General features: G+C 47.7%; 2 protein-coding genes and 1 pseudogene across 2 annotated transcripts; 2 read left to right on the top strand and 1 right to left on the bottom strand.

Moving 5' to 3' along the window:
- The first annotated feature begins 28,675 nt into the window (after positions 1-28,675).
- On the top strand, positions 28,676-38,050 carry LOC123121083 (UDP-glycosyltransferase 91C1-like; annotated as a pseudogene).
- Positions 38,051-41,072: 3,022 nt separating this feature from the next.
- Positions 41,073-42,792, top strand: LOC123123396 (UDP-glycosyltransferase 91C1-like). Its single transcript, XM_044543901.1, has one exon. It carries the CDS (start codon positions 41,303-41,305, stop codon positions 42,674-42,676), a length of 1,374 nt encoding a protein of 457 aa, XP_044399836.1. The 5' UTR covers positions 41,073-41,302; the 3' UTR covers positions 42,677-42,792.
- A 1,100-nt stretch (positions 42,793-43,892) lies between these two features.
- Positions 43,893-46,883, bottom strand: LOC123123395 (DUF21 domain-containing protein At1g55930, chloroplastic). Its single transcript, XM_044543900.1, has one exon. It carries the CDS (start codon positions 46,881-46,883, stop codon positions 44,712-44,714), a length of 2,172 nt encoding a protein of 723 aa, XP_044399835.1. The 3' UTR covers positions 43,893-44,711.
- Positions 46,884-72,089: the final 25,206 nt, after the last annotated feature.

Raw genomic sequence — 72,089 nt, 5'->3', positions numbered from 1 at the left:
GGACACGTGGCATGCATGCAACTTATTGGGAGTTGTTCCATGTTCCCACGCACGCCTGGATTGTTGGGTGGTCGTTTCGGCTTCTCTGGTGTTCAGGCAATCAGGATGTATCATTAGAAACAGATTCAACTTTTGTCTCTGTGTCTTCTGCTGACAAGGATTCAGAGAAGACAATCGACAATTTCAATAGAATGCATATGATTTGGATAGATAGACTTTGAGGTAGAAGCACAGAAGGGGTTAGGGTCTGATCACATTCACTTAGCTCGAGAAAGATGCAAATATGAAGACATAGCTATAAGTGAATGTTGTAGAGGACAGAACACGAGTATATGTATATATCAACATAAGTCCAAATCAACATTGTGACAATAAACAAGAAGTCAAATCAATGTTGAAGACAAACCAAATGACGATTATGCAATTATAACGCCAAATGAAACACTTCATAAGAATTTGGTGGTGGCGTTACCCACCGTATAGGAAGTATTAGACCCAGACACGACGCACAATTATCGTGGCGCTCCGAAGTCAAATTCCGCGTTAATGTATTCACACTTAGAGTGTATGTCTTCATTGATTGAAGATATACGCTACTTCATGTGTTGCACATCTAAGTCATCAACATGCATAAGCGTTAGGATGTGTGTCCAATTACAGGACATTCGAGGACTCTAAGATATTTAACTCACACCACAACTTGCAAAACCTTTTCTCATCCAAGGGCTTTGTGAAGATATCTGCCAATTGCTCTTCAGTGTTGACGTGAATGATATCAATATCTTCCTTCACGACATGATCTCTAAGAAAGTGATGATGGATCTGAATGTGCTTTGTCTTCGAGTGCTGAACTGGGTTGTTGGCAATCTTGATGGCGCTTTCATTGTCGCAGTAAAGTGGCACTTGCTTCAGGTGGATACCATAGTCCTTAAGAGTTTGCTTCATCCATAGAAGCTGAGCACAGCAAGATCCAGCAGCAATGTATTCAGATTCAGCAGTGGAGAGAGATACACAGTTCTGCTTCTTTGGAGACCAACAGACAAGAGATCGTCCAAGAAAGTGACATGTGCCTGATGTGGACTTGCGATCAACCTTGTCACCAGCATAGTCAGCATATGAGAATCCAACTAGATCAAACTCTGAGCCCTTTGGATACCATAATCCTAGTGTTGGGGTGTAAGCCAAATATCGAAGAAATCGCTTCACTGCTAAGTGATGCGATTCCTTTGGTGCCGCTTGGAATCGGGCACACATGCAAACGCTAAGCATGATCTGGCCTAGATGCACATAAATAGAGTAAAGAACCAATCATGGAGCGGTATACCTTTTGATCGAACTCTTTACCATTGTCGTCAGGACTCAGATGACTTTACCATTGTCGTCAGGACACAGATGAATCATGGAGTGTCATACCAAGTGCGAGGAGCTTGTTTGAGGCCATACAGTGCCTTGTTGAGCTTGTATACCATATCAGGATGTTTTGGATCTTCAATGCCAGGTGGCTGTGCAACATACACTTCTTCTTCAATCTTGCCATTGAGAAAGGCACTCTTCACATCCATTTGGTACAGAAGAATGTTGTGATGGTTGGCATAGGCTAGCAGTATGCGAATGGCTTCAATCCTAGCCACGGAGAAAATGTTTCATAGAAGTCAATCCCTTCAACTTGAGTGTAACCTTGGGTAACTAAACGAGCCTTGTTTCTGACAACTTGACCATGCTCATCTTGTTTGTTGCGATAGATCCATTTGGTGCCTATGATATTGTGCTTGCGAGGATCAGGACGCTTGACCAATTCCCATACATTGTTCAGCTCGAACTGTTGAAGCTCTTCTTCCATAGTTTGAATCCATTTAGGTTCCATGAAGGCTTCAGCAACTTTCTTGGGTTCAGATATAGAGACAAATGCAAAGTGCCCACAGAAATTTGCTAGCTGTGTTGCTCTTGAATGAGTGAGTGGACTAGGTGCATTGATGCTACTAATTATCTTCTCAATCTGTACTTCATTTGCAACACGAGGATGAACTAGACGAAGATTTTTGCCCTTGCTGATCATTGTCTTTGTCTTCAGCATTGGCTTCAAGCTGAGCATTGTCTTCACGTTGATTTGGTGCAATGATGATTTCTTCTTCAGCCTAAGCTTCTGAAGGAATGATTTCTCCAGTACCCATCAGTTTGATAGATTCACTTGGTGGGACTTCATCTAGCACATTTGGCAGGTGCTCTCTTTGCGAGCCGTTAGTCTCATCGAACCGCACATCCACAGTTTCAACCACTTTATAGTGAAAGAGGTTGAAGACTCTGTAGGAGTGTGAATCCTTTCCGTAGCCAAGCATAAAACCTTCATGTGCTTTCGGTGCAAATTTTGAAGTGTGATGTGGATCCTTGATCCAGCACCTGGCACCAAATACTTTGAAGTAACTGACATTTGGCTTCTTACTAGTTAGGAGCTCATAGGATGTCTTCTTTAGAAGCTTATGAAGATAAACACGGTTGATGACATGACATGCAGTATCAATGGCTTCAGGCCAGAACTTCCTTGGAGTCTTGTACTCATCAAGCATCGTCCGTGCCATCTCAATGAGGGTTCTGTTCTTGCGCTCCACGATGCCATTCTGCTGGGGTGTGTATGGAGCAGAAAACTCATGAGTGATGCCCAATGTATCAAGATAAGTGTTGAGGACGGTGTTCTTGAATTCTGTGCCGTTGTCACTTTTGATGTGCTTGATCTTGATGCCATAATTCATCATGGCATGATTGGCGAATCGTCTAAAGACATCCTGCACTTCATTCTTGTAGAGAATTATATGCACCCATGTATATCTTGAGTAATCATCAACAATGACTCAACCATAGAGGCAATCAGTGGTAGTAAGAGTAGAGTAGTGAGTAGGGCCAAATAAGTCCATATGAAGCAGCTCGAATGGACGTGATGTCGTCATGATTGTCTTTGAGGGATGCTTGGCCCTAGTCATCTTTCCAGCTTCGCAGGCACCACACAGATGATCCGTCTTGAACTTGACACCCTCAATGCCAACGACGTGTTTCTTCTTCACGAGAGTGTACAAGTTCCTCATGCCAGCATGCCCTAGCCTCCGATCCCAGAGCCAGCACTCTGAAGCTTTTGCTAGAAGACATACGGCCAACTGTGGTCCTGCTGAGAAATCTACCATGTACAGATCATCTTTTCGATACCCTTCAAAGACTAGAGATTTGTCAGATTCCATTAGCACAAGGCAACGATATTTTCCAAATATCACAATCATGTTTAAGTCACAAAGCATTGAGACAGACATTAAGTTGAAACCAAGGGATTCAACAAGCATCAGTTTATCCATGTGTTGATCCTTTGAGATTGCAACTCTACCTAGACCCAATACCTTGCTTTTACCAGTGTCAGCAAATGTGATGTGACTCTTGTCAGATGGACGTTGTTGGGGATCGTTGCAGAAATTAAAATTTTCCTACGCATCACCAAGATCTATCTATGGAGCTTACTAGCAACAAGAGGGGAGTGCATCTTCATACCTTTGAAGATCGCGATGCGGAAGCGTTGCAAGAAAGCGGTCGGTGGAGTCGTACACGAAGCGATTCAGATCGCGGCCGAATCCGATCTAAGCACCGAACAACGGTGCCTCCGCATTCAACACACGTGCAGCCCGGTGACGTCTCCCGCGCCTTGATCCAGCAAGGAGAGAGGGAGGGTGAGGGACTCCTAGATTAGGGGGTCCTCGGACAGCCGGACTATATCCTTTGTCCGGACTGTTGGACTATGAAGATACAAGATTGAAGACTTCGTCCCGTGTCCGGATGGGACTCTCCTTGGCGTGGAAGGCAAGCTTGGCAATACGGATATGTTGATCTCCTCCCTTGTAACCGACTCTGTGTAACCCTAGCCCCCTCTGGTGTCTATATAAACCGGAGGGTTTAGTCCGTAGGAACAGACCATAGGCTAGCTTCTAGGGTTTAGCCTCTACGATCTCGTGGTAGATCAACTCTTGTAATACTCATATCATCAAGATCAATCAAGCAGGAAGTAGGGTATTACCTCCATCGAGAGGGCCCGAACCTGGGTAAACATTGTGTCCCCCGCCTCCTGTTACCATCCGCCTTAGACGCACAGTTCGGGACCCCCTACCCGAGATCCGCCGGTTTTGACACCGACATTGGTGCTTTCAATGAGAGTTCCACTGTGTCGTCACCGTAAGGCTTGATGGCTCCTTCGACCATCGGCAACGAAGCGATCCAGGGTGAGGTTTTCCTCCCCGGACAGATCTTCGTGTTCGGCGGCTTTGTACTGCGGGCTAACTCGCTTGGCCATCTGTAGCAGATCGATAGCTACGCCCCTGGCCATCAGGTCAGGTTTGGAAACTTGAACTATACAGCCGACATCCGTGGAGACTTGATCTTCGAAGGATTTGAGCCCATGTCAGGTCCGCTTCACAATCACGACGAGCATGATTTAGCTCTGCCGTCGGACTGTGTTCGGGAGATCACACCTGCAACTACTCCGGCCCTCAATCCAGAACAAATTGCGCCATCTGTGGACGGTTGGATGGACCCCGCCACGGAGGCCGCTCACTCAGTGACGATAGCGCCGAATACTGACTTCACCTCCTACGAGACCCGTGTTGCCGAACCGTTGGATTCGTCCCCGGCCACGGACTCCGAGCCGCTTGTGTCCGTGCCCATCTAATCTGATTGGGCGCCGATCATGGAGTTTACCTCCGCGGATATCTTTCAGCACTCGCCTTTTGGCGATGTGCTAAATTCATTAAGGTCTCTCTCCCTGTCTGGAGACCCTTGGCCGAACTATGTCCGGCTAGAATGGGATGTGGACGACGAATAAATTCGTGACCCACCCACCACCCACTTAGTAGCCACTGTCGACGATTTAACCAACATGCTCGATTTCGACTCCGAAGACATCGACGGCATGGACGACGATGCAGGAGAGGAACAGGAACCCTCGCCCACAGGGCGCTCGACAGCCACTTCATCACATGACATATACATGGTGGATACACCCAAAGAAAACAATGACGAGGAACGGAAGGATGCAGCGAAGGATAGCTCCCTCGAGAAGCAACCAAAGCGTCGGCGTAGGCGCCGCTCCAAATCCCGCCTCGACAAAAACAGCGATAACAGTGCAAGAGAAAATAACACCCCAGTCGACTCCAGAGGAAACGACGACCACATTGACCCAGCGGCAGAGCAGGATGAACCAGCAAACGGCGAACATAGTACGGATCCGCTGTCCGAACACGGCGACGCCGAGGATAAAGCTCATCAACCTCCCTCCGGAGAGGAAAACAGTCCGGACGAGGATGCACACATCATCCCGGAAAGGCACTTGGAACAAGAGAACCTCCGCAGAAGGCTTATTGCCACCGCGAGGAGTCTGAAGAAGCAGAAGCAAAGGCTTAAGGCCGCGCAGAATACGCTCAACAGTAGATGGAACAAAGTGCTCGACAATGAAGAAAAGTATGGTGGTAGTTACCACACAAAGAGCTATCCAAAGCGCAAGCTGTTGCCTGAATTTGATGATGAGGCCTTAGAGCCCACACAGCCGAAAAATAAAACGGCCGACCGGTCGGATCAACCACCTTGTGGCCGCGATAGAGCGGCTAACAAGGCCGCACATAAGTCAGCACACGATTCACGTGAGGACTTGCATCAGAAGACCGGCGCGACCAGATCCATCTACGGATCAAGGAAACGCGCTCCAGCGCACAACCAAAACCGAACACTACAACCGTCAGAACGCCATGACACATCCAAATACAGGGGTGCCGCACACCCCCTATGTTTCACCGATGAGGTGCTGGACCACGAATTTCCAGAAGGATTCAAACCAGTGAACATAGAGGCGTACGACGGAACCACAGACCCTGGGGTCTGGATTGAGGACTTTATCCTCCATATCCATATGGCTCGCGGAGACGATCTCCACGCCATCAAGTACTTGCCCCTCAAGCTGAAAGGACCAGCTCGGCACTGGCTGAAGAGCCTCCCCGAAAACTCAATTGGAAGTTGGGAGGAGCTTGAGGATGCTTTTCGGGCTAATTTTCAAGGGACCTATGTCCGACCTCCGGATGCAGACGATTTAAGTCATATAATTCAACAGCCCGGAGAGTCAGCCCGAAAGCTTTGGAACAGATTTCTCACTAAGAAGAACCAAATCGTCGACTGCCCGGACGCCGAAGCCTTAGCAGCTTTCAAACACAGCGTCCGAGACGAATGGCTCGCCAGACACCTCGGCCAAGAAAAACCGAGAACAATGGCAGCCCTGACAAGCCTCATGACCCGCTTTTGCGCGGGCGAAGATAGCTGGCTAGCCCGTAGTAGCACCAGCGACCCAGGCACATCCGAAGTCAGGGATGGCAATGGAAAACCACGACGCAGTAAAAGCAAGCGTCGAAATAAAGAAGACAGCCCAGATAACACGGCGGTAAACGCCGGATTCAGGGGCTCTCGACCGGGTCAGCGGAAAAAGCCTTTCAAAGGCAGCAGAGATGGACCGTCCAGCCTAAACAAGATTCTAGACAAACTATGTCAGATTCATGGCACCCCCGATAAACCTGCAAATCACACCCACAGAGAATGCTGGGTCTTCAAGCAGGCCGGTAAGCTAAACGCCGAACACAAGGGGAGGGAGACACCAAGTGAAGACGAGGACGAGCCTCGCCAGCAAAGCACTGGGGGACAGAAAAAATTCCCACCAGAGGTCAAAACAGTGAACATGATCCACGTGACGAAGAGGAGAAGCAAACATGCACTCCGAGACACACGCGCCGTAGAGCCCGTCACCCCTAAGTTCAACCCCTGGTTGGCCTGCCCGATCACTTTTGATCGCAGGGATCACCTGACAAGCATCCGGCACGAAGGATTGGCTGCCTTGATGTTAGACCCAATAATAAACGGATACCATCTCACACGAGTCCTTATGGACGGCGGCAGTAGTCTTAATCTGATATATCAGGACACAGTCCGCAAAATGGGGATAGACCCGACAAAAATCAGCCACAGTAATACTACCTTCAAGGGAGTAATACCAGGCCCAGAGGCCCGCTGCACGGGCTCTCTAATACTAGAGGTTGTATTCGGTTCTCCCGACAACTTCCGAAGCGAAAAGTTAACCTTCGACATCGCTCCATTCCGAAGTGGCTATCAAGCACTACTCGGAAGAGCAGCTTTTGCTCGTTTTAATGCAGTACCGCATTACGCTTCTCTCAAGCTCAAGATGCCCGGTCCACGTGGCATCATCACAATTAGCGGAAATATTGAACGTTCCTTATGCGCGGAAGAATGTGCGACGGCTTTAACAGCCGAACACTAAACGGCCCCTCCAACCAGAATAAATGATCGGTCGTCAAGACCGCGGACACGGCTAGACGAGTCCGGCGCATTACTAGCTATAACAGCTTAGATAAACCCGAGATTGGTTTGATGATTATACCCCCATAGGCGGTACCAGGGGCTTCCCGCGTGTAAACAGGGCTAGTTCGGCTCAACTTTACTTATCTTGAATTTTCATGGTTTATCGGAAATAACCAATTTTTCGCACGACAACTTTCACCTAAGTTCTTCTCTTTTACAGACGAAAATCATGCTACACCCTTCCAGGATACGGCACAACGGAGACACAGGCGCAGACGTGCAGCAGGGACCCGCTCAAAGGTTTCTTTTTAGATTAAGACCCTGTGTAAACCTTTCTTACTGTCTCTTGTTGTTCACATCCTCCGGATACTCAATATAACCGAGAGCGATGCTGACGTTATTGGCATTTTGCCACGTCAGAACGATGCACATACCTGGACACTCAGGGATCATCATCAAGGGCGTTATTCAGCCCGGCATGTGTTGTAAAGACCGAATACTTTAGGGCGTGTTCGGCGTCGTGAGTTTGGCCTTATATGCATCAGCTCCGAATCATGTCTTTGGTCAAATGTTGGGTTTGCCCGGCTCCCCTGTTTTGCTACCTTACGTTCCGCTCTATCGGCTAAGGTGGCACCAGGAGAACTAATGCGATTGTGCCCTAGTTCATCCGAATGAGGACCTCGGTAGAGAAAGCCGAAAACTGACTGTCATGATAAAGCGCGAGACTGGTCAACCACTCGATGACTTAGCAGAATCTTCGGGATTCCTCCGCATTAATGAAGGGCCGTTTCCCGGTCATGTATGTACGCACCCCGTCTTCGGATGAGCGCGGAGGTACCAGGGGCTATATAGTAGTCCCACCGTCAAACTCCTATGGCTAAGTGAAAGTGTTAAAGCAATATAGTCCGATTGCCTCGTTCGCTGCGCTATCACCTCCTTAATGGACCAAGACGTTGGATCAAGTGTGAATACGCGTTTTTTGCGAACACCCCCGCATTATATGCGTGGGGGCTGAAGCCGACGACTGCAAACTTTCAGGTTATATACATATATACATAAACGGCCGCACAAGAGGCATCATAATACTTTCAGGCAAAAGTATAAACACAGCCTTTATAATTTAATAAACATTGTTCTTACAATGGGAATACATGTCACTAGAACATAATATTCTTCGAGCACTGAGCCTCTATTAAACGAGCGCCTTCAAGGACTTCTTCAAAGTAGTGCTCGGCCGATACTCGGCCCACGGCCGAACTCTGGGTTGCAATAGCGGTGGCCTCCATCTCTGCCCAGTATGTCTTGACACGGGCAAGAGCCATCCGCGCACCCTCTATGCACGCCGACCTCTTCATAGCGTCGATGCGCGGCACAGCACCAAGGAACTGTTGCACTAAACTAAAATAACTATTCGGCCTTGGCCCTTCCGGCCAAAGATGATCCACAACAGACCTCATGGCAAGCCCGGACAACCTATGGAGCTCGGCCCACTCGGCCATTCGCTCATTCAACAGCAGCGGACGCACTGGAACATTGAACTGTGACCAGAACAGCTTTTCCACTTCACGATCTTTTTGATCTTTGAAAAACTCGGCCGCATCAGCAGCACTCGCTGCCAAATCCACGTATGCGTCTGCAGAACTCCATAGTTGATCAAGAGGGGCATACTTAGGATCTCCGAACTTCGTCCGCAACAAAAAGGGCTTCCCAGCCGCGATATCCCCGGCTTGACGTAGCTCCTCCTTCGCCGCTCTGATTTTAGAGCGGGCGTCCTTGGCCGCTACCATGGCCTTCTCCAGGTCCGTCATCTTCGTTCGGTTTTCCTTTTCAAGAAGCTCGTAACGGTCGGCGGCATCTTTCAACTCAACAGCCATCTTGGCTATTTTATCCTTGCTTTGGCAATGCGCAGCCTGTTCGGCTCTCAGCTCTTCGACCGCCTTTAGAGCGGCCGCATCACTCTTCCTGGCTTGTTCCTTGGCTCGGGCAAGTTCCGCCCGAAGGGTCTCCACGGCGGCAGCCCCATCTGCAGTCACAACATATTAAAGATACTAGCATCATGCTCCTCTTAATATGTGTTGATCACCGGAGAAAACGCATACCCTGTGCCTCATCAAGCCGCTTGTTTACAAGCACGATGTCGGCATCTGCCGCATCAAGTTGCCGCTTCAGCTCAGCAAACTCACCAGTCCGGCTAGCCACCGGACCTCCAGCCACCTGCACATGAAGGCGGCCTGATTATTACCTGGGACTATGATCCTCTGTTTGCCGCCGTTCTCGACAGCAACCAGAGTCTCAGGGGCTACTATCTGCATAGGGCACACCTAGCGTGTGCGGTACCGTCAAAAACATATAGTACTTCACGTACCTCAAAGCCTTTCAGCAGACTCATAAAAGCTTCAGGCAACCCGCTTTCGGCGGATGAAATCCTCTCAACCACCGTGCCCATTAGAGCACGATGCGTTTCTGAGACAGCCGCTTGCTCCAGAAGATTCATCAGTGCGTCCGATCGCACACCGGACGGTTCCGGACTCTTTCTGTGGCTCTCCTTAGGAGCCGAATACTCGGGACTTCGGGGGGCGAAGGGTTACCCCCTGGCCTTGGTGGATCAGGAGAAATCCTCCGTGACGACACCTCAAGGTCGCTCGCTTCACGAGGCGGGGAGGCACGGGGAGGTGTTTCGCTCTCCATCATCTCCGGAAGAAGATCCCCCGAAGACGAACTCTGTCGAGAAGATGCACGCTTCGGTTATCGTTCTCGGAAACGAAGCAGGATATGTTTACTATAAAGTACTTTCGTTTACTTACAGCTCGGTAGAGGGCTGGTCCCCTTGCGGGTACTGTGCGGTAAGGATGCCCTCTGGGGTAGGACCCTCCAACAAAGGATTCTTCCCTCGCTTGGAGACCATTACTTCCAAGTCTTCAGAGGCGGTCCTCTTCCTTCCCTGGAGGGAGGGAATTTTAGATTCTCCCCCCCCCCGGTTATCCTCCTTCGAGGAGGCACTGATTCCACCGGTTTGGATGAATAGTGAGTGAGGCTCGCTCTCGGCCTCTTTGTTCCTCCCTTCACCTTCCCCTGATGGCGCTTGATAAGGCGCAAGCTCAAGCATCCTGGCTAGTACAGGATCCGGTGAGCCCTCGGGAAAGGGGGCCGGACACCTGATCATCTTCGCCTTTTTTATCCAGTCCTGGTCAAAAGGCGACTTTTCAGAATGATGTTGTGATAAATTAAAAGACAACGTGTTCAGCCACAGAATTACTTACTTGGGTGTCTGGACGATTGCAGTTCAGACCCGCATCCTCGAAGGTGTCCGGACACTCTATTTGTGATCCGAAGAACGATCTGTACATCTCTTCGAGCATCACGCCGAAAAAGTGCTGAATAGTTCGCGGTCCTTCCGGGTTGAACTCCCACATACGGAGAGGTCGACGTTTGCAAGGCAGGGCTCGACGAACTAGCATAACTTGCATTACTTTAACGAGGCTGACATCTCTCTCACGCGACTCTGCAATGTCGGCACATCATTTACTGGCCCCCAGTCCAGCCCCTTGTTGACCCATGACGCCAGTTGTGGCGGGGGGCCCGAGCGGAAGGCAGGGGCGGCTACCCACTTGGTACCCCGGGGAGCTGTGATATAAAACCACTCCCGTTGCCATAAACTGGACACCTCCGGGAAGGAACCCTTTGGCCATGGAACATCGGCGCCTTTGCTTATTACGGCACCTCCGCACTCTGCATGTCGCCCCTCAATCATCTTCGGCTTCACAATAAAGGTGTTGAGCTATAAGCCGAAGTGTGGGGTAATGCGGAGGAAGGCTTCACACACGACGATGAACGACGAGATGTGAAGGATGGAATCCGGAGCTAGATCATGGAAATCGAGCCCGTAGTAGAACATGAGCCCTCTGACAAAGGGATCTAGACTGAAACCTAGCCCTCGGAGGAAGTGGGAGACGAATACGACACTCTCGCCAGGTTCGGGAGTGGGAATGACCTGCCCTCGAGCAGGCAGCCTGTGCGAGATTTCGCCGGTCAAATACCTAGCCTCTCTTAGCTTCTTGATGTCCTCCTCTGTGACGGAGGAGGGCACCCACCAACCTTGAACGTTGGATCCGGACATGATTGTAGGTCCGAAGCGCCTAGCCTGAGCCTTGGGTGTTGGAACTCGAGGTGGGGGGAGGATTTGATTGAGCGCGAGAGGAAGGAGACAGGCCTAGGCCTCTTTATAAAGGGGATGAATATCAAGCGTCCTCCACGTGGCCGTTTGGGACTTGCCTAAATCGAGGAGTCATACCGACAGGCACGATTGGGTTACCTATACCCGTATTGATGAGAATCCCGTGAAAAAAGGGACACGATCTCTGCTTCGAAACACATGCAGGGGCAGGCTCGGAAAAACGGTTCGTCATGGCCAGACCACGGCAATACGTCACATTATGAACAGTGGTCGGCAGATTGGATTTGTGGGAATATTATTCTCTCTACGGTGGTATGTGGAATTTGTTTTGCAGAGCCGGACACTATCCTTGTGTTCAAAATCTTCTATGGAATATTCGGAGGAGGAACCCGCCTTGCAATGCCGAAGACAATCTGCGCGCCGGACTCATCATCATTGAAGCCTGGTTCAGGGGCTACTGAGGGAGTCCTGGATTAGGGGGTCCCCGGACAGCCGGACTATATCCTTTGTCCGGACTGTTGGACTATGAAGATACAAGATTGAAGACTTCGTCCCGTGTCCGGATGGGACTCTCATTGGCATGGAAGGCAAGCTTGGCAATACGGATATGTAGATCTCCTCCCTTGTAACCGACTCTGTGTAACCCTAGCCCCCTCCGGTGTCTATATAAACCGGAGGGTTTAGTCCGTAGGACAACAACAATCAGACCATAGGCTAGCTTCTAGGGTTTAGCATCTACGATCTCGTGGTAGATCAACTCTTGTAATACTCATATCATCAAGATCAATCAAGCAGGAAGTAGGGTATTACCTCCATCGAGAGGGCCCGAACTTGGGTAAACATTGTGTCCCCCGCCTCCTGTTACCAGCCGCCTTAGACGCACAGTTCAGGACCCCCTACCCGAGATCCACCGGTTTTGACACCGACAAAGAGGTTGGGAAAGACTCCGTCCAGCAGCAGCACGACGGCGTGGGGGTGGTGGAGGAGCGTGGCACTCCAGCAGGGCTTCGCCAAGCACTGCGAGAGACGAGGAGGGAGAGGGGTAGGGCTGCGCCAAGAGAGAGGGAGACTCGTGTCTATGGCAGCCCCAAAACCCCCACTATATATAGGGGAAGGGGAGGGGGCTGGCCCCCTAGATCCATCTAGAGGGGGGGCGGCGGCCCCTCGGGGGGGCAGCGGCCCCCTTAGGGTTTCCAACTAGGGGGGCGCCCGCCCCCCAGGGGGCAACGGCCCCCTAGGGTTTCCACCCCTAGGCGCCTTGGGCCCTTGGGGGCGCACCAGCCCACTAAGGGACTAGTTCCCACCCAACTACAGCCCGTTAGGTCCTTCGGGGTAGGTGGACCCTCCCGCTGGACCCCCGGAACCCCTTCGGTGGTCCCGGTACAATACCGATAAACCCCGAAACCTTTCCGGTGACTGAAACTGGACTTCCCATATATAAATCTTCACCTCCGAACCATTCCAGAACTCCTCGTGACGTTCGGGATCTCATCTGGGACTCCGAACAACATTCGGTAACCACGTACATCTATTCCCTATAACCCTAGCGTCATCGAACCTTAAGTGTGTAGACCCTACGGGTTCGGAAACTATGCAGACATGACCGAGACATCTCTCTGGCCAATAACCAACAGCGGGATCTGGATACCCATGTTGGCTCCCACATGTTCCACGATGATCTCATCGGATGAACCATGATGTCAAGGATTCAATCAATCCCGTATACGATTCCCTTTGTCTACCGATATAGCGCTTGCCCGAGATTCGATCGTCGGTATACCGATACCTTGTTCAATCTTGTTACGGCAAATCTCTTTACTCGTTCCGTAACACATCATCCCGTGACCAACCCCTTAGTCACATTGAGCTCACTATGATGATGTCTTACCGAGTGGGCCCAGAGATACCTCTCCGTCATACGGAGTGACAAATCCCAGTCTCGATTCGTGCCAACCCAACAGATACTTTCGGGGATACCCGTAGTGTACCTTTATAGCCACCCAGTTACGTTGTGACGTTTGGCACACCCAAAGTACCCTTACGGTATCCAGGAGTTGCACAATCTCATGGTCTAAGGAAAAGATACTTGACATTAGAAAAGCTTTAGCAGACGAACTACACGATCTTGTGCTATGCTTAGGATTGGGTCTTGTCCATCACATCATTATCCTAATGATGTGATCCCGTTATCAATGACATCCTATGTCCATGGTTAGGAAACCGTAACCATCTATTGATCAACGAGCTAGTCAACTAGAGGCTCACTAGGGACATGTTGTGGTCTATGTATTCACACATGTATTATGATTTCCGGATAACACAATTATAGCATGAACAATAGACAATTATCATGAACAAGGAAATGTAATAATAACCATTTTATTATTGCCTCTAGGGCATATTTCCAACAGACGTAGGGTTGAATCCATGAGAAGACTTCGATCACCAGTCATGTGGTTAGTGCATCCACTGTCCATAATCCATTTTGAGGCCTTTGGTGTCATACCCTACAGTGCAGTTAGGGGGGATAGGCTTCACCAAGGGTATTGTGAAGCATAAACATTTGACGAACAGGTGGATTATGAAAGTTCAGATCTTGGTTAGGATAAACAGGGTGATCGTCAAGGAATCCAGGAACAAAATACATAGTAAGACCATTTGGGCATTTTATCTTGCGCCCTACAAGTTGTTTTAGGTCCCCAACATGAGCATCGGACGCCTTTGATTTCTGGCTGGAGACCTTTCCCTGCAAAAGAGAGTTGATTTTTCTTAGCCACCCACATCTTCAGGGGTGGCTTAGAAGCAATGAGTCTAAGTGCAGCATCTGAGAACTTCGGCTTTGGAGCCCTAGCAAATAGCCTTGCAGGAGGTGAATAATACTCATATGAATAAGCAGAAAAGTTCTTGGTCTTATGAACATAGCGGTTTGATGCAACACACACATATTCAAAAGTCTGAGTATGGTTTCCCTGCAAAACATTGGTGTTAGGGTGACTCTGTTGAGTCCTCTGTCTATATGAAGCCTTTGGACCATATGAAGCCTTTGGTCTGGGGTTTATCTTCTTCCCAGGTGGCGTCATGATGACATTCATAGGAAGATTCTCAAGACAACTTTTGGGCACCCAGATCTTCTTCATAGGTGGCCCATTCCTGTAGTTAGTACCAATATACCTGGCAAACACTTCACCATTCTGATTCTTAAACAGTTTATAGTTTGCATCAAAGGATTCATCAATGACAATCGGGTTAGCACAGGTGAAACCAGATAAGGTAGATGGATCCACCGAATGTCCCTTTGCAGCAACCCATGTGTTTTTGGGGTACTGCTCAGGCTTCCAGTAAGAACCATCAACATTGATGTTCCTCTCGAACCCAACACCCTCTTTCCTAGGGTTTCAGTTCAGAATCTGTTTCTTGAGGACATCACATAGTGTCTGATGCCCTTTGAGACTTTTGTACATTCCTGTCTCAAGCAATGTCTTCAACCTGGCATTCTCATCAGCAATAGTAGTGGTATCCTCAGCAGAGGGGTTAGTTACCACATCAGCAGTTGAAGATATTGCAATAGTAGCAGCAGTAGAACATTCAGCAACACATGCAGCATTATCACGCTAAAGGCATTTTAGACATGGTGGTTCAAATCCTTCCAGAGCGGGACTAATCTGTTGAGCGCGGAGTGACTCGTTCTCCTTTTGAAGATCTTCATGAGCCAATCTCAAGTTCTCAAGCTCTTGCTTCCTTTGAAGATAGTCATAGGAGAGCTTTTCATGAGTAGTTGAGAGCGTTTCATGACGACTTTCAAGTTCCTCGTACTTAACATTAAGATTTTTAATATCTTCAATTAAGGACTGAGTTCGGGTCATTTCCACGTCCAACGGGTCATCGCTTTTGTCTAGCAATTTTTGAATATGTTCCATAGCTTTCTGTTGTTCAGTTCAAATTTTAGCAAGTGTTTTGTAGCTAGGTTTAGATTCACATTCAGAGTCATCGTCACTTGATGTTTGAAAGTAAGCATCGCGTGAGTTTACCTTGGAACCGCGTGCCATGAAGCAGTAGGTGGGAGCAGAGTCGTCCTCATCCTTAGCATCAGTGTTGGTGACAATGAAGGAAATATGCCCTAGAGGCAATAATAAAGTTATTATTTATTTCCTTATATCATGATAAATGTTTATTATTCATGCTAGAATTGTATTAACTGGAAACTTGATACATGTGTGAATACATAGACAAACAGAGTGTCACTAGTATGCCTCTACTTGACTAGCTCGTTGATCAAAGATGGTTATGTTTCCTAGCCATAGACATGAGTTGTCATTTGATTAACGGGATCACATCATTAGGAGAATGATGTGATTGACTTGACCCATTCCGTTAGCTTAGCACTCGATCGTTTAGTATGTTGCTATTGCTTTCTTCATGACTTATACATGTTCCTATGACTATGAGATTATGCAACTCCCGTTTACCGGAGGAACACTTTGTGTGCTACCAAACGTCACAACGTAACTGGGTGATTATAAAGGTGCTCTACAGGTGTCTCCAAAGGTACTTGTTGGGTTGGCGTATTTCGAGATTAGGATTTGTCACTCCGATTGTCGGAGAGGTATCTCTGGGCCCACTCAGTAATACACATCACTATAAGCCTTGCAAGCATTGTAACTAATGAGTTAGTTGCGGGATGATGTATTACGGAACGAGTAAAGAGACTTGCCGGTAACGAGATTGAACTAGGTATCGAGATACCGACGATCGAATCTCGGGCAAGTAACATACCGATGACAAAGGGAACAACGTATGTTGTTATGCGGTCTGACCGATAAAGATCTTCGTAGAATATGTGGGAGCCAATATGAGCATCCAGGTTCCGTTATTGGTTATTAACCGGAGAGGTGTCTCGGTCATGTCTACATAGTTCTCGAACCTGTAGGGTCCGCACGCTTAAAGTTAGATGACGGTTATATTATGAGTTTATGTGTTTTGATGTACCGAAGGAGTTCGGAGTCCCGGATGAGATCAGGGACTTGAGGAGGAGTCTCGAAATGGTCGAGACGTAAAGATCGATATATTGGACGACTATATTCGGACATCGGAAAGGTTCCGAGTGATTCGGGTATTTTTCGGAGTACCGGAGAGTTACGGGAATTCGTATTGGGCCTTAATGGGCCATACGGGAAAGGAGAGAAAGTCCCCAAAGGGTGGCCGCACCCCTTCCCATGGACTAGTCCAAATTGGACTAGGGAGGGGGGGCGCCCCCTTCCTTCTTTCTCCTTCTCCCTTCCCTTTTCCTACTCCAACAAGGAAAGGAGGAGTCCTACTCCCGGTGGGAGTAGGACTCCCCCCTTGGCGCGCCCTCCTCCTAGGCCGGCCGCCTTCCCCCTTGCTCCTTTATATACGGGGGCAGGGGGGCACCCCTGGAGATCCCATCTGAGGGGGGGCGGCGGCCAAGGGGGTGGCTTGCCCCCCAAGCCAAGTGGGGCGCCCCCCACCCCTAGGGTTTCCAACCCTAGGCGCAGGGGGAGGCCCAATGGGGGCGCCCCATCCCACTAGGGGCTGGTTCCCCTCCCACTTCAGCCCATGGGGCCCTCCGGGATAGGTGGCCCCACCCGGTGGACCCCCGGGACCCTTCCGGTGGTCCCGGTACAATACCGATAACCCCCAAAACTTTCCCGGTGGCCGAAACTGGACTTCCTATATATAATTCTTCACCTCCGGACCATTACGGAACTCCTCGTGACGTCCGGGATCTCATCCGGGACTCCGAACAACTTTTAGGTTTCCGCATACTAATATCTCTACAACCCTAGCGTCACCGAACCTTAAGTGTGTAGACCCTACGGGTTCGGGAGACATGCAGACATGACCGAGACGCCTCTCCGGTCAATAACCAACAACGGGATCTGGATACCCATGTTGGCTCCCACATGTTCCACGATGATCTCATCGGATGAACCACGATGTCGAGGATTCAATCAATCCCGTATACAATTCCCTTTGTCAATCGGTACGTTACTTGCCCGAGATTCGATCGTCGGTATCCCAATACCTTGTTCAATCTCGTTACCGGCAAGTCACTTTACTCGTACCGTAATGCATCATCCCGTGGCTAACTCCTTAGTCACATTGAGCTCATTATGATGATGCATTACCGAGTGGGCCCAGAGATACCTCTCCGTCATACGGAGTGACAAATCCCAGTCTCGATCCGTGCCAACTCAACAGATACTTTCGGAGATACCCGTAGTGCACCTTTATAGTCACCCAGTTACGTTGTGACGTTTGGTACACCCAAAGCACTCCTACGGTATCCGGGAGTTGCACGATCTCATGGTCTAAGGAAATGATACTTGACATTGGAAAAGCTCTAGCAAACGAACTACACGATCTTTAGTGCTATGCTTAGGATTGGGTCTTGTCCATCACATCATTCTCCTAATGATGTGATCCCGTTATCAATGACATCCAATGTCCATAGTCAGGAAACCATGACTATCTGTTGATCAACGAGCTAGTCAACTAGAGGCTCACTAGGGACACGTTGTGGTCTATCTATTCACACATGTATTACGATTTCCGGATAACACAATTATAGCATGAACAATAGACAATTATCATGAACAAAGAAATATAATAATAACCATTTTAGTATTGCCTCTAGGGCATATTTCCAACAGTCTCCCACTTGCACTAGAGTCAATAATCTAGTTACATTGTGATGAATCGAACACCCATAGAATTCTGGTGTTGATCATGTTTTGCTCTAGGGAGAGGTTTAGTCAACGGATCTGCTACATTTAGGTCCGTATGTACTTTACAAATATCTATGTCTCCATTTTGAACACTTTCACGAATGGAGTTGAAGCGACGCTTGATATGCCTAGTCTTCCTGTGAAATCTGGGCTCCTTGGCAAGGGCAATAGCTCCAGTGTTGTCACAGAAGAGAGTCATCGGGCCCGACGCATTGGGAATCACCCCTAGGTCGGTAATGAACTCCTTCATCCAGACTGCTTCCTGTGCTGCCTCTGAGGCCGCCATGTACTCCGCTTCACATGTAGATCCCGCCACGACGCTTTGCTTGCAACTGCACCAGCTTACTGCCCCTCCATTCAAAATATACACGTATCCGGTTTGTGACTTCGAGTCATCCAGATCTGTGTCGAAGCTAGCGTCGACGTAACCCTTTACGACGAGCTCTTCTTCACCTCCATAAACGAGAAACATATCCTTAGTCCTCTTCAGGTACTTCAGGATATTCTTGACCGCTGTCCAGTGTTCCATGCCGGGATTACTTTGGTACCTTCCTACCAAACTTACGGCAAGGTTTACATCAGGTCTGGTACACATCATGGCATACATAATAGACCCTATGGCCGAGGCATAGGGGATGACACTCATCTTTTCTCTATCTTCTGCCGTGGTCGGGCATTGAGCCGTGCTCAATTGCACACCTTGCAATACAGGCAAGAACCCCTTCTTGGACTGATCCATATTGAACTTCTTCAATATCTTGTCAAGGTACGTACTCTGTGAAAGACCAATGAGGCGTCTTGATCTATCTCTATAGATCTTGATGCCTAATATATAAGCAGCTTCTCCAATGTCCTTCATTGAAAAACACTTATTCAAATAGGCCTTTATACTTTCCAAGAATTCTATATCATTTCCCATCAATAGTATGTCATCCACATATAATAAGAGAAATGCTACAGAGCTCCCACTCACTTTCTTGTAAACACAGGCTTCTCCATAAGTCTGTGTAAACCCAAACGCTTTGATCATCTCATCAAAGCGAATGTTCCAACTCCGAGATGCTTGCACCAGCCCATAGATTGAGTGCTGGAGCTTGCATACTTTGTCAGCATTCTTAGGATCGACAAAACCTTCCGGCTACATCATATACAATTCTTCCTTGAGAAAGCCGTTAAGGAAAGCCGTTTTGACGTCCATTTGCCATATCTCATAATCATAGAATGCGGCAATTGCTAACATGATTCGGACGGACTTCAGCTTCGCTACGGGTGAGAAAGTCTCATCGTAGTCAACCCCTTGAACTTGTCGATAACCCTTAGCGACAAGTCGAGCCTTATAGATGGTCACGTTACCATCTGCGTCTGTCTTCTTCTTAAAGATCCATTTATTTTCTATGGCTCGCCGATCATCGGGCAAGTCAGTCAAAGTCCACACTTCGTTTTCATACATGGATCCTATCTCGGATTTCATGGCTTCTAGCCATTTGTCGGAATCCGGGCCCGCCATCGCTTCTTCATAGTTCGAAGGTTCACCGTTGTCTAACAACATGATTTCCAGGACAGGGTTGCCGTACCACTCTGGTGCGGAACGTGTCCTTATGGACCTATGAAGTTTAGCAGTAACTTGATCCGAAGCTTCATGATCATCATTATTAACTTCCTCCCCAGTCGGTGTAGGCACCACAGGAACATCTTCCCGCGCTGCGCTACTTTCCGGTTCGGAAGGGGTGACTATCACCTCATCAAGTTCCACTTTCCTCCCACTCAATTCTTTCGAGAGAAACTCTTTCTCCAGAAAGGACCCGTTCTTGGCAACAAAGATCTTGCCTTCGGATCTGAGGTAGAAGGTATACCCAATGGTTTCCTTAGGGTATCCTATGAAGACGCATTTTTCCGACTTGGGTTCGAGCTTTTCAGGTTGAAGTTTCTTGACATAAGCATCGCATCCCCAAACTTTTAGAAACGACGGCTTAGGTTTCTTCCCAAACCATAATTCATACGGTGTCGTCTCAACGGATTTCGATGGAGCCCTATTTAAAGTGAATGCGGCAGTCTCTAAAGCATAGCCCCAAAATGAGAGCGGTAGATCGGTAAGAGACATCATAGATCGCACCATATCCAATAGAGTGCGATTACGACGTTCGGACACACCGTTTCGCTGAGGTGTTCCAGGCGGCGTGAGTTGTGAAATGATTCCACATTTCTTTAAGTGCGTACCAAATTCATGACTTAAATATTCTCCACCACGATCTGATCGTAAGAACTTTATTTTCCTGTCACGTTGATTCTCAACCTCACTCTGAAACTCCTTGAACTTTTCAAAGGTTTCAGACTTGTGTTTCATTAGGTAGACATACCCATATCTACTTAAGTCATCTGTGAGAGTGAGAACATAACGATATCCTCCGCGAGCCTCAACACTCATTGGACCGCACACATCGGTATGTATGATTTCCAATAAGTTGGTTGCTCGCTCCATTGTTCCGGAGAACGGAGTCTTGGTCATCTTACCCATGAGGCATGGTTCGCACGTGTCAAATGATTCGTAATCAAGAGACTCCAAAAGCCCATCTGCATGGAGCTTCTTCATGCGTTTGACACCAATGTGACCAAGGCGGCAGTGCCACAAGTATGTGGGACTATCGTTATCAACTTTACATCTTTTGGTATTCACAGTATGAATATGTGTAACATCACGTTCGAGATTCATCAAGAATAAACCATTGACCAGCGGGGCATGACCATAAAACATATCTCTCATATAAATAGAACAACCATTATTCTTGGATTTAAATGAGTAGCCATCTCGAATTAAACGAGATCCAGATACAATGTTCATGCTCAAAGCTGGCACTAAATAACAATTATTGTGGTTTAAAACTAATCCCATAGGTAAATGCAGAGGTAGCGTGCCGACGGCGATCACATCGACCTTGGAACCATTCCCGACGCGCATCGTCACCTCGTCCTTCGCCAGTCTCCGCTTATTCCGCAGCTCCTGTTTTGAGTTACAAATATGAGCAACCGCACCGGTATCAAATACCCAGGAGCTACTACGAGTACTGGTAAGGTACACATCAATTACATGTATATCACATATACCTTTGGTGTTGCCGGCCTTCTTGTCCGCTAAGTATTTGGGGCAGTTCCGCATCCAGTGACCACTTCCCTTGCAATAAAAGCACTCAGTCTCAGGCTTGGGTCCATTCTTTGACTTCTTCCCGGCAACTCGCTTACCGGGCGCGGCAACTCCCTTGCCGTCCTTCTTGAAGTTCTTCTTACCCTTGCCTTTCTTGAACTTAGTGGTTTTATTCACCATCAACACTTGATGTTCCTTTTTGATCTCCACCTCCGCTGATTTCAGCATTGAATATACCTCGGGAATGGTCTTTTCCATCCCCTGCATATTGAAGTTCATCACAAAGCTCTTGTAGCTTGGTGGAAGCGACTGAAGGATTCTGTCAATGACCGCGTCATCCGGGAGATTAACTCCCAGCTGAGATAAGCGGTTGTGTAACCCAGACATTCTGAGTATGTGCTCACTAACAGAACTATTTTCCTCCATTTTACAGCTGAAGAACTTGTCGGAGACTTCATATCTCTCGGCCCGGGCATGAGCTTGGAAAACCATTTTCAGCTCTTCGAACATCTCGTATGCTCCATGTTTCTCAAAACGCTTTTGGAGCCCCGGTTCTAAGCTGTAAAGCATGCCGCACTGAACGAGGGAGTAATCATCAGCACGTGATTGCCAAGCGTTCATAACGTCTTGGTTCTCTGGGATGGGTGCTTCACCTAGCGGTGCTTCTAAAACATAATCTTTCTTGGCAGCTATGAGGATGATCCTCAGGTTCCGGACCCAGTCCGTATAGTTGCTGCCATCATCTTTCAGCTTGGTTTTCTCTAGGAATGCGTTGAAGTTGAGGACAACGTGGGCCATTTGATCTACAAGACATATTGTAAAGATTTTAGACTAAGTTCATGATAATTAAGTTCATCTAATCAAATTATTCAATGAACTCCCACTCAGATAGACATCCCTCTAGTCATCTAAGTGAAACATGATCCGAGTTAACTAGGCCGTGTCCGATCATCACGTGAGACGGACTAGTCAAGATCGGTGAACATCTCCATGTTGATCGTATCTTCTATACCACTCATGCTCGACCTTCGGTCCTCCATGTTCCGAGGCCATGTCTGTACATGCTAGGCTCGTCAAGTCAACCTAAGTGTATTGCGTGTGTTCCGAGGCCATGTCTGTACATGCTAGGCTAGTCAACACCCGTTGTATGCGAACGTTAGAATCTATCACACCCGATCAGCACGTGGTGCTTCGAAACAACGAACCTTCGCAACGGTGCACAGTTAGGGGGAACACTTTCTTGAAATTATTATAAGGGATCATCTTACTTACTACCATCGTTCTAAGCAAATAAGATGCAAAACATGATAAACATCACATGCAATCAAATAGTGACATGATATGGCCAATATCATTTTGCTCCTTTGATCTCCATCTTCGGGGCGCCATGATCATCTTCATCACCGGCACGACACCATGATCTCCATCATCATGATCTCCATCATTGTGTCTTCATGAAGTTGCCACGCCAACGATTACTTCTACTTCTATGGCTAACGCGTTTAGCAATAAAGTAAAGTAATTTACATGGAGTTATTCAATGACACGCAGGTCATACAAAAAATAAAGACAACTCCTATGGCTCCTGCCGGTTGTCATACTCATCGACATGCAAGTCGTGATTCCTATTACAAGAATATGATCAATCTCATACATCACATATATCATTCATCACATCTTCTGGCCATATCACATCACAAGGCACATGCTGCAAAAACAAGTTAGACGTCCTCTAATTGTTGTTGCAAGTTTTTACGTGGCTTGTATAGGTTTCTAGCAAGAACGTTTCTTACCTACGTAAAACCACAACGTGATATGCCAATTTCTATTTACCCTTCATAAGGACCCTTTTCATCGAATCCGTTCCGACTAAAGTGGGAGAGACAGACACCCGCTAGCCACCTTATGCAACTAGTGCATGTCAGTCGGTGGAACCTGTCTCACGTAAGCGTACGTGTAAGGTCGGTCCGGGCCGCTTCATCCCACAATACCGCCGAAACAAGATAAGACTAGTAGTGGCAAGAAAAATTGACAACATCTACGCCCACAACTGCTTTGTGTTCTACTCGTGCATAGTAACTACGCATAAACCTGGCTCTGATACCACTGTTGGGGATCGTAGCAGAATTTTAAAATTTTCTACGCATCACCAAGATCCATCTATGGAGTATACTAGCAACGAGGGGAAAGGAGTGCATCTACATACCCTTGTAGATCGCGAGCGGAACCGTTCAAGTGAACGGGGTTGATGGAGTCGTACTCGCCGTGATCCAAATCACCGATGACCGAGTGCCGAACGGACGGCACCTCCGCGTTCAACACATGTACGGAGCAGTGACGTCTCCTCCTTCTTGATCCAGCAAGGGGGAAGGAGAGGTTGATGGAGATCCAGCAGCACGACGGCGTGGTGGTGGAAGTAGCAGGGATCCCGGCAGGGCTTCGCCAAGCACAAGCGGGAGGGAGAGGTGTTGCAGGGGGAGAGGGAGGCGCCAGGGGCTGTGGTGCTGCTGCCCTCCCTCCCCCCACTATTTATAGGGGTCCTGGGGGGGCGCCGGCCCCCTGGAGATCCCATCTGAGGGGGGCGGCGGCCAAGGGGGGTGGCTTGCCCCCCAAGCCAAGTGGGGCGCCCCCCACCCCTAGGGTTTCCAACCCTAGGCGCAGGGGGAGGCCCAAGAGGGGCGCCCCAGCCCACTAGGGGCTGGTTCCCCTCCCACTTCAGCCCATGGGGCCCTCCGGGATAGGTGGCCCCACCCGGTGGACCCCCGGGACCCTTCCGGTGGTCCCCATACAATACCGATAACCCCCGAAACTTTTCTGGTGGCCGAAACTGGACTTCCTATATATAATAATTCACCTCCGGACCATTTCGGAACTCCTCGTGACGTCCGGGATCTCATTAGGGACTCCGAACAACTTTCGGGTTTCCGCATACTAATATCTCTACAACCCTAGCGTCACCGAACCTTAAGTGTGTAGACCCTACGGGTTTGGGAGACATGCAGACATGACCGAGACGCCTCTCCGGTCAATAACCAACAGCGGGATCTGGATACCCATGTTGGCTCCCACATGTTCCACGATGATCTCATCGGATGAACCACGATGTCGAGGATTCAATCAATCCCGTATACAATTCCCTTTGTCAATCGGTACGTTACTTGCCCGAGATTCGATCGTCGGTATCCCAATACCTTGTTCAATCTTGTTACCGGCAAGTCACTTTACTCGTACCGTAATGCATGATCCCGTGGCTAACTCCTTAGTCACATTGAGCTCATTATGATGATGCATTACCGAGTGGGCCCAGAGATACCTCTCCGTCATATGGAGTGACAAATCCCAGTCTCGATCCGTGCTAAGTCAACAGATACTTTTGGAGATACCCGTAGTGCACCTTTATAGTCACCCAGTTACGTTGTGATGTTTGGTACACCCAAAGCACTCCTACGGTATCCGGGAGTTGCACGATCTCATGGTCTAAGGAAATGATACTTGACATTGGAAAAGCTCTAGCAAACGAACTACACGATCTTTAGTGCTATGCTTAGGATTGGGTCTTGTCCATCACATCATTCTCCTAATGATGTGATCCCGTTATCAATGACATCCAATGTCCATAGTCAGGAAACCATGACTATCTGTTGATCAACGAGCTAGTCAACTAGAGGCTCACTAGGGACACGTTGTGGTCTATCTATTCACACATGTATTACGATTTCCGGATAACACAATTATAGCATGAACAATAGACAATTATCATGAACAAAGAAATATAATAATAACCATTTTATTATTGCCTCTAGGGCATATTTCCAACAGAGACGCCTTCATTGACCTTGGAGAGCCAGTCCCAGACTAGCTTCGCAGTTTCCAGAGCACTCACACGACCATATATACCGTCCTTTGGTCAGATGACCATAGATGATGTTCTTGGCAGTCGAGTCCAGTTGAATGAACCTCTTGACATCAGCAGCAGTGACACCTTCACCGACCTTGGGAACGCCATTCTTGACGACATACTAGAGGTCGACATCAATGGCTTCAAGATGCATACGCATCTTATTCTTCCAGTAGGGGTAATCAGTGTCGTCGAAGACAAGGCACGCAGCAAAGACTTTGATTATCCCTGCAGTCGACATAGCTAAAACTCCAGGTGGTTAAACCGGATCACACAGAACAAGGAAGCACCTTGCTCTGATACCAATTGAAAGTTATCGACTAGGGGGGTGAATAGGCGATTTTTATGAAAGTCTTCAAAACACGGGGGCTTTGAAGACAAACAATAGAAATGAACGTATTGATATGCAGCGGAAGGTAGACTACACTAGACAAGCCATAGTCAAATAAGTAATGAAGATAAAGCACGAAGACTATCAGCAGCTAGGTAGTATGGATCAGGGTGGACGATGGGATGAAGCCAAACAACAACAGTCTTCACACAGTGAAGTCAATCAGATAATGCAAGCAGGCAATGACTTCACGAAGACAAACTGTAAGTAAAGAGAGATAAGAGATAGAACCAGTTGCTTGGGGAGGACAGGGATTTGTTGGACCAGTTCCAGTTGCTGTGACAACTATACGTCTGGTTAGGGAGGCTGAGATTTAACTCAGAAGACCGCGTCTTCACCTTATTCCCCTTGAGCTAAGGACACTTAGTCCTCACCCAATCACTCTGGTAAGTCTTCAAGGTAGACTTCCAAACCTTCACAGACTTCGTTCACCGGCAATACACAATGACTCTTGGATGCTCAGAACGCGACGCCTAACCGGCTGGAGGATTCACAGTCCTCAAGTGTAACAAGTCTTCAGATCACACGGACAGAAAGACTTTAGTGATGCCTAACACTCTTTGGCTCTAGGTGTTTTGGGCTTTGTCCTCGCAAGGATCTGTCTCTCAAATGCTTCGGAGGTGGCTTGCTCTCAAACGACAAAAGCCGTGCACTAACTCTGAGCACCCACCAATTTATGGTGTAGGGGGTGGGCTATTTATAGCCAAGAGGCAACCCGGCCTGATTTGTCCAAAATGACCTTGGGTCACTAAGGAACTAACACGTGTCAGACGGTCAGTTCAAACACACGCGGCAGCTTGACTTGGGCTACAAGTAAAGCTGACTCATCCAACTTTAGATAAGATTTGCTCTCATTGTCTTCGCTTGAAGACATAGGATTTGGTTGAGCATCACATCAGTAACTCTGACTTTGTTCACTGGGACCCCACTTAACAATGCGGTGGTTCGTATGACTCAACAAAAAAGAAAAGAAAACTACGAAAAAACTATGTCTTCGCACTCCATAGTCTTCACGTGAATGTCTTCTCGAGTCATAATCTTCGTTGTGAATATCTTCACAACCACCATTGTCTTCAATGTCTTCACACATTTTTAGGGGTCATCTCTGGTAGGTAAACCGAATCAATAAGGGACTACTACCTGTGTTATCCTGCAATTCTCACAAACACATTAGTCCCTCAATCAAGTTTGTCATCAATACTCCAAAACCAACTAGGGGTGGCACTAGATGCACTTACAATAACAAATTTGTATGAACTCAGAAAATGCAAATAAGATATCAAAATGTCCAGAAAACATCACCTATATTTGCATGTGATTTTTGTTCATGAAAAAAGTATTGCTTATACCTTTTTTGCTTAACAGTGTTAATAACATTAATTATCTCAGGTACTCTAAATAGTACTTTTTTCCTGAATGCAAATGACATGCACATAAAGGTAATGTTTTTCTGAACATTCTGATTTCATTTGCATTTTTATGAGTTCATATATGTTGGTTATGAATTTTTCAAAGTATTGCTCAAACGGTAAAATGGCACTCGGACGACCTCATAGACTAAGGGCAAAACTGAGTCGAGCCGAGAAGTAAGGGCAAAACCCACGGGCTAGCACTGCTCATTTCCTGTGTTTTTGGAGAAAACTATACATCCACTCAAAGCTCGTTTTACGCGTAGGAACGAGCCAAGTCAGTTCCTTAGGATGGCAAGTGCCATCCTATCAAATTCCTATACTACTCCTAAATCCTACGTTTTGATTTCCTTCAAACCGAATGAGCCCCATGGGGTTGGTGGGTTGTACTTCAGGCGAGGATACAGATCCTGGATCGTGGATACGGATCAACTATAACATGCCGCCTCTGTACATATTTATTCACAGTTGATTGGTACATCCTGGATACAGATCAAATATGTCGCCTCTCTACGTGCATCGGCGTGGGCGCTCCCAGATCCCAAAAACTAAAAGAGAAAAGTATGTTTTTGGTCCCTCAAGTTCCCACAAAGTATAGAATTGGTCCGTCAAGATTTTTTCGCATACATTTGGTCCCTCAAGTCTCAAAACCGGATAAGTTTGGTCCTAAACCATATTTTGAGCACGTTGACCGGTTTTGACCGCCACAAAACCGCCCGATGAACAGTAAATTTGAAAAAAAAATCAAAAAAATCTGATTTTTTTTGGGATCCAATATGTTTACATGCGCAAGCTGCGACCAACTTTTCATGCTCTTTCGACACTCTAGGAGCTGGTGAAAAATAAAACAAAATTTTGCCAAAAAAATAGCCAAAATTGTTTCTTTTTGCTAGAGCCCGTCCGATGTCATTTCATGACAAAATTTGGTCGGACCTTGCGCATGTAAGCATATTGGACCCCAAACAATTTCAGATTTTTTTGATTTTGTTTTATTTTTTTGAATTTACTATTCATCAGGCAGATTTTTTTTACCACGAGCTCCTTGAGTGCCGAAAGAGAACGAAATTTTGTTCACATCTTGCGTACGCAAGCATATTCGACCCCAAAAAATTTCAGATTTTCTTGAATTTTTTTATTTATTTATGTCGAATTTACTGTTCATTGGGCGGTTTTGTGTCGGTCAAAACCGGTCAACATGCTCAAAATTTGGTTTAGGACCAAACTTATCCGGTTTTGAAACTTGAGGGACCAAATGTATACAAAAAAATTTGAGAGACCAAGTCTATACTTTGTGGGAACTTGAGGGACAAAAACATACTTTTCTCAAACTAAAAAGAAGTTCACATGCCGTGCACCGTGGAGAGCAAGTAGCACGCTCCTGTTTGACCACCAGTAAAATACTTCGTGCGTGGATAGCCACGGCGCGAGCAGAGCGCTCAGCCTGAGCACCACCTAGCTCATTAAGCCGCCGGTCCTTCTCGCCAGTCGCCACACCGGCGAGTCCAGCTCCTGATCAAGACCTTGCTCCTGATCGCGCCATGGACGCCGGTTCCCAATCCTCGCAGCTGCACATCGTGGTCGTCCCGTGGCTCGCGTTCGACCACCTGCTCCCGTACCTGGAGCTCTCCGAGCGGCTCGCCGAGCGCGGCCACCGCGTGTCCTACGTCTCCACGCCGCGCAACCTCGCTCGCCTCCCGACGCTGCGCCCAGCCGCGGCGCCGCGCGTGGACCTCGTGGCGCTCCCGCTGCCCCGCGTCGACGGCCTACCCGACGGCGCCGAGTCCACCAACGACGTCCCCGTCGACCAGCGGGAGCTCCACTTCAAGGCCTTCGACGGCCTCGCCGCACCCTTCGCGGAGTTCATGGCCGCCGCGTGCGCCGACGACGCTACAAGGCCTCACTGGGTCATCGCCGACTGCTTCCACCACTGGGTCGCCGCCGCCGCCTTCGAGCACAAGGTTCGGCAGATCTGAGCGCGCTGTCGCCGCTTGGTTCCATTAATTCCTTCCCACGTAGGAGTTTATCTCAAATCTTGCTCGATGCTCCATCGTTCACCAGGTCCCATGCGTGATACTTCTCCCGACCGCGGCTTTGATCGCTACCGCGCACCGCGACCAGCCGACGGAAGCGCGGGCTGTGACCCACACCCGCCCTCGTTACGAGGAGGAGGAGGTGGCACCAATTTACGACGACCATGGCGCGTCGGGCATGTCCATCGTCCAGCGCTTCTACTTGACGAAAGAGAAGTGTGCGCTCGCGGCCATCAGGAGCTTCGTCGAGTGGGAGCCCGAGTCCTTCCGGCTGGTGCCAACGGTCATCGGCCTGCCGGTCGTGCCCCTCGGCCTCCTGCCGCCGTCACCAGACGGAGGCCGTCGCGCCGACCCCACCAACGGATCAGCAGAGCATGCCACCGTGCGCTGGCTGGACGCGCACCTGCGGGTTCGGTTGTGTACCTAGCGCTGGGGAGTGAAGTGCCGCTGCGTGTGGAGCAGGTGCACGAGCTTGCCCTCGGGCTGGAGCTCGCCGGGACACGCTTCCTCTGGGCTCTTAGGAAGCCAAGCGGTGCAGCAGTCCACGACGACGGCGCCGACATGCTTCCTCCCGGTTTCCAGGAGCGCACTCGTGACCAGGGGCTGGTGACCACGGGGTGGGTTCCCCAGATGAGCATCCTGGCGCACGCCGCCGTGGGCGGGTTCCTGAAGCACTACGGCCGGAACTCGCTGATCGAGGGCCTCCTGTTCGGGCCAATAGCTCCTGTGCGATACATTTGAGGTGAATTGGCAAGAGTGCGACGTTGTTCGAGCGAATGGCTGTGGTGCGATAATTTTGAGCAGGTAAATAGCCCATGCACGACATGGCTGTTAAACTCGACTGATGCCCTCGTTAGCTGTTGGGGGCTGGACCCACCACTTATCCACGTAAGCGCGGGACCCATCACTTGTCTATTCGCGGGACCCACCTCCTCGCAGCTAGAAGAGACGAGTGCCCGTGCCCGTCCGCCCGCCGCCGCCCATTCATCCCCTTTCCCCAATCTTTCTCTTCTCCGGTGACCTAGCGCAAATGTCTACCTCCTCCGCCACGCACTCAAAATGGCGACAGTATGGACCAGTGCTGCTCACAAAGTGCCCTGGCTGCCCACGCCCAGACCCTCTTAAACGGTTGGTCACTAAGAGGGATGACAATGGCAATCTTGGGCCGGAATTTGTGAAATGCTTGAGCAAACCAATGGCAGGAAGGGATGGCAAAGTTAGATCTCAATTCTTAGCCCGTTCTTTCGCTGTCTTTTGCTCTGATTTCTCCATATTTTGTTTTTTCTCCTAGAATTTGGGATTTAGGGTTCATGTTGTTCTTTTCATATCTTGAAAAAATGTTGCCATTTCGAATGGATTGATGAATATGTTGATAGGATTCAGTTTGAGGGCTACGTTGATTCGAGCGTGGCCGCAACCTGGGAGCTCAATTTGGGCGGGGTGCCGCCGATTGCTGTGGAGAATACGGGGAGCTCGGGCGGAGGGGCGGGCAGAGTCGTGCCGATGGCGATGTATGCGCGCAATGCTGAACTGCATGCGGAGTCCGAACTGACCGAGGAACTGAAGAAGATCAAGAAACATCTAATGCAGATGATCGATTTGCAGAAGCAAGCAAATATCATGGCAGGGGGGTTCTATTGTTGTATCATTGCTCTGTTTTTGTTTTATTTGTTGTTCATCCGTCATTAGAATGGGCATTTAGGCCTGTCAGGGTAGAGGATGTGATCTGTGCGCCACAAGTTATGTATCTGAATTGAAGCAGCAATTTGGAACACAAATTATTCAGTGTTCATGCTCTGTTTCCTCTGTTTTTGTTCTTCAGTTAACAGAGTACACACCCAAATTCAGTTTCTAGTAAAGAACAAATTGGGCTGCCGAATAGATGTTGGGCCGTGACCAGCCCACCCGCGTAGGGGCACCAGCCCACCTCTAACTTCGGCAAATAAAATGGGGCCCAATAAAATGTTACTTGTTTTTATTTTGGCCTTTTTCTTGCACTAAATTTTGTGATGGATCATTTTTTGATGCACTAAAACTAAATGTTAATTGTTTTTATGCATGTCTACGGTTCCATGAACTAAATGAGTTGCATGCTTTCATGAAGTGCCCGAAGTAAATTAGTTTGCATTTCCTAGTTGCACCCATGTCCATAGTGGGTTTGCATGGGGCTCCTAGTTGCATGTCCATGGTTTGGCCAATATTTTGAAGATGGTGTGTGTGGTGATTGGGGTGTAGAAACCCGGGCCCGTAGCAACCCATAGCAATATACGAATGATAAGCAAAAACAACCCATAGCAATCCACAAATAATAGCACGAAACACACAATATATATAGTAGCATAACGATTATATGGAAGCATAACGATTGCAACCCATAGTTCCACGATAGCCTTACAACTCCATGATAGCCTTACAACTTAAAGTACTAATAAAACTTAATAATAGTAGCATAACGATTACAACTTTAAAAAACTAATACGATAGATCTATAGCAAGCTAGATAGATAGGGGGGCACCAAACGCGGGTTCTTCGGGTTCTTCTTCTCCTCCTCCTCCGGGGCCACCTCGCTCCTCCGGGCGCCGCCCTTCACTCCTCCCCGTTGTTGATGGGGTACGGGAGCGTGTGCATAACGCCGTTGTTGGGGAAGATGCCGTTGAAGTCGGTGCAGATATTGTAGGTTGTGAAAGCTATGAACTCACAACCAACCCAATACGCTCGCCCGAGGAGATGGAAAGCATCTAAAGGGTTAGTGAACGTGGCGAGGAGCCCAACCACAACGCCGTTGTGGTTGACCTCCTCAAGATGGTACATCCGAGGAGAGCCGCGGGGGAGGTGGCGGAAGCCGGCCGCAAGGAAGAACTCTGTTAACTCCCTTGCGCCCCTCCACCTCGAGATCGCCCAAACCCTAAGGGTTCTCTCTACATACACTCCGGCCGGGTAGAGCCTTTCCAGCACGGTTGGGGGGAAGCGGTAGGTGGGGCCGTTGTACTGTATGGTGGCGGGGTGGCTCGAGGGCTCGATCGGGTTTGATGGAGAAGAAGGAAGAAGGAGGGCAGAGGATGGGGTGTGGATGAGGAGGGAGAGGAAGACGATAGTGCCCGGCTTAAATAGCCCAAGTGCGACGTGGTTTCACCCCGTAGAATTAATGGGCGGGCGGCATTTGGTGGTGCCCCATGAAAGTGTGTACACGAGCGTGGGAAACGGGCTGCGATCCTTCTGTGCCACCGGTCGCGGGTCAAGGGGGACGGGCTCACGCACGCGTCTGTGCCGTCGTGGGTCAAGGGGACACGCCTGCCTCGGGTTCTCTGCGTGTGCCGCCCGTGCATTCATGTCGTAGCCCATTAATTTGCACATCTTGCTAGGGCCTGGCTAGAGGGCAACGTTCGGTCGATGGGAGACGTGACAATAATGGACGCCTTCATTTGCCCATCTTGTAACGGGCAGCACGCCATTTGAACTGCATCGATACCCACATCGATACCCCATGCCAGTATTGCGTCCTTAAAGAGGAGCACGCCATGTACAGCACGCCATGCAGCGTTGGCTTTTTGGTTGTCTTCATCGGGCTGCTGCATTGTGGCCGGGTGCATGCTTTGATGCGACGATGCATCGGTTCTAATGGTAGGCATGCGACAGCTTACTGCGTCGATCGGGGTGGCGGAGTAGGGCTACGTCGAGGGCATGCATGCAACGCACGGGCACAGTTCTACGGGTGGGCATGCATGCTGCGGGTAGGCACGGGCACGCATGCAATGATGGAAAGGGCACTGCGTAGGCTTGGTCCATGCACCGCGTCAACTCTTGTCGTTGGATTCAAATGAACGGTCATGATGCCCCAACGAGAGAGGCTGATCCAAACCCCACCGATTCAACCAATCAGCATGTCTCATGCGGATCGATGCACACTGATTCAACCAATCAGCGCGTCTCATGCGGATCGATGCACACTGTAGCTAACCCTAGCGCCTGATCTCAACCGTCCACGCACAACGATCGACGACTCGGTAGTGTGCGGGGTTTTGAGGGGTTTTGAGAGGGGTTTTGACTGATTAGGGTTGAGCATAACTAATTCAAAAAAAATCAAAAAATATAAAACTTGCGCACATAGTCTTATTATGTCGTATAGTAACGAGAGAAAAATATAAATATGGTTTACATACATTTTTACGAAAAATCCTTCACAAAATTGTCATTCCTCGAACAATGTAGTATGGAGTTCAAGGGAGAGAGTAGTGGGCACCCGAGAGTAGGTGGGGTTTTGAAAATGAAAAGTGTGAAAACCTCACCAAAACTTCATTTTGGATTGACTAAGAAAGATCTTAACTTACTTTTCTCATTTTCATGTTTTAAACTTGTTATATATATAATTTTCTATTAAACCTTGTTTTTTCAAAAAAATAATAATAGAAAATTAATTCAATAAATAGTGAGACTTTAGATTTACACTATATAGGTAGAATAGATGTGTAGAAAAATTATTTGGCTGGTTTAGACAAGGTGCCAAAAAAACTTGCTTAAATATGAGGCCGTTTACCCTACCTTTGGAGGTCATTTGAGACACACTTTTCATGACTATGAGTTCAACTTACCAAAAGGGCTCGGAATGATCAGCAAGCAAACATATTTCAGTTGAGGTACTTTAGATAGCATTAAAACATCAATACCCCATCCCTAATTCAAATTTGAGCCCAAATTTGAATTTAAATTTGAATTTTATTTGGCTGGTTTAGACAAGGTACCAAAATATTATTACATGCCCCAAATTTTCAAACGTTCTCTGTTCCACCTCTTCCTACCCCGTCGTGTGCCCTTCCTCGCCTTAGCACTTCTTGTTTTTTTGTTCTACTACACACACAAGTTCACTGATCATCTTGGTTTTCTTCACTGGTCTTTTCAACACCTCGCCAACACCCTCGTGATCAGTGTCTTCAGTCTCAATGTTGACAGCAGTTTCAGTTTCTTCGATGTGTACCTCAACATGGGTTTCTTCAGTCTGAACCTCGACACGCTCAGGTTCAGTTTCAACCTCGAGAGCAGTTTCTTCAGTCTGAATGTTGACTGCAGCAGGATTTTCTTCAGTCTGCTCAGGCTCAGGCACACTTCTCTTCTTTCTACCGCCATTGACTCTTACTTTTTTTGTTGGCCAACACTGTTCAACAACAAGGGGCTGACTTGCTCGCTTCCTCCTGGCCATTGGGAAAATGTTATAGATATAGTAATTGGAAAAAAAGCACCAAATCAAAACACAGACAAATAAACAAGAACATACTTTGGCTTATCAGGAGTGTAACGGCATTTGACAGATCCCACTCTGTGCCCAAGTTCCTGGCACAACTTGCATCTGTTTTTATTACCTTTTTGGGCCCTTTTTGGTTTTCCATCTTTCTTTCCCTTCTTACTACTCCCACCTTTCTCAAACCATGCCTTGAATCTACTTGTTTAGGCCTGCCAGCCTTTCTTTTCGTCAAGGGAGGACACATGGAAAATTCAATGTCCACTTCAGGCCACTGAGACTGATCTGTAAGTGCTGGAATTGGAGTAGCATATGCAGCTTTGAATCTTGCTACCGAATAATATTCATGCAAATATGGGTGCATGTTTATCTTCGGTTGGGATGCTAAGAAAAGAATGGCATGCTCACATGGTTTACCAGTGTGTTGCCACTCGAGGCAAGTGCAATCATGCAATTCAGTGTTAACAACATGTCTCCTTCCAGTTTTGTTATCTCTAACTTCAGCACCCCAAGGTGAAGATTTTTCAACAAACAAATGTGAAAGACTTCTGCTCCTATTGACCACCTGTTGTACCACTGCTGGAAGCTTATCACCTTGCAGACAATCACCTATCCTTCTTCTCAATTCCCACAACCGCATGAGCATGATCCTGATTTGGTCAACCATGTCATGCACAGGCAAATCTTTTAACTCCTTCACCTTGTTGTTGAAACTCTCTGCCAAATTGTTGTTGATGTGGTCACACTTGATGGCAGTGTTGAATGCTGACCTGTACCATAACAAAGAATGGTAGGTGTTCAGCCATGGACCAAACTCATCACATGCTGCCATTATCTTATCAAGATGATATTTGTGTGTCTGTCTAGTGTAAGATCTTGCTGCTGGCCACATGCGCCCAAATTCTTCTCCTCTAAATTTTTTGATCAAATTCATCCACAAATGACCGAAGCACTCCCTCTGCTCAGCATGTGGGAAAACATTTTTCACTGAATTTTCAAGCCCCTTACATGCATCTGTGTGTATAGCCAAAGGTGACACTGGCCCTAGGCATCTTTTCAACTGGATCATGAACCATGTCCATGAAGCCTCTGTTTCTGACTGAAACAAGCCAACAGCAATAGGAAACATCCAGTTGTGTCCATCTAGAGCATTGCATGCTGCCAACTGACCATTCCACTTGCCTGTCAAAAATGATGAGTCTATGCTCAAATATGGACGGCACCCTGCTTTGAACCCATCGATGCAAGGCTTCAAAGCCATAAAAAACTTGGAGAACTTGACTTCACCTTGGCTGATACCTCTGTATCTATCTCCACAACACTGCCAGGTGACCTCTTTTCCACCTCTGCTTTGAAGTTGTAAAGCATCCTAAATGTATTTGCCCAATCACCATATAAATTTTTCATTGCCCTTTGTTTTGCCTTCCACACTGTGGTATATTTCAGTTTAATGGGGTACATCTTTTCCAAGTCTACTTTGAGTTTCTTGGCAGTAGTGTTTGGTGTTTTGGCTAAAATTGGGGTGATCTTTTCTGCAACCCAAAGTTGTGATGTCATGGTTGATACTCTCTGTGAACTTGTAATACAAGTATGTTGATTGGGGATTTGGTTAACCCTGACAGTACTTCCATCAGGTTGCAGTCTAGCAGATATGTACCACTTGCAAGGCTTCACACTACCATCAAATCCTCTGCACCTCGCATAAAACTTCTTTCTATCAGTCCAAACAGTCTTGGCATCAAACTCATGTTTCACTGCATAAGTCTTGAAACACATCCTAAACTCCTTCATGCTTGGGAACAACTTGCCTACTTCAATGACAGGGTTTTCTTTGTCATACACATGCACCAGCTCATCATCATGTGCATCATCTACTTCATCTGCAGCTTGTTCCATCAACTGTCCATCTACTTCTTCATCAGCATTAGCAGGCAAACTAGATTCGCCCCTCTCCTGCTTATCTCTGTCATCGACTGGAATGCCAAAAAGTTTGGCCATCTCAATGTCAGGCATTGGTGCAATGACCAAATCAGTAGGCTCATCTAATTCAACTACATTCCAATCAACAGTTGCTGCAGTTTCAGTTTCAGTTCCAGTCACCTGTCCCTCTTCGGCTATTAGTGTAAGTTCAGTACACATGGGAATCAATGGCCTCTGTGTAGCCCAATCATCATCTACCATCTGCGCAACCAATTGTGATGGCACATATCCAACCTTCGAAAAAATGTTCAGATCAACGAGCTCAGCAAAAAAATTAGCCCGTTTGCTTGTCTAGCCGTTTTGCCGATCGATTTCTTCAACAATCTGTTCACCATCTTCTATTCTCACATACTCTCCTTTCCAATCATCAAACCGCAACAGTGATACTTCTTGCTCTGGACCCCAAACAATATTCTCCCCAATTTTTTCCACCCATTTCTTCACTGCCGTCTCTCCCATGTTCTGTAGAACTTGTGGGTCAATCTCTGTAAACTCAACCTCCCATTTAACAATTGTGTCTCTCTCAATGTTCTGTATGCTACCATCAACTAATTTTGCCTTTGATGGAAAGAAATTGACTGTCAATTCGCAGGTCCGAGCGGCAGCATCCCCTCTGTCAGTGGCGGACAGTGTGAGCCCATGAGAAAGAGCAGACGAGGCCACCCCCTAATTGCATGCAAAATTGGATCGGAGAGAGGCGCATTACCTATTCGAAGTTGAATCTGGCGGCTCCATCTCAGTATGCCCACGGGCTCCCCTCACAACCTATCGATTCCGCAAGCGAAAACAGAGGAAACGAGCTGAGATCTACGGGCCCGAGAGAGGAACGGGAGGGCGACTAGGGTTTGAATTCACTCACCATTTTCTGAGGACGAAGGCTCCGCCGCCGTTGAGAACGAGGGCTCCACCGCCGCCACCGAGAACGCAAGATCCGCCGCCACCGAAGAAGAAGGGGGGCAGAGTGGCGGGCCCGGCACGGTCGGGCGGCAGGGCACGGTCAGTTGTTTTGAGGAACAATTAAGTTGGACCCACATGTCCTAACATAAACGGGCGGGCTTGGTTGACGACCAATTTAACCACCATGTGGCCCTGGGCTATTTACACGCTCAAATGTGTCGCATCACAGCCATTCGCTCGAACAACGTCGCACTCTTGCCAATTCACCTCAAAAACGTCGCACATGAGCTATTGGCTCCTCCTGTTCGGGCACCCGCTCGTCATGCTGCCCATCGTCGGGGACCAAGGGCCCAACGCGCGGCAGATGGAGGTGAAGAAGGTGGGGTTGCGGGTGGCGAGGAACGAGGACGATGGATCGTTCGACCGCCATGGCGTCGCGAGCGCGGTCCGGGCTGTGATGGTTGACGGAGATGCCAGGAGGAGCTTCGTGGCAGGTGCAGCGAAGATCCAGGAGGTCGTAGGTAGTACAGAACGGCAGGAGAGGTACGTTGACGAGTTTGTTCATCGCCTTAGGAGGTGTTTGGCTACAGAAATGGTAAAGGCAACGTTAACGTAATCAGATTACAGCGTTTATGGAGGTGTAATCAGTTTTTTGCAAGTTTGTTTGGTTCATGTTCAGGTAAAGGAATCCATTACCATCGCTCTGCTCTTCTTGCTCGGCCCTGCTGCTCGCCGGCCGCCATCCTCCCATAGATGGCCTGCTCTTTCTTGACCCCAGCCAACAGTATCTCAAACGCTGCCGGCCGTCCCCGAAATCAAGCGCCGCCGGCCATCCCCGAGATCAAGCGCCGCCAACCGTCCCCGAGATCAAGCGCCGCCGACTGCTCAGATCTTGCGCATTGCCGGCCGTCCGCGAAATCAAGCGCCGCCACCGCCCCGAGATCAAGCGCCGCCGGACGCTCGGGTCTTGTGCGCTGCCGGCCGCCTCCGATGTCAAGCGCCGCCAGCTCTTTCCGATCACAAGCGCCGCCGGCTACTCCGATCTCGGAGGAGAGGAGGCGGCGGCAGACGATGAGGAGGGGGTCGTGACGGGGAAGAGTGAGCTCGGGGGGGAGGAGGAGGGGGTTGTGCGCGGAGGAGAAGAAGGGGTCGTGCGCGGAGGAAAAGAAGGGGTCGTGCGGGAGAGGAGGAACGGTACCTCAATTACCGGTGGGGGGTGGGTGGTATCGATTGATAACTGGGCCGGACCCGTTTACAGAGGGATGTGTTTACGGTGTGCACTAAACAAACGCATGTAACGCTTCCCCTTTACGGCGTAAAGGGATGACGGGTAAAAATGGCTGAAACAAACCCCTCACTTTGAGCCGCTGACAGGTGGGTCAGCATGTTTGCCGCCCCGCATGTCAATGGCCGTAAGTCAGCTAAGATAAAGTCAGCGAATATCAACCCCCTCATTACCTCAGACTTCATGAATATTGGATAATGAAGGGAATGGATTGTGTATTGTGCTAAATATATATTTTCAAGATTTTGTGATACTATTACGAAGTATAAACATCACTACCCATAGGTCCATCTCAATTCTACCACAACTAGGATCCATGATGTACCTTTGGGGGCGACTATGTGTAAGGTGACTGAAATTTTTGTGCCGATCAGTCATTTATTTTTGAAAAAAGTCTATTTTACTACCCCGAAGATTGGTGGTTCACATAACCCCCTGATATTTATTTCGGTTCCCTCACCTCCCTCAACAATCCCAAACCGGTCAAAAATCGTTCCTAACTGGTTTGCACTGGCTGGTTGCTGACGTGGACATGGTCAATGGTGGTATTTGACCAGTGGGCCCCCTCGTCGGTGACCCAGCAATGTCTCTCGGCGACACCCTAGGGGGTTGTGGTGGCGTGGCTGACCGGAGCAGCAGCTAAGGGTGCGGACGACAGGGAGTTGCTACAGAAGGCCCGGATGTGGCAACGGCGGCAGCGCTTGCAGCGACACATGTGGCGCAGGGAGGTGAGGGGCGGCCCGATTTGGTCTAGTTCCGGCCCGATCTGGTTTGGTTCCGGCGGGATCTGGAGTTTGGCGGTGGTGTGAAGACGGTACGACGACGAGCTTGTGGAGGCGGTGTGACTAGTACCGTCGACCATTGCCGGAGTAGCGTTGGGCATGAGGGGTCGTAGCCTCCCTTCGACCAGAGGTGGCCAGCCATGGGCATGGAGGCGGCAGCAAGGGCCACTGGGGGAACAGGGCAACGACTCGGTGGCAGGGTCGATGGGCCAGTGGAGCAGGACGACACTACGACGGCAGGGCGCGAGCAGGCGAGACGACGCACGTCCGGTCGGCGCACAGCTGGCGTCCTGCGGGAAAAGAAGGAGGGGGAGGGGGAACTGAGGCGCAGGGGTGGTGGTTCTTCGCCGGCGGCAGCTAGGGCCGGCATGGCCGGGTGTTCGTGCGGGATCTGGCACGTCGAAGGCACTGTCCTATTTCTGGCGGCGACGAGACAGGAAATGGGCGGAGGAAGAGGCTTGGTGGTGTGTGGGCCTCGGGCTCCCGTGGTCAAATATCGCTGTTGACCATGTCCAAGTCAGCAACCAGCCAGTGCAAACCAGTTAGGGATGACTTTTGACCGGTTTGGTATTGTTGAGGGGGTTAAGGGAATCGAAATAAACATCAGGAGGTTATGCGAACCATCAAGTTTCTTCAGTGTAATAAAATGGATTTTTTTTTCTTTTTCTTTCTGTTCGATTAGGATCCAATAGTGACAAAAATAACATTAAATATCCTAAAACTAAAAACAATTAAACTATCAACATCTACAATGCCATTTGTCACCCCCAATGGATATGAACAGAAGTTTCTCGCATGGTGGATCGAGAGAGGGACCATCTTCTTCTCCTTTCCTTGGTCTGCACTCTCTTCTACTCTTCCAAACCCAGTGCGGTCTTAAAGGCTGAATATTCAGTTATATTGTCTTTAAATAAGAAAAGAAAAACTGGTAGTATGTACGCTACGCAAAGACATTTCTACTGGCGACGGTATGTGACGACAAGGGAATCCACCACTCGACCGTTCCAAAATTTCGTGCAATAGGGTTTCCATGCTAGGAGTATTTCACTTTATTGTGCACACTCTCCTAGGTATGTCTATTTACGCCAAGTCATGTGGTCTACCACTTCCTGTGAGACACTACGACCTCCTTTGGTTTATATTTATAGGATAGAAAAATTGTATGAACAAAAAAGTCATAAAAAATAAGATAACATGTATCTTAAATTGAAGAGGAATAGAAAAAAAAGATGTTCTTTGGTTCACATCATAAGACTTTTTTCATTGAGTCTAAACTAATATTTATTTTACTATGAAATATAGAGGATAGGAATAATTCCTTCATAAAAATAGGATTCTATTCCTACAAATCAAAGGGTTCTACAGAATTTTTTTCTATACAAACCTATGAAATTCCTACAGAATTCCTCCAAATCAAAAGAGGCCTACAACAGAGTTGCATGCATGCGCTCCTCATTCTCTCTTCCAAACAAATCCACCATTTTATTCCACCTTTCCTAACTTAAATCAGCTATGTCTTTTAAACCCATATTTTGATTTCTCAAACTTTTTATGTAACCAAATTCCTCGCGTAAAAAACCTTCAGGTTGATTTTTGTGTGGTTCCAATCTAGTATTTTTTGAATTGAGTGTATTTATTTTTATAAACAAGTAAAATCAGTTAACACCTCGTAGTCGACCAAAACATCTCCCCTAAACATCGTCGAAAAGACTAGTATAAGTAAAATGCGAGAACAAGATTTACCGCTACAGGTGAGGCCGAGTAGCACAGTCCTACTTGACCACTACGGCCGGGCGTGGAAAGTAAGCGTCGACACTACCCAACAAATACACGGAATCTCATTTCGCCCAGTCCACGGCGTGAGCAGAGCACTGAGCACGAACAGAGCACCACCAACCTCCCGATTCCAGGCCACGCACCGCCAAGTGGACGAGCTAGCTACCTCCTGATCTTCGCCATGGACGCCGGGCCATCATCCTCGCCGCTGCGCATCGTGATCGTCCCGTGGCTCGCGCTGGGCCACCTGCTCCCGTGCCTGGAGCTCGCCGAGCGGCTCGCGTCCCGGGGCCACCGCGTGTCCTACGTCTCCACGCCGCGCAACCTCGCGCGCCTCCCGCCGCCGGCGCCACGCGTGGACCTCGTGGCGCTCCCGCTGCCGCGCGTGGACGGCCTCCCCGACGGCGCCGAGTCCACCAACGACGTCCCGGAAGGCCAGCGGGAGCTCCACTGGAGGGCCTTCGACGGCCTCGCCGTGCCCTTCGCGGAGTTCCTGGCCGCCGCGTGCGCCGGCCAGGCCACGAGGCCGCACTGGATCATCGCCGACACTTTCCACCACTGGGCCGCCGCCGCCGCCCTGGAGCACCTGGTGCCGTGCGCGATGCTGCCCCCGACCGCTGCCTTGATCGCCACCGTGCTCAGTCACAGCCAGCCGTCGGACAGAGCACGCGCTCCTCCCCGTTACGAACAAGAGGGGAGGCAACCGATTTACTGCAACCATGGCGTGTCTGGTATGTCCATCATGCAGCGCTTATTGTTGACAAAGGAGAGGTGCACGGTCGTGGCCATCCGGAGCTGCGTCGAGTGGGAGCCCGAGTCTTTCCCGCTGGCGAAGACAATTCTCGGCAAGCCGGTCGTTCCCCTCGGCCTTCTGCCGCCGTCAGCCGATGCAGCCCGCTGTGCCGCCGCCAACGGGGCAGAGCATGCCACCGTGCGGTGGCTGGACGCGCAACCTCCCGGCTCGGTGCTGTACGTGGCGCTGGGGAGCGAGGTGCCGCTGCGCGTGGAGCAGGTGCATGAGCTGGCCCTCGGGCTGGAGCTCGCCGGGACGCGCTTCCTCTGGGCTCTCAGAAAAGCCAGCAGCGCCGGCGCCGCCGTCGACACCGACATCCTCCCGCCGGGTTTCCAAGAGCGCACGCGTGGCCAGGGGCTGGTGACCACGGCGTGGGTTCCCCAGATGAGCATCCTGGCGCACGCGGCCGTGGGCGGGTTCCTGACGCACTGCGGGCGGAGCTCGCTGATCGAGGGCCTCCTGTTCGGTCACCCGCTCGTCATGCTGCCCATCTTCGGGGACCAGGGGCCGAACGCGCGGCAAATGGAGGCCAAGAAGGTGGGGCTGCAGGTGGCGAGGGACGAGGACGATGGGTCGTTCGACCGCCATGGCGTCGCGGTGGCGGTCCGGGCCATCATGGCTGAGGGAGAGGCGAGGAGGGGCTTCTTAGCAGGCGCTGGGAGGATGCAGGAGGTGGTAGCCGATACAGAGCGGCATGAGAGATACATCGACGAGTTTGTACAGCAGCTTAGATCTTACTCCGCCGCAGGTGCAACGAACTAATGGCAATTTTACTACTGCCAAATAAATCAGTACGTAAAATCGTTCCAGATTACTTTGGAAACCACACATTCAAATAATTAATCGGTGGTGCACTGATTCCAGTTCTTTACAGGAAACACACTCAAGTGGTTTCTTCATATGCATCTTACTCAAGTTGTCTCTAGTCATAATTTTATTCTGGGAAAACAACCATGGGAGCACACGAAAGTTTAGGAGGGATTGTCGGTTTCAAAATAACAGCAAGGTACAGATAGGTGTGACTCCTGTGAAATTAACAATTTTATAGAGAGAGCTAGAGGAGTAAATATCCATCGATTCATACTGCCAGATAATGCTCTAACAGGTAGGTTCTAGGTCTTGACATTGCTCTACAAGCTTCGGGGTAAAAGTCCTACGAAAAGTACAGTTGACTTGGCGGCCATCTGAGACATCCTGCATAGTTTTATTAACCTCATTGGCAATATGATACAAGTCCCATTGCTGGGTGACCAAAGGGCCGGTGACAAACCACCAATCTTCCAAAAACATGGCCGTGTGAGGAGTTACAGCACAACCTAATCTGACAGCTTTGGAGGCCCAGATGACCCCTTTCCAGATGAAAGAAGCACAAGTGTCTTTACAACAGACTACACTGAGTTTAGTATTGTTACTGTAGTCAGCATCTACAATAAGTTATGGCACCCTTCGAAATCATTCCATATGCAGTTGGCCAATTCAGTGTTGATCATTTCTATCTAAAACCAATTTGACGAGTTTTAAAAAGGAGACTATGTAAGCAGGGATACTGGCTAAACATGATTTTATCGGAGCACCCCTGACTGCATAGTTTAATAATTTCCCTCACCAACTAGATGTCCTACCTAGGATCTTGTCCACCACAGGTTGCACATAAGCTAGATTTCCTAGGTGTCTTGTTATACCCTGGTTCCCACAAAAAGTGACATGATCACTGGCAAGCCTAGGGAGCGCTCTAGCAGACAAACGAAAAATAGGATCTAAATTTGTGGTGCAAAAGATCCTATCAATCCTAGACATAATAAAGTTTATCTGGTTGTTAGCCCAGGTAAACTGTCTACCAGAAAAGTGAATGTGCATGAGAGACCAGATATCTACCCATGCATTAAACCTATCGCATCATTTAAAATCCAGAGAGTCACTATTCTTATCAGATTGATATCTAACTAAACTAAAATCCCCACCTATAACAGTAGGAACATGGCACTCAATGAACAGATCATGCAATTCAGTTATGAAAAGTTGGATCCAGGAATTGACTTATTTTTACGAGTTGCACCACAACAAAACTTGCTGGTTAAAAAAGTACTCACAATGCTCTTCCCCGCTGCCACCACTAAAGCCACACACACGCACACAGAAAGCAGACCAAAGTAGCCAGACAAACGAAAATTCCACCAACTCAACACGAGAGCAGTCAATCATCGCATGTCTCTTCATCAATCATCAATGGGGGTGCATGACAATGAAGGCACACTGATGTTCTCCTCCATCGCGCTGCTGCAGCAAAGTTTCAGCGAGCTGGAGAGGATCAAGGAGAAACGGGAGGTGAGGCTTTACCAGATACTCGCCCGTCACGGACCCGACTTCACTCACATTGTCAGTAACAAAACCAGAATCGAATGGAGCCGCCAGTCAGATGATTCTTCCACTCAGAGCTGCTGCATCCATACAGGCCTCTGTGTGGCACTACTGCCTTCTGTCCGGTCATGCCAGCCACCACAACTGCTTCGGAATGCAAAACCATCCAGCTCGGCAGCGATTCGCTCACCGTGGCCCAGCGAGGCCTACAAGCATGCGTGCAGCAAAGTTGATGTCTGACACCTCATTGCACCTCTAGATTACTACTACTGCTACTAGAAATGTTGTCCTAAGCTGTTAGCCTTCGCAGTCTCCTCACTATTACTGTTGCTGTTTTCCGTAGCCTATTATGTTTCCCTCTTTTCTCTTCTTCGGTTGTATGTTGCAACAAGGGGCAGGAGGTTGGTGAGCTGTAATTATTGCCAGTAGTACAATGGTGCTAATTGTTTACTTTGTTACCTTGTCCCATAGAACTACCAGAATCTTCTAGCTCCGCACTATCATCTGAGTATGAAACTAGCTCTGCAGGGCAACCATTTTCTGTTATATCAGGGCACTCATCGTCGTCATCGCTGTCGGAAGAATTACCAGAGTCCTTCTTCTTCCGTTTGATAATCTTTTTTGACATCAGCCGGTTGACACCCTTGTTGTCAACGTCTACACATTCGCTGCTTATTGGCTTGAAACATACTTTGCTGACCTTTCTTGCATTAGCTTCGAGTATCTCAAGTTCATAAGCTTGAGTCGCTTCTCGTTCATCTTGGTGATCAGATCCTTCGTCCTGATATTCACCATTCTCCTCGCTTTTATCCCTTTCGAGTATCACAAGCATTTTCCCACCTTCTTCTGGTATATAGCCAAAGGATTCACAAACAAAACCAGACACGGTCTCATACTGATGGCCCTCTGGTATTTTAACACCAAGCTCTTCAGAAAGATCGTCTATAGATGTGTTTGCATCAACAACAAATGTTCCATCTTCCAGCATTACTATATTGCCTGTTTTCTTCTGGATTTCCTCCTTTGAATCATTCTCATCAAAGATTTCACCGACTATTTCTTCCACCACATCTTCTAATGTCACGATACCAATCGTTCCACCATACTCATTGAGGACCACTGCCATATGAACCTGCCTGATCCGGAACTCTCTCAGCAGGTTCCAAACGGACATGGAATCTGGGACAAAATATATAGGCATATGTGCAATTTCCTTCACAGTGATGTCCTTCAACTTCTCAGCCTCTTCAACATATTCAAGCATGTCCATTGCATATACAATTCCCACGATATTATCTATGCGCTCCTCAAATACAGGAACTCTAGAGTACTGGTGGGTTTCCCATAGGTTCTTGAAATCAATCAGTGTTGCGGCTGCATCAATTGCAACCACATCTACCAAAGGTGTCATCACCTCCCTGACATGTGTGTCTTTAATCTCGAGCACATTCTCAATCATATCCTGCTCGTCTTCCGCAATCGCACCACTCAACTCCGCTCCCCGGAGCATTAGCTTCAGTTCATCCTCAGTCACATATGGCTCACTTCTTCCTTTCAGGCCCAGAAGCTTTAGAATTCCCATGGATATAATTGTAACAATACGCCCAACGGGATACAGGATGATTGAAAGCCAAGCGATTGGTCTGACCACAAACCTGGCAACTTCCGTGGCATTGTGGACTGCAACATTCTTGGGTGTGATTTCTGTAAGAAGGAGAACGGCAACAGTCATGACGCCTGTTGCTGCACTGACACCTGCTTCACCAAACATTGCTGTGGCTGCCTCGGTGACAATGGCTGTCGCGCCAATGTTAACCACGGTTGTGCCGATGAGTATGGTTGTGAGGAAGCGAGTGACATCATTTCGGAGCATTTTGAACACGCCGTTCTCAGGTTCCTTGTCAGCGAGCTCACGGACCTTCCAGGGCCAGAGCGTGGTGATGGAGGTCTCGGCCATGGAGAAGAAGGCGGAGAGGCCGAGCAATAGGGCGAGAACAAGGCCCTGCTCCCTGAGCAGCTGCAGAACCTGCAGCACCGTGGGCCAGCTCCCTCGCAGTCGCAGCGTCACCCAGCCGACCATATCGGCCGCCTCCACCGCCGTGGACGCCCCCGCGCCTGCTCCCGCCGCGGCGGGAGTCGTAGCAAGCGCCCGCTGGCACCACACCGCCGCCAGCGCGCTGCAGATCAGCGCCACCGCGACCCTCCTCGCGGCCGCCAGCCAGCCACCCGATTCATCCTCAGCCTCCGCCGCCAGGGGAGGAGAAGCCGCCAGCCGGCCCGATTCATCCGCAGCCTCCACCCCCGGCGAAGGAGCAGCCGTCACCCGGAGGGAAGCGGAGGTGGGGACGAGCAGGGGGCGCCTGGAGACGCCGCGGAGCCACGGGCGGTAGGGGGAGGGGGAGGCGGAGCGGTACGGGGGCTTGGTGGGGGCGCGGGGCGACTGGATCTGGAGCCGCGGGAGCCTGCTGCCGGCGAGGAGCAACGAGGCCGTGGAGGGGAATGGGGTGGAAGGGGGCGACATGGCGCCGGCCGGCGGCGGAATTGTGAGGTGGATTGGACGGGCGGAGGGTGGTTGCGTGAGGGGACGAAGCCGAAGCGGGGATGATGCCATCGAGCCGGAGGTACGGGGGTGGGGCCGGCGGCCGGTGCGCAACAAACCTGGCCACGTGGGCATGGGCCGGCGCGGCATGACCGTGTCGGCCCGAAGGCCTGGCCATGGGGATCGGCCCGTGTTGCTTTTCGGCCCTGTGGGCCATTTCAGCCATCCGAGCCTTTTATTTTTTGTTCAGAAAAATCTAAATTAAGAGGAAAATGTTGAAAAATATAAAAAAATTAAGAAAAAATACAAAAAATATCTCAAAGAGACAAAGTGTCATAGGAATAAATATTGAGCTTTATTAGTAGATGTCTCATTAAAACCTTCTAGGTAGAACTCCCCTTGAAGCAGAGAACAAAGTTGCTCGAAATTACAAAAGGAAAAGAAAATTACAAAGATAACAACTAATCTTATGGTTGTTCATTGTCTAGGTAAAGATTTCCGAACGTGGATGTAGATCTGTGTTACGCGTAGTGTGTTGGGCTTTTCGTCTAGCTAGTTCCTCATCTTTTACGGTCATCAGTGTCCTCACCATATCACTTGTGAGATTGGTTCCTCTCTCGCCAAGTATTATTCCAGCTAGAATGAAAGCAGACTCCGATGATACCATTGAGACGAATATTGTTAACACATCTTGTGCTAATATGTCAATAACTGGATATGTAAGCTTGTGGTCATGCCACCACTGCAAATGTTGAAGTCATCATCATTTTGTTCTTGATAATTGGTTGTCATTGTTGAGGTATTTCACCAACTCTTGGTCCCTGCTACCATCATTACGTGTGTGATATTGTTGTTGGTGTCGAAGAGTTCACTACTAGGAGAAAACTTATACACAGAATCTTAGCAGCAGCACAGGACAGGAAGGGGTGCTACTGCTAATTAGCAGTAGCGCGGGCAACAAACAGTCGCTACTGCTACCAACTTAGCAGTAGCGCGGCTCGGTAGAACCACGCTGCTACTAAAATTGACCGACCGTTCCTGCCCCGCTAGGTTTAGGAGTAGCGCGCTCACGTTAACCGTGCTACTACTAATGTAATAGTAGTATCGCGCTTTTTTTGCGGGTCGCTACTGCTAATTTTGAACCTGGACACATGGCGAGCCCCGCTTAGCAGTAGCGCTTCTGCCAGAAGCGCGCTACTGCTATCTTATTAGCAGCAGCGCGTTTTACGCCCAGCGCTACTGCTAAACCGCAGCCATACCACCTTTTTCCTCCCCCTCCTCCCTCCCCCATCCTTTCTTCCTTCACTTTTCCCTAGCTCCCACCTCCTCTCTCCCTCACTTCGCTTCTTCCTCACTACTTTTCCCCCCATTACTCTCCTTCTTCTACCTATCTTTCTCTCTTTATTACTCCCAGCTAACTACACCACCTCCATTAATGCATTTCCTTTCTCTTTTTCCTTCCCCCTCCACCAGTCTCCTCCCAAACTAGCTAGCTAGTTAGATCTAGCATTTAGTGAAGTGACCTATGAACCTTCCTAACTAGATCTAGCCTTGCCAAGAAGAGCTTTGTCCACTTTTGATCATTCCATAGGTGTGTGTGGCGACACCTATCGACATCATCATCACTGTGCTCGATCTCGAGATAGGTGATTAAAAATTTATACTTTTGCAAGAATGAAAATATGTGTATGTGTGCGATATGACATAATCGGGCGATATGATGGAAATTGTATGTGTGGCATGAGTTGACGCCGAATTGTGCTTGTGAGTTGCCTATGTTTTGCCAAAATGTCGATTTATTTCTGTTTCAGCGAATTCCGAGCAAACTCTATATGTCCCATTTTTAGGGAAGGCCGTGCCGAATTTTTGTATGACTTTGATGCATGCATGCATTTCACCAACTCTTGGTCCCTGCTACCGTCATTACGTGTGTGATATTGTTGTTGGTGTCGAAGAGTGTTGGAGGAAGAGAAAACAAATATCTTTCCCCCACACTCCTTTCTAGCCGTTGGTGCTGGTGGAGGTTGTTGCGGCCGAACTCCAGCATACTTTTCATCGTACTTACCATGAATTTCAGAAAGCTTATCATAATCTACATTTAGGTCATCACTTAAAAGTGAGAGAACATTACCAAACCCTACTCCCTCCGGTCCTTTTTAGTTTGCATATAAGATTTGTATAAAGTCAAGCCTCGTAAATTTTGACCAAGTTTATAGAAAAAAAATACCAACATTCAGAATGTGAAATTAACAACATTAGATGCATCATGACTTTAGTTTTCATTTTGTATAAATTTAGCATTCACTACTGGAATCCACTTCTTTGCCGTCTGCCACCTCTTTGCCGTCCGCTGGCTGATGGCAAAGAAGGTCTTTGCCGTTAGCCACAAGAAAACGGACGGCAAAGATGTGGCTGATGGCAAACAAAGTCTTTGCCATCAGCCAGTTCTTTGCCGTCCGCTGGCTGACGGCAAAGAATCTTTGCCGTCCGCTAGCAGACGACAAAGAGGTGGGTGGGTCCAGTTATTGTTTAACCAACTCAAGCCCACCGACCCCACCTCTTTGCCGACCGTTGGCTGACGGCAAAGAGGCGGGTACGTTAACGGCCGTCCCGCCCCCCTCTCTTCTCCCCACTCTCTCATTCGTCCCCACCCACACCCGCGCCTCCGCCGCCGACCCCGTCTGCCGTAGCCGGCCGCCCCGCACCCCTCCCCTGCGACCCCCGACCTCCACCGCACCCCCGCCGCCCCTTCCACGTCACCCCGCCCCCACCGCCCCTCCCCTCCGTCACCATCCCCCACCCACACCGGCCCGCGCCGCCGCCGTTGACCCCGTCCGGTGTAGCCGGCCGCCCTGCATCCCTCCACGACCTCCACCGCGGCCCCGCCGCCTCTTTCACGTCGGGAAGCCGCACCGCGGCTGTCCCCGCCCCGTCGCCGTCCCTGCCGCGGTCGTCCGGCCTCCCCCTCCACCGGGTCGCTGCCTCCTCCAGCGGCCGCCGCAGCCGTCCGGCCTCCCCCTCCACCAGGTGAGCTCCTCTCCCCTTTTTTTGTTTAATTAGTTTCTTTTTGTTTCTTTTAGTTTAGTTTCTGTTTTAGTTATAGTTTTAGTTTTAGTTTAGTTTATTTTAGATTAGTTTTAGTTTAAGTTTATTTTAGTTTAGTTTATTTTAGATTAGTTTTAGTTTAAGTTTATTTTAGTTTAGTTTATTTTAGATTAGTTTTAGTTTAGTTTATTTTAGATTATTTTTAGTTTTAGTTTAGAAGAAGAAGTAGAAGGAGGAGGGAGGAACAGGAGGAGGGAGAAGAAGAAAGAAGAAAAGAAGAAGAAGAGGAAAAAGGAGAAGAAGAAGAAGAAGAAGAAGAAGAAGAAGAAGAAGAAGAGGAGGAGGAGGAGGAGGAGGAGGAGGAGGAGAAAGAAGAAGAAGAAGAAGAAGAAGAAGAAGAAGAAGAAGAAGAAAGAGGAGAGGAGGAGGAGGAGGAGGAGAAGAAGAAGAAGAAGAAGAAGAAGAAGAAGAAGAAGAAGAAAGAGGAGAGGCGGAGGAGAAGAAGAAGAGAAGAAGAAAAGGAAAAAAGAGACCCCGACCCCGACCCGACCCCCGACACCCGATCGACACCCCGACACCTCGGCACGACACCCCGACCCCGACCCCGACACCCTGACACCACACCCCAACCCCGACCCCCGACCAACCGACACCCTGACACCACACCCCGACCCCGACCCCGAGCCCGACACCCTGACACCCCGACCTCGACACGACACCCCGGCACGACACCCCGACCCCGACACCCCGACACCCTGACACCACACCCCGACCCCGACCACCGACACCACACTCACCCTTACCCCGACCCCCGACACCCTGACACCACACCCGACCCCGACCCTGACACCCTGACACCCCGACCCCGACACGACACCCCAGCATGACACCCCGACACACCATGACACCACACCCCGACCCCGACACCCTGACACCATACCCCGACCCCATATATATTTTTGTTGATCGGGTGTATTTTTATTATGGTCATGATTATGATACACTTAAATTATATACATATTATTATGTTCATGTCAGGTATCCAAATTTTTTATGTTGTACTAATTTCATTTACTTTTTGTCATCGCAGGTGTTGACAGGATGGTGGGCAAGGGTCCAGAGCGCCCCGATCCTCCTGCGAGCGCTACTGGGAGGGGTGGTTCCATTATTCCAGCCCAGCCCCTCCGGAGAGCGCTGCTAGACAGTATGCAGACAACTACGACGGGTGCTTCTTCTTCGGCTGGGAGAGGTCGGGAGAGGACGAAGAAGCCTTCTAGAGGTGGACGTGGCAGCGGGAGAGGTAGGAAGGCTATTATGCCTTCCTCGCCACCACCCTCAGCTGATTCACCCGACCACAGGAGTGCTCCGTCTGACGTGGACCCGTCTCGGACTCCGGTCCATGAGCCTCCGGTCGCTGATCCTTCCCCCGACCAGACTCGGGTCGCCGATCCTTCGCCCCACGTGAGTCCGGTCCCAGAGTCTTTGTCTCAGAAGACTCCGGTCACGGGGTTTTCGTCCCAGAAGACTCCAGTCGCGGAGTCTTCATCCCAGAAGACTCCGGTCACGGGGTCTTCGGCCCACGAGACTCCGGAGGCTAGTGGCTCGGAGGATGGTAGCGAGAACACCTTTTCAGATGATAGCTACAGCGACGACGAGCTGGTTGAGAAGGGCAAGAAGGTCTACAAGCGTGGCTGTATAAAGCTCCCGCCGTGCCGACCACCCCCGACCAGAGGTGGTTGATTGCGCCTAAAGGGTTGAAGTAAGTGCATTTACTATTTTTTAACCTTTTGCCTTCATGTTCCTTCAAATTAATATCTAATGCGTTGGCCTTGTCATACTGCAGGGGCTGGGTACGCCCCCGTGGTTACCGTAGGCCCAACCAGGTCCTTGGTGTGCTTTGCCGGCAGCACTTCCCTGGGTGGGTCACGTTGCCCGGTGAGGGTCAGGTTCCATAGCTAGCACTGACCTGGGAGCTGTACTCGGTTGCCCAGGCCCCACCGGAGGAGAGGGTCGATGGTGTCTTGTGCGAGACGGTGGACGACATTGTGTTCCGTCGGTTTTGGGTAATTTCTCCTTTACGGAATTAAAAATCAACACTACCTAGTGATTGTACTAATCAGTGTTGTCTTGTTTGATTGCAGACCTTCTACAGGGTTTCAGAGGGAGAGCAGGAGGCCGCGTGTATGGTTGTCGAAAACAAGTGCAAGTGCCTACTTCAGAACTTAAGGCACGAGGCTCGGGTGCAGGCCGTTCGAGACTACTACGCCTCGAAGGGTATTAGGAGGGGAAAGCAGAAGTGTCGCGGCAAGTTTTTGAGTAAGGAGAAGTACGTGCAGGTAATTACATATTCTTAAGGCCTTGAACTTAGTTTTCTTGATTTGATTTGTAGGCGTAGCGCTGAAATTTCTCTTGACTCACTTAGGTGCCCCCGAGATGGTGTGTGGATAAGATGGACTGTTGGGAGGCGTTGGTGGATGCGTGGTGCTCTGCCCAATGGAAAGTCGAACACCAAAGGGCCAAGGATAAGCGCGACCAAATGGAAGGTGTGCCACACCATCAAGGGAGCTCCAACCTGTTCGAGTACGGGGAGAACTGGGTATGTGGTTTGCTACATGATTCATGCAATTCATTCTTCATGCTAGATAGTTCATTTATGACATATTTAGCTCTAAAATGACATAATAACCTTAGATAGCTCTATAAAATGACTTAATATGCATTAGTGAGTTAAAAATGGCATAACTAGCTTCGATAGCTCAATAACGACCTAAACTAATCTTAGCTAGTTCATTCTTGACATAATTAGCTCTAAAATGACATAATAACCTTAGATAGCTCTATAGAATGCCTAAACATGCTATAGTTAGCTCTAAAATGACATAGTAACCTTGGATAGCTCAATAATGACATAATTAGCATACTTTGGTCAAAAATGGCATAATAATCTTGGTTACCTCAAAAATGACCTAAACTTAGCTTATTTTCCTCGAAAATGACATAATAACCTTTCTTAGCTCCAAAATGACCTATTTACATAGCAATATCATTCTTCATGCTAGCTTGAGCGCTTAACTAATATTTTGTTCCTCTCTCTCAGGCGCACCACTACAAGAAGCCTGTGCCAGGTCTGTTCGACCTCTATGGCATGGCCCATATGGCCCCGTACAAGAAGGCCAAGCCATTCACGGAGTCTGACCTAGATGATCCAGAGAGCTTCACCAACAAGACCTCCCACCACAAGCTTGTGAAGTACAGACACGAGGGGAAGGCGAGGAAAGGGGAGGACTTTAACTCGAGCCAGGATCCTTTTGATACAGAGCTCGTGATGATATCTGGTGGTGGGAGGTCCCATGGCTCTCTAGCCATTGGTGATGGACTGATACGTTGTCCTAAGACTCTCCCGCAGATCAAGAAGCGCCTGAGTAGCTCTGATCCTGAGATAACGCCTCGTGCACGGCCCGCGGAGATCGCCATGGCGGTTGGTTATACGGACTCTCTCACCTTTCCTCCATTACATTGTGTGTGCGTCTGTCGATGATTACAATGCTAACGAGGAGTGGTGTGTTGCAGGCTATTGTTGAGAAAGAGAGATTGAAGACGAAGGAGCTTGTGGAGGAGGCAAAAAGGGAGGCACAAAAGGAGATGGAGGAGAAAACGGCTAAGCTGTTGGAGGAGGAGAGGAACCGGAACGACCTTGCTAACCGGGCCCTATACGAGCTCATCGTGGTACGTTTCTCGTGCATATTAGCCCAATCATGCACGTAATGTTCGCATTACTATCTAATATGACTGACTCGTGAGAACCAAATGTGCAGACCATGTGCGAGAAAAACGGTCAGGCCCCTCCGCTGATGCCCCAGATTGCTCCGGCGAACACGGTGAGTTTGATTTGAATGGTCGTTGCTTACTACTATTCACATTTCAGTTTGCGAACTTGCTAACGAGACATTATTGGAAATGATCATTGGTGCAGCATGGCTCCCGACAAGCATCGACCACTCCTTCTGCCAACGCCGGAACCCTGACCGGTCCTTCACCTCCGTCTGGCACTGGCGCAGCCCCGACCATTCCTACACCTCCGTGATAATGGTATTTTTCTTCTTATTTAGCATTTTTAGTCCATTTATGACATAATTTAGCCTATTTAGTCCACAAATGACATAATAAGATGAAGAAAATCCAGGAAGAGGAAGAAAAGAAGGAATAGGAAGAAAAGAAGAAGAAGAAAAAGAAGAAGAAGAAAAGAAGAAGAAGAACTTCTTCTTCTAGTCTTCTTCTTCTTCTTCTTCTTCTTCTAGTTTTCTTCTTCTTCTTCTAGTTTTCTTCTTCTTCTCCAAAATGAAGTTAGCTCTAAGTTATATCAAAAATGGCATAATATGCTTAGTTCACTCAAAAATGGCACAATTAGCTAGGTTAGCTCCATTTTACCTAAGTATGCTTACTTATTCTTCTTCATTTTCTTCTTCTTCTGATTCTAGTCTTCTTCTTCTAACTTTCTTGTTTCCCATTTTGCAGATTTAATTCACTATATGGAAGCTTGCATGGATGGAGTGTTTGTTTCCCATTTCTTTTTTTCGTTTGTATCGATAAAAAATGTGGAACTTTGTTATATGGATGCATGCATGGAACAATGTGTTGGATGAACATTGTGATGTTACTGTAATATGTATGGATGGAACTTTGTTTCCTATTATGTATGTATGTTGTCATGGATGGAGCTATGTGTTGGATACATCATATGTCTGCTGTGCATGTGAAAATATATATATATATATATGTATATCTGTGTGTGAATTCCTGTGAAATTAAATGGATCCAATAAAAACAGGGGATATGTAGTCTGTTTGCCGTCTGCTAGCAGACGGCAAAGAGGACACGTGGCAGCTACCTGTACTACCTGGGAATGTTGGCTGCCTATTTGGTCACTTTGCCGTCTGCCAGCGGACGGCAAAGATTCAAATCACTTTGCCGTCTGCCAGCGGACGACATAGCTGGCCACGTGGCAGGTTCCCAGTACTGCCTAGCTGAGCTCTTTGCTGTCTGTCAGCGGACGGCAAAGAGCTTTGACTCTTCGCCGTCCGTTGGCATACGGCAAAGAGCACCGTTAACCCCCTAACGGCACTCACGCCACCGCACTGCCATCCGTTGTCTTTGCCGTCTGCTGGCCTCGAATGGCGGACGGCAAAATCCTTTGACGTCCGTTTCCAGGAAGCGGACGGCAAAGAAGGCCTTTGCTGGCACGTGTTCAGACGGACAGTTTGCCGTCTGCTGGCGGACGGCAAAGACATTTGCCGTCCGTGATCCATGCCTTTGCCGTCCGCCATGGCGGACGGCAAAGAAGCTGATTCCAGTAGTGATTGTAGATGTTAATATTTTTTTCATATAAATATGGTCAAACTTTACGAAGTTTGACTTCAGACAATTATTATATGCAGAGTAAAAAGGACCGGAGGGAGTACGAGTTTAACCCTAGGATCCAAAATAAATGCAAATGCATACAACATTAGAATTTATTTACAATATTTGCTTTTCATGGCAACAATAGTATCATGTAACAACAAATCACATTCATATGGTTTTATGTGGGTAGCAATTTCTAAAATATGGTGCACCATTAAAGGAGAATGGTAAATAAGCTCCCAAAAACTTAGCAATACTCCAACAACATGTCAATCATTAGCATTGAGTAGGGGTGTTCCATCAATGTTAGGGTAATTTGAATTAATAAAGAAACCAAATCTATCTGTGTGTGGCCTAAGATGCATAAGAAGCATATATCTAGAGTTCCATCGAATCGACATGTCTAAAGCAAACTTACAAGGATGTACCCTTATAGGAAGGCAGTACCTCTTGTAGTTTGCAATTCGTGTATTAGAAGCATTCAGAAAAGAAACTGTAGTTCGCAAATTGTCAATGTATGAAGTCAATCTATTTAAAGTAAATTTAACAATAAGATTAAATATATGGCAAACACAACGTTGATGCAGTAAAAAGATGCGGCATAAGAGCTAAGGAGTGAGGATACTCATTACACTAGTATTTGATGAAGCATTATCCAAAGCTATTTACAAAGATCTTTCCTGAGACCAAAATCTTCGACAACTTTAACTATAGATCCAACAATGTTCTCACCAATATGTGATGCGTCAATTAATTTCATTAACATGATGAGCAACCACACTAATGAAGTCTTCCTTAGCCCGACCACTCTAGATATAAGAAGTTAAAGAAATAGAAAAGGTGCATGTAGTAAAGTCTTCTTTTATTTTCCGAAGACTTGTTTTGCATAACTTAATCACACCCCTAGTTGTAGTTTGTCTAGAAACCGAAACAAATATAGGATATGAGCAGTTTGAATATATATTGAAAAAGTGTGAGACTCGCCAAAAATTAATGGTAAATCATTAGCTGCAATTAAACGACAAAATTAAATGACAAAGAGCTTCTCGAGCTACAACAGGAAAATAGCCCCAATGACATGTCGAACCGTGTGGCTTGTATTGGAGTTGGGTGACCTAGGACTACCTCGCCACCATCTGTGTCTCCTTCTTGTGGCTAGGGATGTGCCTCTTCAAGTGTCTGGTTCCTTTTTCGGACTCCCCAGTCAGCTCCTTCCTGCATCTTTTGCAGATAGCCTTCCACCTCTTATGGTTCTTTTGTTCAAACTCACTCCACACACCTAAGGTTTGGCGACCAAACCTTTTTGCACCGGTGACGGAAGTTGTGCTGGCACTACCGGAATGAGATTGGGTATGAGAAGGTTGTGTTTGTGTACCATCGCTCATATGACTAAAATTGATTAGATTGACATCTTTGGGTACGATAATCATGAAATCGACATCTCCCGAATTCCGATCACATCAACTCCATTCATTTTGTGACGCATGGCACTTGTGTGACGCTGCATGTGGGTCTTCAGGGTTTATCTTTCTCTCCATTATTCTGATCCCACTAGCTCTATTCATTTTGCAATATGTCGCACCCATGTGAGACTGCATGTGGGTCTTTTTATGGTATAGCCACATTGTCGTGTCTGGGTCGCTCGTCCTCTAAAGTGACCGCTATTTGCATTTTGCATCACTATTTCATACGATCAATTGCCCTTTTATCATGCATACTTAATTATATCTTTATATTTTTACCTTTGTTCCCCCGCATTTACAAATAAACAGACAGCCGAGGGCTGTTGGAGCTAGAAATAAGAGAAGATGGAGCAGAAAAGGCATTTGATGTGTCGGAGAAAATGCAAGAAAAATACTATGAAGAAATGCAAAAATAAAAAAGCGAGGAGCCAAAAGGTCACCTTGGGGGAGCTCCAGAGGGGCCACATGACCCAGGTAGGTGCTCCCATGTCGAATGTGCAGTTATGCCCTTAATTATATCTTCATATTATTGACAATGTACTAATAAGGGACTAATGTGTATGCTAAGTAAATCTACATGTTTTAGTCCTTGCGGATGCATAGTGTTGCAGCCAGATTGTCTTTGCCATAAGTGGTCGTACTGTTTCCCTAATGCAATGTGTGGCTGCTGTATCTGTACACTTCCCAACGACCTCATTGTCTGAGTTGAATTGAGCCAGATTGCCAACCATACGATCTCAACCGTACGATCTCATGACATCACTCAAGTTACGGAAGCGGAAAATAAATTCCTAACCTCTCCTTTTTCTGAGGAGGAAATTCGAACCGATGTCTTTCAGATGGAACACAACAAGGCACCGGGACCGGATGGCTTTCCCGCAGAGTTCTATCAATGCTTTTGGGACGTCATTAAGGCAGACTTGGTTCAGTTGTTTAACCAACTGCATTCCGAGGACCTTGATATTTATCGTTTAAACTTTGGGGAAATTATCCTACTGCCTAAGATTAAGGAGGCTAGTCGTATTCAACAATATCGACCGATTTGCCTTCTCAATGTAAGTTCTAAATTTTTTACGAAGGTAGCGACTAATCGGTTGAACGGTGTAGCTGACCATGTCGTAAAACCCACACAAACATCATTTATGCAAGGTCGCAACATTTTAGATGGAGTGGTCGTCCTTCACGAAACTGTACATGAACTGCACCGGAAAAAATGAACGGTGTCATTCTTAAAATTGATTTTGAGAAAGCCTATGACAAAGTTAAGTGGCCCTTCCTGTTGCAAACCTTACACATGAAAGGGTTTTCACCAAAATGGTGCCGCTGGGTAGAGAGCTTTGTCTCTGGCGGTAGTGTGGCCATAAAAGTTAATGAAGACGTTGGCAACTATTTTCAGACAAGGAAGGGGCTTCGTCAAGGCGACCCCGCATCTCCTATTCTGTTTAACATTGTGGCCGACATGCTAGCTACCCTAGTGGAGCGGGCCAAGCTGGATGGTCAAATTAGCGGGGTCATCCCACATCTGGTAGAAGATCGTCTATCCATTCTACAATATGCAGATGACACGATTCTTTTTATGGATCATGATCTTGATAAAGCAAGAAATCTCAAGCTGCCCTTATGTGCCTTTGAGGAACTTTCTGGTCTCAAAATTAATTTTCATAAGAGTGAACTTTTTTGCTTTGGAGATGCTGCAGAATCTGCACCCGAGTATGCCGACATTTTTGGATGCCAGCTCGGGCAGTTTCCGATTAGGTATCTGGGTATCCCCATACACTATCGGCGTTTAACTATCGCTGAGTGGAAGCATGTGGAAGAGAGACTTGAGAAATGTTTAGCCAGTTGGAAGGCCAAACTCTTGTCTTATGGGGGGCGATTGATCTTGATCAATTCTGTCCTAATCAACATGGTTTTATACATGTTGTCATTCTTCCACCTGCCGAAAGGGGTTCTACAGCGTCTAGATTACTTTAGATCCAGATTTTTTTGGCAGTGTGATAACGAAACCAAGAAATATAGACTGGCTAGGTGGAGCGTATTATGCAGACCTAAAAGCCAAGGGGGCCTGGGAATCCAAGACCTTGAGATTAAAAATATCGCTCTTCTCAGCAAGTGGGTTTATAAATTACTCACTGAGAATGGAGTATGGCAGGAAATCATTCGCAACAAGTATGTGGGATCCAATGCCATTTCTCAAATTCATTGGAAACCTGGGGATTCACATTTTTGGAGTGGTGTCATGAAGGCCAAGGAATTCTTCTTCCAATTTGGGACCCTCTTGGTTAGGGACGGTGCTCAGGTTCGTTTCTGGGAAGATACCTGACTAGGGAACACTCCCCTAATGGTGCAATATCCGAGCTTGTACCAGATCGTCCGACATAAATTTGTCATGATCAAACAAGTATTAGGACAGGAAAACCCCGATATTTCTTTCCGTAGGGATCTTTTGGGCACTCGTCTGACAGCATGGAATGAATTACTCACTCGCCTGGAGGACATTCAACTGTCAGATGATCCGGACACTTTTCGATGGAACTTGCATCAAAATGGCAAATTTTCGGTCAAATCCATGTATGATGCAATGGTTCATTGTGATGTTCCTGTAGATAACAGGAAATTGTGGAAGCTAAAAATTCCCCTAAGAGTGAAGATTTTCCTCTGGTTTCTTAACATAGGAGTCATCCTAACTAGAGATAATCTGGCACGATGAAACTGGCATGGCTCCAAGACATGTGTCTTTTGCCAACATGACGAGTCTATCAAACACCTATTTTTTGAGTGCAAGTTCGCTCGGGCAGTTTGGGCTATGGTCCAAGTAGCTTCGAATTTATACCCACCACGTAGTGCACGGAATATGTTCGGCAACTGGTTGCGGGGTATAGATAAACAATTTTCTGCACATATTCTTGTGGGAGCGGCGGCCTTATGCTGGGCAATGTGTCTTACCAGGAATGATGTGGTTTTTAACAATAAATGTGTCTCATCTCCTATGTAGGTTATTCATGTTTGTACATGATGGCTCCATACTTGGTCTATCCTGCAGAAGCCGGAAGACAGGGACATTTTTATGATGGCGTCTACACAGATGGAGCGTACGGCCAGGGAGGTTTTCTACCCCCATGGATGGCGGTGTGATTTACGGATAGGATCTACCACTCCTTAGGCTGGACACGATTTATTGCTTGGCATTGTATCAAATTATTTTATTTTTAGGGTGCTCTGGATTTTTTGGTTGTGTGCATCTAGCTATGCAGAGGCCGGGCTTTCTTTCGACATGATTGTATCACCTCGATATATCTATTCAATGAAATGTCCTTTATCGAAAAAAAAGTTGGCTCTACACCTATATATACCCCCTCATCGCTTCGTGAAGGTTTGACCACTTTGAAATAAGTTACCCTAAATTTGAAAGAGGCCCCCTCTCATTTTCCCCACACCAAATCGAAGATTTCTTTAGGGATTTTTGAGAGATTTGCGAGAGAATTCACCCAAACGTAGATCTGCTCCTCTTTCTTTTGACTAAAGTAATTTGTGATTTGAGAAACTTCTGAGCATTTTCCCTTTGTTCTTGCTCCTATTGGAGGTTGGAGACTCCTAGGCAGCACATGTCTTTGGTGAGGAATCAACTTATGATTTACCCCCAGCAAGTTTGTCAAGGATTGGAGCACTAAACTAATGACATGTCTGTGATGATACATGTATGTCATAAAAGATTTTTTGTCATCCATATACATCCATGATGTTTTTATGACAGAATCAAGATAGTCATACCTTTTCCTTGTGCTCTCCATGTTTTCTAAAATGGACAAAATAAGTTGTTATATAATCCTTTATGTCTTACCAAAGTAACGATCACATTAAAAGACTATATGGTGGTTAAATTCAAATATCAAATTATGCAACATCTAGAAGACATCGTGTGTGCAGACAAAAGTCTCATGTGGACCGGAAATTCACTTGGGCACATGGGAGCATATGCTCCTATCATCGGAAAAACATTTCAAAACGTCAAAAAATTCAAAAAAAATTGATGCGTACATCTCGATATTCTGTGTGCGCACGCCAAGTTTTGTGGAAAACCGGCATTTTCTATGGCTTGTGTAAAAAACACAAAAAATGTCTCGTGAAAAGCCCTTTTTAACACTGAAATTTGTCTTTTTCACACTTGACACAAAAATTGTCGATTTTTCACGAAACGACTTCGTGAGTACGTAGAATATCGAGATGTACGCATAAAACATTTTTTTGAAATTTTGTGACATTTCAAAATACGTTTAGAACACATTTTAAAAACTAGGAGCACATGCTCCTGGGTGCCAAAACGCCCTCCCTGTGTGGACTAGTAATAACGAAACAGAAAATCAGTTTCTTTCTGCCACAACCATGTGAAGAAAGTTGACCTTCAAACTGCTCTATTGTACCATGCTGAGGGCAAAGTCAAGGGTGGGGATCAAGAGCAACTGGGACTGGCCCACAAGAAAGCAAGGGTTTGGCTGTGACCTCGGGACTGGGCGGCAAGAAGATGAGCATGTGGATTCAATTGGCTTTGAATCGGTCTCAGCAACAATGGTTCGAGAGCGAGAAAACCAGTATTGTTGCAGGTAATGCTGAGAGAAGATTAGGAAGACATCTAGGTCTGCTAGGCTATGACCTAGAGGAGTAAACGAAGCACACTCCTCACGAAGGGTAGATGTCGAGACTTTTGCTATGACCTGGAGTAAATTCAATTGGTAAAAGTATTACCTCGATCTAGGAGTGGTGTTAAAATTTTCAATAAAATTAACGGTTGAATGTTTCTTGCCCAACCCACTTTGGTGTCGCGGGAAACCACAGCCACCTATGGGACCAGGAGGCCCCTTGCTGGTTCAGCAGGGGGGCGTCGCGTTGCAAAAGAGCAGACGAGCGTGGGGCAGCACGACAGAGATCACACGGGCATTTTTACCCAGGTTCGGGCCACTGCGAGGCGTAAAACCCTACTCCTGCTTTGGTGGATTGATGGTGGAAAGGTGGTGGTGGAGCGTAGTACACTTGCCCGGCAAGGGTTGCCTCAGGGCGGCAGTGGCTACGCGCGTATGGGGGTGTGAGTTATCCAACCTTCTAACCCTTTCTACGGTTGCCATGGGCCTCCTTTTATAGATCAAGGGGTTACCACAATGGCAAAGTAGTCATTACATACTGATAAGATAGCAAACAGTGCTATCATACCTAACTCTGTGGGCTGACAGGGTGCACTAAATGCACCGCTTAACGTCGCATCGTTGGTTGCCCGGTAAGGCTTGCCGGGCTATCTTGCCAGCTTCATGTCTGTTCGCTTGACACGTCGCAGGACGGGTGTCATCTGTGGGTTTTTCCTGTAGGGAGAGGCTGCCATGTGGTGAATGGCTGCCACTTAGTCACTCTGCGGCTTGACACCGCACCGATCGACAACGTGGGTCGTGGTGGAGTGGTTGGTGGGGTGGTTTTGCCTCCGTGTGTCCCGGCAGGCCCTGCCGGAACGCCTTGGTTGTCTGCTTCTAGGGGTGGCCTCACCGAGGGAATCCTGGATTAAGGGGTCCTCGGGCGTCCGAGCTATGTGATATGGGCCGGACTAATGGGCCGTGAAGATACAAGATCGGAGGCCTTCCCCCGTGTCCGGATGGGACTCTCCTTTGCGTGGATGGCAAGCTTGGCGTCCGGATGTGTAGTTTCCTTCCTCTGTAAACCTACCCTGTACAACCCTAGCCCCCTCCAGTGTCTATATAAACCGGAGGGTTTAGTCCGTAGAGCCAATCATAATCATACATGCTAGACATCTAGGGTTTAGCCATTACGATCTCGAGGTAGATCAACTCTTGTAACCCCTATACTCATCAAAGTCAATCAAGCAGGAAGTAGGGTATTACCTCCATTAAGAGGGCCTGAACCTGGGTAAACATCGTGTCCCTGTCTCCTGTTACCTTCGATCCTCAGACGCACAGTTCAGGACCCCCTACCCGAGATCTGCCGGTTTTGACACCGACATTGGTGCTTTCATTGAGAGTTCCACTGTGCCGTCGTTAGAGGGCTCGATGGCTCCATCGATCATCTACAACAATGCGGCCTTGAAGGAGACTTTTCTCCCCGGCCAAATTTTCGTATTTGGCGGCTTCGCACTGCGTGCCAACTCAATTGGCCACCTAGAGCAGATCGACAGCTACGCTCCTAGTCATCAAATCAATTTTGGAAATCTGAACTACGTCGTTGATATCCGAGGAGACTTGATCTTTGAGGGGTTCGCGAGGCGGACCGCCACTCTGGCCTTAGATCCGGAGCAAACTGCTAGGTCTGAGGATGGGAGTTTGGAATCCACCGGACTCCCCACAATTACGGAGCTCACTGCCGCAGACCCAGATAGGACCGTGTCATCGGCAGGCATGGAGCCTTGCTGGACTCCACCCATCACTGAATGGTCGGACTCGTGTCCGGGCCCTAACTTCGTACTCTCGAGGGTTGCGGCAGGCAAGCGCGACCAGGAAGCCTTCGCCTCACTCAGCGCCAAAAACTCTTGTCTCCCCGTCCAATCCTCGCCTTTAAGCGACACTACTGCAGGATGCTGCTAACGCGACACTACGATCAGAGACCCTTTCACGAAACTGTGTGCGATGCATTAATCACAAATGGGGATGTAAAAAGCCCATCAAAAAAGGTGCAAAACATTTGCAATGGAGGATGCATCAAACACGCTTCAGATTTTAGTTGCGTGTGCGATCCAGGGCATATGGTTCAGTCCAATGAACCGTTTGCGATGAGGCGGAACAAAAGAAACGGGCAGCCTGATGAAGACGTGTGCGATGTACAGCATACAGTTCAGTCGGATGAACTGTTTGTGATTAGGCAACAAAAAAGAAGCGGTCAGCCAGATCAAGGTGTGTGCGATGTACAACATATAGTTCACTCGGATGAACTGTTTGTGATTAGGCAACACAAAAGAAACGGTCAGCCAGATTAAGGTGTGTGCGATGTACGACATGTGGTTCACCCGGATGAACTGTTTGAGTTGAGACAAGAGAACAGAAATGGTTCAATATAACAAATACCATAAATATTGCATGGTTCAAGTTCAAAGATTACACCGCCCAAATTCAAACATTGCAAGCTGCGTCATTTCTGAAAAGGGATCAACCGCTGACAAGTCATGTATCGGTTTGACACAATAACTTCCAATTGCTTTGCCATATGCTCTTCCAATACGAAGTTTGGCATTTTTGGAGGCACTTCCATTCCGCATTACTAGCCGCTTCTGATAATCATACCATTGATCTTTCCTAATTAAATGCATGTTCAACCTCAGTACCCTCAGCACCTTTGCTCTGGCAAGAAAGAACATGGCGAGTGTAATCTCCGGTGGGGTCCCTCGGTAGGAGTTCAAAGTAATATTTGAGAGATGCAGATCCAGGCATTCGATGTGATTGTTGTTATCAACATCTTCCACCGGGCCTAATATGCACTGCAAAAGAAGAGAACGTGTTAGTGCCTACATGCAGTTTTGAATAGTGCTACACGCCCATTTGGTTTGCAGGATCTGTAAAATGCACCAACGTGCCATCTTCGATCTGTCATGATTAACATGGGTATTAATTTGATTAAAATCTAGAAACATGTAGGCTTCTTCACAAGAGGTTGGATTGGATGAAAAATTCCCTAAGAAAACTAGTACAGATGAATCCAAAGGAGAAATGCTTATGGACGATTGTAACCATATGAATGAAGCAACCAATATGGGGTGGGGGTGTATGTCCTAAAATCCTCCAAAATTCCTTCAGAAATCATAGTACATAGTCATTGTAAACTTGGGAAAAGGTGCAAAAAATTGAAATCCCTTATGGTTAACATTTAACGGGAAAGGAACATCACCTCGATATACAGCTTCTTCAGGCACGGAAAGCATCTCGGGCAACTGAAAACTTGGTCCAGGTTGGGGACGACAGATTCTAGTGCCAAGACCTTCACTGTGCCCAGAGTATGGGTGAAGCTTCGCTGGATGACAGACGAACATACATCTTCAAAACTAGTTATAACGTTGATATCAAGAAGGAGAGGTATATAAGGCGACTGTTGTACCTGAAAGTTGTAGTATTTGACAGACGAGTAGCCCACCACTTTCAATTTCGACGCAAAAATGACATTGATTCTTGTTGGACCTTGTTGATCAACTACAAGTAATCTCTCAAGTGAAGGTGTGTCCTGGATGACCATATTGTGGTCCACCTTTTGTGATCTCTCATTGCAGCACCAACAACACACATAAATAGTGCGGAGAGTCCTGGAGGTGATGTGCAAGGTACTCAACCAATTCATCACCTGAAGACGAAGGAACTCGAGTGCAGTATAGCAGCGGAGTAGGCGCTCCATGTCATCCTTTGGGATGCGGACGACGACGAGCTCGAGGTGCTTCAGTCATGGTAGAAAAAGAGCGGGCGCGTCATTAAGGGGGGATGGCAGTTCATGAACTTGGCGAGGCGCAGCGTGCGCACGAAGCGGAACGCGGACGTTGGCAGCAAGCTCATATGCCCATCATTATAACTTAGCTTCTCGAGCTGATCTATGGCGCGGGATTGGAACCACTCGTCGCTCCTTGCCATTAGAACGGAACTTGCCCGTGATAAGGCCTTTGATTGGGCCATGGTGACTACCGAGGATCTGGGAGAACGCATCCAAGCTTTGGCGATAGCCATGGCAGAGCTTGTGGGCATGGAGGAGGTCGACAGGGGTGCGGAGCCATAGGGTGCGCCACCGCCGGGAAACAGCGGCTGTCCTCGCCCGATTTCTGATTGGGAGGAGGGATATGATGACTATCAACATATCATCGGGGAGGTTGTTGATGAAGTCTAGGCCTGCTGGAGTCGCTTGCGGTTCTTTCTCGACCCGCCTCCGCTTGTTGGCAGCCTCATTCTCCACCTCGTCGGCGGGGACGGGAACCTCTGTATCCATATTCACGTAGTGCTCCGGTGCTTCAGCAGCCCCGGCATCGCCACTCCCTCCGATGGGGCGCTTCGGCGGCATCCTTGTACACTGACAGCTTTGAGGACTCAGAGCAGCGTCGAGGATGCGGGCGGAGAGAGAGGAATTGTGTGTGTGGCGAGGATGGGGGTGCGGCCGCTTGGTGGTGCCATTAATATAGACCAGTGGGAGCAAGGCAGGCGGCGGTCCAAGGCTGTCTCGCTTCCCGGTGAGAACGGCTGCTTAATCTCTAGTATGAATGAAATATATGCTTAATTACTGAATTTTAGTTGCAAAAAATAGATGGTGATATTATTTTTAGCTGCATATTTTGACAAATCATAGTGTCTCTTGGCTTAGCACCGAAGTCTGGCTTTAATTTGCATACCGTAATCTGAACCGTTTGCGTTGAAGAGATGCAAAGATCCTGTGTTGAACAGCTTGTACGCTTCCCGGTGAGCCTGCGCACCGGACTGCGGGCGCACGCCTCCCGTTCAGTCAAGCAGCTGTCCACACGGCACCTCCTATAGCCATTAAAACCAAGACACGTGGCATCACATGAATGGTTAACCGAGCGCACACGGTTTGAATTATACAAACATTTGAGATATTAAAGTGGCAGCTATTTTTTTTCAAAATGCCTTTGCTGGCTGTCATTATTCGAGTGCGCCTTCTCTCAAAATGGACATGAAAAATACCACAGCATGTCGGGTGCCCTTCCATGATAGCATGCCAAGTTTCATGAATTCAAGATGAGTTTTGGAATTACTAGAATTTAAAAACCAGGCATCTCAAAGTTTTTCCGGCAATTAACGGTGCCCTCGTGTTTGAAATTCATTCCCATTTCTTGCATGGGACCTAAGCATGCACCCAAGGACACAAATTTGATTTTTCAACCAATTTATATGCACTGGAGCATGCGCATGTTGTTCAAATTTGAATTATGCACATAAATGCATTGAAATCTCAGTTAATGCATAAAAATGTCCAAAAGAACCCCCCAAAATCACAAAATTTCACACAACACTCCTGTTGTTCTATGTTGACACGAGAAAAAAACTTGAAAGCAATAAGAGGCAATGGATATCGTTTCGTCCCCAAAGGTGGGACGTGCCCTACCGAAAACCATCATGCTTGCTGTGAGAAGCTCAGGTTTGTGAGAAGCATATACCCAAACCTGCCCAAATGGGACAAAATTTGTACCACGGCATGTTGATGCCGCTCCATCATAGCATGCCAAGTTTCATGAATTTCAGACGAGTTTTGGATTTACTAGAATTTAAAAACCAGGCATCTCACTGTTTTGCCGGCAATCAACGGTGCCATCGTGTTTGAAATTCATTCCCATTTCTTGCATGGGACCTAAGCATGCACCCAAGGACAAAGATTTTATTTTCAACAAATTTATATGCACTCGAGCATGCGCATGTAGTTCAAATTTGAATTATGCACATAAATGCATTGAAAACTCACTTAATGCATAAAAATGTCCAAACGAACCCCGAAAAATCACAAAAATTCACACAACACTCATGTTGTTCTATGTTGACACGAGAAAAAACTTGAAAGCAATAAGAGGCAATGGATATCGTTTCGTCCCCAAAGGTGGGACGTTCCCTACCGAAAACCATCATGCTTGTTGTGAGAAGCTCCGGTTTGTGAGAAGCATATACCCAAACCTGCCCCAAATGGGACAAAATTTGTACCATGACATGTTGACGCCACTCCATGATAGCACGCCAAGTTTCATGAATTTCAGACGACTTTTGGATTTACTAGAATTTAAAAACCAGGCATCTCACTGTTTCGCCGGCAATCAACGGTGCCATGGTGTTTGAAATTCATTCCCATTTCTTGCATGGGACCTAAGCATGCACCCAAGAAAAAAGGTTTGATTTTTCAATGAATTTATATGCACTGGAGCATGCACATGTAGTTCAAATTTGAATTATGCACATAAATGCATTGAAAACTCACTTAATGCATAAAAATGTCGAAACGAACCCCCAAAAATCACAAAAATTCACACAACACTCCTGTTGTTCTATGTTGACACGAGAAAAAAACTTGAAAGCAATAAGAGGCAATGGATGTGGTTTCATCCCCAAAGGTGAGACGTTCCCTACCGAAAACCATCATGCTTGTTGTGAGAAGCACCGGTTTGTGAGAAGCATATCCCCAAACCAGCCCCAAATGGGACAAAATTTGTACCACGACATGTTGATGCCACTCCATGATAGCATGCCAAGTTTCATGAATTTCAGACGAGTTTTGGATTTACTAGAATTTAAAAACCAGGCATCTCACTGTTTTGCCGGCAATCAACGGTGCCATGGTGTTTGAAATTCATTCCCATTTCTTGCATGGGACCTAAGCATGCACCCAAGGACAAAGATTTGATTTTTCAACGAATTTATATGCACTAGAGCATGCGCATGTAGTTCATATTTGAAATATGCACATAAATGCATTGAAAACTCACTTAATGCATAAAAATGTCCAAACGAACCCGAAAAACCACAAAAATTCACACAACACACCTGTTGTTCTATGTTGACATGAGAAAAAAACTTGAAAGCAATAAGAGGCAATGGATATGGTTTCGTCCCCAAAGGTGGGACGTTCCCTACCGAAACCATCATGCTTGTTGTGAGAAGCTCCGGTTTGTGAGAAGCATATACCCAAACCTGCCCCAAATGGACAAAATTTGTACCACGACATGTTGATGCCGCTCCATAATAGCATGCCAAGTTTCATGAATTTCAGACGAGTTTTGGATTTACTAGAATTTAGAAACCAGGCATCTCACTTTTTTGCCCGCAATCATCGGTGCCATGGTGTTTGAAATTCATTCCCATTTCTTGCATGGGACCTAAGCATGCACCCAAGGACAAAGATTTTATTTTTCAACAAATTTATATGCACTGGAGCATGCGCATGTAGTTCAAATTTGAATTATGCACATAAATGCATTGAAAACTCACTTAATGCATAAAAATGTCCGAACGAACCCCGAAAAATCACAAAAATTCACACAACACTCTTGTTGTTCTATGTTGACACGAGAAAAAAACTTGAAATCAATAAGAGGCAATGGATATCTTTTCGTCCCCAAAGGTGGGACGTTCCCTACCGAAAACCATCATGCTTGTTGTGAGAAGCTCCGGTTTGTGAGAAGCATATACCCAAACCAGCCCCAAATGGGACAAAATTTGTACCACGACATGTTGATGCCACTCCATGATAGCACGCCAAGTTTCATGAATTTCAGACGACTTTTGGATTTACTAGAATTTAAAAACCAGGCATCTCACTGTTTTGCCGGCAATCAATGGTGCCATGGTGTTTGAAATTCATTCCCATTTCTTGCATGGGACCTAAGCATGCACCCAAGAAAAAAGATTTGATTTTTCAATGAATTTATATGCAATCGAGCATGCACATGTAGTTCAAATTTGAATTATGCACATAAATGCATTGAAAACTCACTTAATGCACAAAAATGTCCGAACAAACACCAAAAAATCACAAAAATTCACACAACACTCCTGTTGTTCTATGTTGACACGAGAAAAAAACTTGAAAGCAATAAGAGGCAATGGATATGGTTTCATGCCGAAAGGTGAGACGTTCCCTACCGAAAACCATCATGCTTGTTGTGAGAACCTCCGGTTTGTGAGAAGCATATACCCAAACCTGCCCCAAATGGGACAAAATTTGTACCACGACATGTTGATGCCACTCCATGATAGCATGCCAAGTTTCATGAATTTCAGACGAGTTTTGGATTTACTAGAATTTAAAAACCAGGCATCTCACTGTTTCGCCGGCAATCAACGGTGCCATGGTGTTTGAAATTCATTCCCATTTCTTGCATGGGACCTAAGCATGCACCCAAGGACAAAGATTTGATTTTTCAACGAATTTATATGCACTAGAGCATGCGCATGTAGTCCAAATTTGAAATATGCACATAAATGCATTGAAAACTCACTTAATGCATAAAAATATCCAAACGAACCCCAAAAAATCACAAAAATTCACACAACACTCCTGTTGTTTTATGTTGACATGAGAAAAAAACTTGAAAGCAATAAGAGGCAATGGATATGGTTTCGTCCCCAAAGGTGGGACGTTCCCTACCGAAAACCATCATGCTTGTTGTGAGAAGCTCCGGTTTGTGAGAAGCATATACCCAAACCTGCCCCAAATGGACAAAATTTGTACCACGACATGTTGATGCCGCTCCATGATAGCATGCCAAGTTTCATGAATTTCAGACGAGTTTTGGATTTACTAGAATTTAAAAACCAGGCATCTCACTTTTTTGGCGGCAATCAACGGTGCCATGGTGTTTGAAACTCATTCCCATTTCTTGCATGGGACCTAAGCATGCACCCAAGGACAAAGATTTGGTTTTTCAACGAATTTATATGCACTAGAGCATGCGCATGTAGTTCAAATTTGAATTATGCACATAAATGCATTGAAAACTCACTTAATGCATAAAAATGTCCAAACGAACCCCAAAAATTCAAAAAAAATCACACAACACTCCTGTTGTTCTATGTCTGTATGAGAAAAAACTTGAAAGCAATAAGAGGCAATGGATATGGTTTCGTCCCCAAAGGTGGGACGTTCCCTACCGAAAACCATCATGCTTGTTGTGAGAAGCATATACCCAAACCTGCACCAAATGGGACAAAATTTGTACCACGGCATGTTGATGCCGCTCCGTGATAGCATGCCAAGTTTCATGAATTTCAGACGAGTTTTGGATTTACTAGAATTTAAAAACCAGGCATCTCACTGTTTTGCCGGCAATCAACGGTGCCATGGTGTTTGAAATTCATTCCCATTTCTTTCATGGGACCTAAGAATGCACCCAAGGACAAAGATTTGATTTTTCAATGAATTTATATTCACTGGAGCATGTGCATGTAGTTCAAATTTGAATTATGCACATAAATGCATTGAAAACTCACATAATGCATAAAAATGTCCAAACGAACCCCGAAAAATCACAAAAATTCACACAACACTCCTGTTGTTCTATGTTGACATGAGAAAAAAACTTGAAACCAATAAGAGGCAATGGATATGGTTTCGTCCCCAAAGGTGGGACGTTCCCTACCGAAAACCATCATGCTTGTTGTGGGAAGCTCCGGTTTGTGAGAAGCATATACCCAAACCTGCCCCATATGGGACAAAATTTGTACCACGGCATGTTGATGCCGCTCCATGATAGCATGCCAAGTTTCATGAATTTCAGATGAGTTTTGGATTTACTAGAATTTAAAAACCAGGCATCTCACTATTTTGCCGGCAATCAACGGTTCCATGGTGTTTGAAATTCATTCCCATTTCTTGCATGGGACCTAAGCATGCACCCAAGGACAAAGATTTGATTTTTGAACGAATTTATATGCACTGGAGCATGTGCATGTAGTTCAAATTTGAATTATGCAGATAAATGCATTGAAAATTCACTTAATGCATAAAAATGTCCAAATGAACCCTGAATAATTCCAATTCTTTTATGATCACTACAGATAAAAGGTCTAGCTATTCAAACACCGCCCATGGCCGCTGTGACCCCATTATGTAATTCAAATCAAGACCAAAAATTAAGTAGATCCCACACAGTTTATTATAACCAACCATGTGAGATGTAGCACAAAATATCTTTGGACCGTGTCTGAATAAGGGACCGTGTCTGATGACACTTTGCGCGCCAGCTTTTTGGCTGAAGTGATTCAAAAATTTTGGCTTCCGCGGAAATATCTACCTCCCCGCCCCCTCCCCCTTACCAAAAGCCACATTTCCCCTCTTTCTGCCTTCCTTTCCAAGTTGAAACCTTCACTCCTTGCTTGCAGCGTCGCCGCCTCCTCGCCAGCGACCCTCCTTCACGCTGCTCAGCCTCGCCTATCCAGGCAGGTAATCCACACCCGACCCCCATCCTCCTCCTCCTTCCACATCCCACATGCCCCGGCTGTCGGCGCGAGCGCGACACCTTCCACCCAAATCACCGACCCCTCCACCAAATAAGTGTCGGCCTAAGCCATGGTGCACGCAGTATAGCCAGGACCTCAAGGAGCATTTGGCAGTGGAGAAGCAAATCGCGGCTGCACGCGCGGATGAGGTCGCGATGGCTGCCATTCATGCCGACCCCCAGATCTTGGAGGAGCACCTCGCCGTCGAGGCCACCGTTGAAGCCTCGCGCGCCAACGCCGCGATGCGGTTGGCTGCTTTAAACGACAGTTCGTGGCATTTTCTCGAGGCCACCGTCGGTGCCTTCGACGAAGACTACGAGGTGTTTTCTCAGCGTGCACGTGCTTACCTCATCTCGAGAGCCAGCAGGTTGGTGCCCGGAGCGGCTCAGGCAACTCACCACTACAACGAGGGCAACCAC

This window comes from Triticum aestivum, chromosome 5D, assembly GCF_018294505.1.
Source record: "Triticum aestivum cultivar Chinese Spring chromosome 5D, IWGSC CS RefSeq v2.1, whole genome shotgun sequence".
Classification (NCBI taxonomy): Eukaryota; Viridiplantae; Streptophyta; class Magnoliopsida; order Poales; family Poaceae; genus Triticum; species Triticum aestivum.
This window is presented reverse-complemented; position numbering and strand designations above follow the sequence as displayed.

Bases quoted from the DNA above. Each gene is read 5' to 3' on its own strand.
- LOC123123395 (XM_044543900.1), bottom strand. From the start codon at position 46,883: ATGGCATCATCCCCGCTTCGGCTTCGTCCCCTCACGCAACCACCCTCC.
- LOC123123396 (XM_044543901.1), top strand. From the start codon at position 41,303: ATGGACGCCGGGCCATCATCCTCGCCGCTGCGCATCGTGATCGTCCCG.